The sequence below is a fragment of the Ursus americanus genome, chromosome 1 (genome assembly GCF_024610735.1).
Source record: "Ursus americanus isolate L20-20 chromosome 1, mUrsAme1.1.p, whole genome shotgun sequence".
Taxonomy (NCBI): Eukaryota; Metazoa; Chordata; class Mammalia; order Carnivora; family Ursidae; genus Ursus; species Ursus americanus.
The window spans coordinates 36,693,895-36,765,983 of record NC_142127.1 but is presented as its reverse complement, the minus strand read 5'-3'; positions in this window follow the sequence as shown (position 1 = coordinate 36,765,983).

The window sequence follows — 72,089 nt, the reverse complement described above, 5'->3', positions numbered from 1 at the left end:
TAAGGAAATGCAGCTGTCAACTAAAGTAGACACAATCCCTGACCTCCTAGATCATAGAGTATAGTATAAAAATTACGCATTATGCTGAATTTTTAAGGGTCATCAAAGTTTTTGACATGCAAATGGCATATATTATTTATGTGCTAAAAAAGAAGGCTCAACAAAGGGATAATCAAAACCTAGGAAAGATAAGTAAGTAATTGAGCTACCAAGGGATTTCTTCAACCTATAGAACCCTCTTTTATATCTAGATAGTGAGAACATTTAAATAATTGAGTCAATGTGTGAGTAGTCCAAGCAAAGTTAACATTTACAACAAAAATGTACAGCTAAGTGGTTAAGGACTCAGGTTTGAAATCATAGCATCTGTTGTCAAATCTTGCCTCTATTTGTGGTGGTTCTATGACCATAACCAGATAGTCAACATCGTAAACCTCTTTTCCTCTCTGTGGAATGGAGATACTAAAATATACCTTCCTCTAGGGTGTTTGGAGTACTGTATGAGTTAATACATGTGTAATACGTAATCTAGAGATTAAGTGCAAAATAAATATTATAAATTATTATTATTAACAGGACTAAGAAAAGACTTTAATATAAACTTAGTAATAGCTGAAGGAAATCCACACACTAAACAAATTCTTGTGCCAAAAAGATCAATTATAATACAATTCAGCTTTGTTTTAATAACAAAAGGAAAAAAACATTAAAAATATTAAATATATGTCCCTTATTTATTTTTGTGTATACAATAGATATTGTAAGAGCACTTCTTGAAAGGATTATGGCAATAGAGATTGCTAATGTAAGCAATATTCAATTTATGCACAGACGAATCAATCTCAATCAACACCTCCTTACTCAGCTCATCTGATGAACCACTGCTCTCCATTCCTTCCATGAAAAGTTGTGATGTTTGCTCACAACATTTTCAATACTGGTGCTGATAGGTTACCAGCTGAGAAGATGAACCCAACAGTTGAGATGAATGCCTCCTAAGAATTAGTTACGTTTGTTCCCAAACCTATTTATTTCGAGTGCATGCTGTTATAATTATGTAATTTCATATGGTTAACTAGTGAAATATAAATATAGAAAGATAGGTATTTCTTTTAAAACACCCCAAAGATATTTGGAAAGAATTAGTTAGAGCTATTTTAAAAGTATTATGTCCGTTTGTATGTGAATGAAAAAATAACTTGAAATTTTTTAAAATGTTGAACAACTCTGCATATAGGTTGGCTTACAAGTTCTCGTTTCAATTTTTAAAAGCCAACCTGGAAATTGTTTGCCTATGGGTGTGATTTTTGTAAAGAAGACAATGCAGACTTCCAATCAAGGACCTATATTAAAAGAAATGGCTTAAAAACTGCATTGAAGGGGCGCCTGGGTGGCACAGGCGTTAAGCGTCTGCCTTCGGCTCAGGGCGTGATCCCGGCGTTCTGGGATCGAGCCCCACGTCAGGCTCTTCCGCTGCTTTGTTCCCTCTCTCGCTGGCTGTCTCTCTTTGTCAAATAAATAAATAAAATCTTTAAAAAAAAAAACTGCATTGAAGATTGGCAAACACATTTAAATTTATAGTTTAAAATCAATGTTAAATATTTTTATGTACCTTTAAAAAAATCTCTTTTTAAATTATCTTTTCAATTAACCTCTGGAATACTGCTCCCAATTTCACTAGAATAGAAATTTCCACAGTACTACGTATTCGATCCTTATCATGTGCTACTTTATATAACCATGCCATTGTTCATCAAATCAACTCTCCTTTTTCTGGGCACACAGCTGCATCATATTTTCCAGGCTCCCTTGCACTTTGGTAAGGTCAAAGGCTAGATTTTGTTTAGGATCTTAAGAGCAGGGACACCTTCTCAGGCTCCTTCCTTGCCATTAGCCGGACACAGATGACACTGAGACCTTAGGGACCAGTGGAGTCACAAGATGGAAGACTGAATCACCACACAAAGGAAGGCCACCTGCCAAACAGAAATACATGTATCTGTTCTATTTAGTTATTATTTATTTAATAAACAAACATTTATTGGGAACCCAGTATATCTTAGACACTTTGCAAGGTATAATTAAAATAACCAAAAAGACAAATCCAGTAACCCAAATTACTATAGTCAGGGAACCAGCTATACAGGTCTCCACAAACCTAATTGCCATAAACTCCCATTACCCTCAAAGAGTCCCTGAGCTATTTCTAGGCCTTCTTAGCGCATGGCTTTTCAAACATCTGTGGCCATGACCACAAGTCATGACCCAAGATAACCATGTGAAAGTTTACAAAAACAATACTGTGCTTAGCCTTAATATACTGATATTAAGTATTTTATACACTGATATTTTTATTCTATTCTATTCTAATCTATCTAGTCCATTCTAACCTCATTTATCCTATTTCATTTTTTGAATGGTGGTATCACCCAGGGAACTGATTTCATTCCCCATCAATGAATAGTAGCCTATATTTAGAAAGTACTATTCAAGAGGGCTCTCTCTCATGGATTCAGATTCTGGCTTTCTCCTCATGTATTCTGCACTGCTCGGCTTGCTGAAGATGCCCTTCCCTTCCAAGATTCTCTGTTATGAACAACTTTCCATTCCATGTGATTACCTTAATAATGCCACTCCAATCTTGAAAAGGATACAGCTTTCCTGTAGCTGCTTTTTCTGAACATAGACATGTGTTTTGCAATTTTTCTTAACAAAATATACACAGAGTCTTATTTTTGACAAGATTTTGCTGAAGGCTTGAGTATAAAGAAAGTACGACTCTTAGGAATGGTAACCCTGATGAACTATTGAGGTTACAATATTATTATTCCTGGGAATGCTTCTATGCTAATCTTGTGGCAGAGGGCGTGGCTAGAGTATAGATGAAACCAATGTGGCCACGAGCTAAAAATGGTGAAGTTGAATGACAGGTACAATAGGATTTGATATGATATTCTCCTGTTTCTGTATGTGTGTGAAGTGGGTCATAATAAAAGGTAAAAAACAAAACAAAACAAAAAAAGCAGGGGTAGAAAGAAAAAACATAATATACAGGGAGGGAGGACAAGAGAAATAGCATAAGAAAGGAAAAAAGAAAGAGGGAAAGAAAGGAGAGAGGCAGGAAGGGAGGGAAGGAGGAAGGAAGGAAAAAAAGAAGGAAAAGATAAGGGGAAGTGACCACTCATAACCCATATGTCAAATTTGATCTCAGAATGCCTGAGTCAACTCCCTATAGCTTCTGTGTGGCAAGACCTAATGTTTTCCCATCTCTGCAAAGAATATGCCCTTGTCGTACATCTGGATATTTAAGAGGACCACCAACATGGCTTTCTCTGGTTAAAAAAAAGAAAAGAAAAGAAAAGAAAAGAAAAGAAAAGAAAAGAAAAGAAAAGAAAAGAAAAGAAAAAAAGACTTCTTCTTCAAAGGTGGGGACAGCTGGTAACTTTTGAATAGCCAGTTTTCAGCTTTGAAAATTTCGAGGTCTAGATTCCATAGACATATATGCACATGAATATATATGTAATGGCTGTTCCTTCTATATACAGAGTCCCTTAAAATCCTCTCTGAAAGAAACTACTCTTCCCTGCCTCCCCTAAGTTTAAGAAACCATAGAATACTGCACATTTGCTTTTCCACCCCCTACCATTTTAGACCATTGTCTAAACAAAACTTCCCAAACATTTCCTCTCTAGTTTATACACATGCTCCATACCCTCAGTACTACTTGTTCTGACCTAGAGGCTATTTCACCCTATATGAAAATCCTACAATTTGACTTGTTATTACTACCTGTGGTTAGATTATATTTTAGTTGTTTAACAAATATTCTTTCTTCTTCCTCCCACCCTGCCTCCAGAGAAAGAGTATATTTCTCTGTCCAGCTGACTTTGGTCTTGGTCATATGACCTGTTTTGGCAAAGGGGGTGTTAGGAGATGTGATGTGATCAGAGACTTCAATTATCTTGCATGATTGAGTGTGCCTTCTAGAGCCCATACATTTTGCCAAGAGAAGAATATGTCTCTGTTAGCCACTGACCAGCCCAAGGAGAAGGAAAGACCATGGAGCAAACCTGTATTTAACCCATAGGTTGAAGTTAAGCTTAACATAGATCCACCAATTCATCCGCTCTCTCTCTCTCTCTCTCTCTCACGCACACATGTGTGTGCATCTGAAATGCAATTTTTAAGACCAGAGAAAGAGACATGTTTCCAAAAGAATTGTGGGTGTGGCTTTTTAATACTGGAATTTGGAATCAAATATAGAGAAAACAAACGAGGATTTTGAGCTAAACCCTGGCACTAGTGCTACCAATACAGACTGGAACAAAAAGAGACTGAACCAGTTGGAAAGGTAAAATACCTCTCAACTCCCAATTTTCTACAAGGTGAATGTAAGTTGAGTAACTTGTTCAGCAGCCAAGAAAGGCATATTTTTCAAAGGCTTCAGCTTCATAAGCTGAACTGGCCAAGGATGGTGACTGAAAAGGAAGGGTAGATTCGAGAGCCATGGAGCGTGATGAACTGATAGGGACTCCTAGGGAGGGTATCTGGGACCTGGCCAAGTAATATCCTCTACCATAGGAAACCTGGTGACATTACACTAGCAGAATTTAAGAACGTGAAGTGAGTCTGACTGCGGCATGTGTCCCATTCTTCCCCCTCTTGCACGAGTTCACCATAATTATCTTTCCTTATTCCAGTATTGTTTTGAGTTTGCATGTGTTAGATAAGAGATTGGGGGCAGAAAACTTGTCCTTTAAGTGTATAGGACTCCACACTAGCAAGACCCACAGCTGTACCTATATAGGTAATAATATCCTAGACTTCAAGCCTGATGTCATGATTAGACGAAACTTTGGGGTTTCCAAAATGGATCACAGAGTATTTTGCACATGGGAGGGACAGTGAATATTATGAACAGGACAGATTATTTTTCAGCAAATATTCACTTTCTCTCTACCACCTCAACTCCATGCTGGAAGTACCAATCTCAATACCCTTGACTTCGGACTTAGCAAATATGATTTGTTTTGGCCACCAGGATGTTGGCTGGCATGAAGCTAAAAGTGTGCTTGTACAGTCAGGCTTTCCCTCTCGTGTTCCATCTTTTGCCATGAGAATAGGTGGTCCCCAAATAGATGAGAGTTTTGTGAAACCGACTTGAACCCAGTCCAAATCTTTCAGTCAAGCTCTACTGAAACCAGCCAAGATCAGCTGAGCTCAAGACAACAGGCAGACACATGAGTGAAAAACAGCTGTTTTTTTGTTGTTGTTGTTTTAAGCCACTGGGTTTTGGGCTCGTCCACTACATGGGATTATGGTAACTCATACCTGAAAAATATACTATCCTGACCCCTAACTTCACTTTCAGCACACCAACATCCATGTCTCTGATTTTTTCAATACCCTGGCAGCACGATTCCTTGATGGCCATTCTAATTAAATGGAGGAATGTTTAGTTTAGCCTGGACTTGGGAGTCGGACACATAAGAATTTGAACCTCAACTTGATCATTTTCTAGTTGTATGCCTTTCAAAAATGACCTATCCTTCTTGAATTTTAGTTTCCTTATCTAGAAAATAAGCAAGTTTATACTTCATTCATATAATAGTTGTGAGGATTAAGTGAAATACACAAAGTCGATGAATAAATATTATACCTCTACTATATGCTATACAAGCATACCTCATTTTATTGTGCTTTGCATTCCTGCACTTGGCAGACTTGCATTTTTTTTTATTATAATGATTTTTTAGTCACCATACAGTACATACAGTACATCCCCGGTTTCCGATGTAAGGCTCGATGATTCATTAGTTGTGTATAACACCCAGTGCACCATGCAATACGTGCCCTCCTTACTAGACTTGCATTTTTTATACAAATTCAAGGTTTGTGGGGACCCTGTATTGAGCAAATCTACTGGTGCCATTTTTCTGACAGTTTTGCTCACTTTGTGTCTCTGTGTCACATTTTGGTAATTCTGTCAATATTTCAGACTTTTTCATTATTATCATATTTGTTATTGTGATCTGTGATCAGTGATTATGACTTATTGAAATGATGGTTACCATTTTGAGCAATAAAGTATTTTTTAATTCAAATATGTACTTTTTTAAACATAATGCTATTGCACACTTAATAGACTACAGTATAGTGGAAATGTAACATTTATATGCAGTGGGAGACCAAAAAACTCAGTTGACTCACTTTATTACAATATTTGTTTTATTGCCGTGATCTGGAGCTGAACCCGCTATATTGCTGAAGTACGTCTCCATAACACATGAGGCTTCAGATATAAAGAATTCTGCTCTCATGTAGATTGAAAACTAGTAAAGAATTCAGACTTAAACCCATTTCCAAAAACAAATTAAGAGACATATATTGGTCCCCACCAACTTTAAAGTCGAGCAAAGAAGTCAGGTTTGAGCTCCTGAGCAAAAAGAGAATAAAAGTCCTAGCAACTCACATCACATCATGCCCGCTGGGACCAAACCTCACAGAGCACCATCCTTTAGAGAAAGGTTGGAAACAGGGTCAGTCACAGGGTTGTGGGCGCCATTTCCCATTCATTCTATAGCAGCACAGATACAGAGAAGCCAGACAATCATCAGACTCCCGGGAAAGGTAAATTCTTGTGGGGCTTTTAAGCTGCATGATTAAGATGGAACCACTTCCACTAATGGTTTGATCAGAAGGGCATGATCAAGGATATGACATGGTAGAACCCTGACGTAGGCCTTCTCTTGCAAAGTTTGTGTTTTGATTTAGAATAAAACAAGCTCCTCTTCTGCTGTGATAACGTTTGTGGTTCAAGGTTTACTGTTCCTGCTGAAGGAAGCAAGCCGGAGGAGGGGTCACCACATTAATATTCATGGTTGTGACTGAGATCCAAGCCATGGAGTTGACCAAGATTGATGGTCTTAAGCAGTGGGCCTTACCAGATTCCATGAAGCTTTGCAGGAAGCCTCCTTCCATGGCAGCCTACAGAGATCCATCCTGTACCATTTGTCTTACATCTCAGTCCATGCCCTGATTCTAAGGGGTGCCCACTCATCATCAAGACACCCTGTGAGCAACACTCCGCATTTCAACCTATAATATCTGAGCTGCTGGCCCCTGATGGTCTTGTAAGAAACACTCGAGGACAGTGAGGAATTCCAGTTGACCATATTCAGTGTGTATAAATCACTGACATCAAAGTAGGCAAGAGAGAGGCATTTATAACATTAGCCTAGGAAGCATGTATTGTTCAGGTCATGAAGTTTAACCACACTGGTGTCTGGGTTGCAGTCCTGAGGTCTAAGAAATGCTACTAGGACTTATAACATTGCTCCCAAGTCCATTTCAGTGATTGAGGAATTTATTTATTTATTTTTTCCTGAAGCAACGACAAGCTACACTCCTTAGTAGGCTTGCTCAACCTTAGGTGCTATGATCCATGATTGACAGTCTCCAATTCAGAACTAAATCTTACCTCAAAACTCTAGTCCAAGGGAAGGTCCTGACTGACAGAATCAGTCAGCTGCTGTCACTCTTCTTAGCACCAAGAAGTGACGCTGGCTCTGATCTCTTGCTTCATATGGGATAATCCCCATTAGATCATGAGAGTCTACTTCCCAGACTCTCTTTTCTGACTTTGGTCTACAAGCAAAGTCCTCACTTACAGATTATATTTATGTATGTTCCTGGTTCACAAAGCTGTTCATCTTGTTCTTGCAACTGACTGTTTCTTTTAGGAAATATCTATCACTGCTTGATGTTTGGAGGGGTGTGTGTTGGGGGTATGTTTGCTTAGTTTTTTTTATGCATGAACTCCCGAGACACCTACATTGAAATCTCCTTATATTCCTTTTTATACTCAAGCCAAACCATGGGCCTCTTTATTTCTCATGTGTCCTTATTTTCCTGTCTCAGTGCCCATGCTCTTCACTTTTGTAAATGGTCTTTCCCTATTCTGTCATTCTGTTCAAATTGTGTTAGTTTTAGCTTATTTAATTCTCAAGCTACTTTCAGAAAGCCTTCCTTATTCCTACCAGCCAGGATTAATAATACAGCTCTGACTTCGTAGGACACATTATCTTTCTATCTCTTCGAGAACCCTTTAAATATTCTTTCCACAAATGTTTAGGGGTCTGTGCTGTGTCAATACATGTCCTTGGTTCTGCCGCTAATGGAGGTGTGACTCCTCCTTTGATGTCTTGTATGTTGTGCCTATTTATGCACATGATTTCTTTCCCCTATTGAAATAAAAGTTCCTTGAAAGTCAAAAAGTCTATTTTATTCCATTTATTCTGGTTTGGCCTCTTTGCAAAAGTGATTCTCACTGAATTAATACAAATTGGATAAAGGAATAAATTCACGAATAAGTCAGGTATTATATTCTCAGCCCCATGCAATATAATTTACTGAGAGTGACCATGTTTTCTACATTTTGGGCTCTCAGGGTCTAGAAAAGCAGTCTATTATATAGTTACATTCAACAAATAATTGTGGAGAATGATAATGGTGATATTTCGATTCATATTTTAGTCAACTGAGGTGTGCAAAAACTCATCACAATATAAAGTATATTTTTAAGTCATCTTATTATCAATATTTTGTATTGAAAGTTATGGATTGAAAGATACTTTTTCCATTTGTGTCTCAATACTGAGCTAGAACAACTTTGCTCCTTTTCTTCATTCTATGTGTAAAATTTTGTCCTCCTTCAGGATTTTAATCAATCTCTCTTTCCCTCGTTGTGCTAATTATTTCTTATTTTATCTTTACCTTTATATAAAGTCCTGCAGAAAATTATTTGAAGACTCTGTTACTGTTTTTCATATTCCAATTGGATTTCCCAATTCTGATGGAGGAAATGCAGATGTCTTTCTTCTAAATTCTCATATTTCTTCTTTTAATGTTCTCTGTGTAGTTTCCTCTCATTCCTCTGCCATGGGATTGCTGGAAAGGTGATTGTTGGTTCTAAACAATACCTGTTTAAACCCCAGGTAAGTAAGGTTTTCGATGAGAATCATATTCTTCTTAAGATACCTGAGGACACTTTATTTATCTTGCTAGTCATAATTTTCTAGAAAAAAACTATTTTATATTTTAATGTTCTTGACTTCTTCATACTATCCGCAGATTTCAAAAGTTACACCCATAAGGGTTACATTAAGAGTTCTCAGAAATTATCAGACTCAAGACTACTGATTAAATACTTTTCAGAAGACAGGAGTTTTACAGGGTGAGGGGAATATGTGGGTAAGATAATTGAATGTAGTTACCTTAATCTTTATAACACACTGCTTCCAACTTCATTGCCTTTTATTCCTTCAGCTTCCCTGACACTAAAGCACTTTCCATTTGTTCAGTGAAAATTTAATAAAAGGAGAAAACTGCTATGTTATTTTCCCAAGTGTTTACTGTGTGCATTTCTCATTTGCCAATGTTTTGATTGGCAGCTTTATATGACCCTGGATTTTAATTTTATATGAAATTTGATGGGAAGTATATTTTAGAAGTCATAATCAAAACTGACTGCTGCTCCCCTGTATGTGTCTTTCTAAGGAAGCTTTTGTTTCCCTAAGTGGAGATTGATAGTCCTGAGACACAATGAGAAGGATATGCATTAACAGGCCGCGATCTCTTGCTATTTGTGGAAATAAATAAACAATTGCAAATCCTTTGAAACATGACTTAGGTGGAAATAATTTAGTACATATTTGTTACATTTTTATAAGTTTCCTAAAATTTCCTTGGATGGCTTTCATTTTTGGTGCTTTTTTTGGGGGGGGGGGAATTGGAGGAGGGTCTTTTGAATGCCTTCTGACTAGATAGAGCATAGAGCAATGCGGGCAATGGCCATACAATGAGGGAGCTCTTTGCATTACTGCCTTTGATATTTGTCCTCAGGACTATCTGTTCTATGATCTCTAGGCTCCAGCTAGGGCAAGTGCAAGTTTGGCCCATAGACCAGAGCATTGGCAGCCCTGGGCAACTTGTTACAGACTCAGGTCTCACTGCAGACCTACCCTACAGAATCTGTATATTAAAAGAAACTTCAGGTGGGGGCGCCTGGGTGGCTCAGTCGGTTGAGCGTCTGACCACCTTCTGCTCAGGTCATGATCTCAGGGTCCTGGGATCTAGTTCCTGAACAGTAGGGAGTCTGCTTTTCCCTCTGCCTCTCCACCACCCCCCAACAGCTTGTGCTCTGTCTCTCAAATAAATAAATAAAACCTTAAAAAAAAAAGTAAAAAATATGGAAATAAAAGGAACCTCAGGTAATTCCCAGGCCTTTCAAATTTTGGCAGCCCTGGGCAATTTCTAGATAAATCTGTTGTATAATTTCAGACCATTCCCACACCTTTTTTAATCAGCAGATTTTAAATGTTTCTCATGCCCCAACTTAGCTCCTCTACTGTAAAGTTCATATGGTCCAGTCATCCAGTGTCAGAGAAGGAAGTTATCATTACAGTGGCAGGGAAGAGCATCCCAAATTTCCAGCTAATATGAAGCTATCACTGTTTGCGTCATTGCTTCTTTATTTTAACTATATGGATGAACAAACTGTCCAAACTCTATCACATATATCCGAATCTCTGAAAATAGGGTGAACTAAACATAATTTAATCTTTTCTTAATAAATACTGGTTATTATTATGAACTTCAACAATAACACTGATGGAAACAAAAATAAACTTAAAAGTTGGTGAGTTATTCTGGCATTAATAAATCTTTTAGGACTTTCCACAGACTACTACGCTGTTTTAATTCATTTCTTTCTTAATTTAATTAATTTCTTTCTCCTCCGCCCACCCAACCTTCGTAGTAACGTCACTATTTCATTAAGTTTCACCGCTCTGAGCGGGATTGCTTCTTCCCACTCATGCTATGACTTCTGCTTACTCACACGGCTCTCCCCTTTATTGTAGCAGGTCGCTCTTTCTTGCTTTACTGTGTTTATTTTTGCTGTTGTCTAGAATATTTCTTTTCCTTGTTTTTGCTTTTTCTTTCTGCTACATATTATCCCGTCTGACAATTTTATGTTTTTGAATTGCAATATTTAGTTCATTTACATTCAAAGTACATAATGATATGTGTAAGTTTATATTTACTATCTATATAACTATTCTAGCTCTATATCCACATACTTCCATTGAACCACCTGTTCCATGCTCCTTTGTTCTTGCCTAATTTTGTATTAATAAAATTGCTTTATTATTTCCCCTCTACAACTTAATAATTTTAAAATGTTGATATTATTGTTGTGGTTACCCTAGATTATAGCATACATGTTTGATTTATTGAAGTCTTATAAAAATTATTAATTTTACCACTTTCCAAATAATGTTAAAATTTTAAAATATTTTAATTCTATTTACTTTTTTAAATTATATTTTATTATTGTCATGTATTTTAATCTTATTTATTTTTTAAAAATTCTACATACATATATATTTTAAATTCTCAGATATGTTACTATTGTTTTCACATTGTTATGTTGATACATTGTTATTATATTATGTCCAGTCAGTATCCATTTGGATTTACCCACCTATTTATCCTTTTTGTTGCTGTCCATTTCTTTGTGCAATTTTATGTATTTTTATACTTCTCAGATCGCAATTTTCTTTTAGCACTTTATGATGTCATTCTATTGTCTTTTGCTTCCATCATTTCTGTTGATGAGTCAGCTGTCTCTTTCATTGTTGCTCTGTTGAAGATAATATTCTTCTCTGGTTACTTTTAATTTTTTTTCCCTCTGGTTTTCAGTAATCTGACTCTATGTGTCTAGGTGTGTTCTCATTATATTTGAGCTGCTCAGGCTTATAGAATGTCTTGAGCCTGTGGGTTGGGGTACTTTGGGAAAATTCTCAGCATCATCTCTCCAAATATTACTTCTACCTCATGCTTTGTTTCCATTATTTCTGGGACTCCAGTAACACATACGTGAGACATTTTCCTTTTGTCACAGAGGTTCAGAGGTTGCAGAAGGAATATCTGCTTCCGAATGGATTCAAATAGTCCACAAAGGAAGGGTGCTGCTGAGGCAATAAAATCAGAGAGGAGCCAATACAAGGAAACAGAACCTCAGAAAAATGAGATAATATGTGAAACTACTTTTACTCGATATTTCAGGTTCTTGACATGGGGAAAAGACTGAGAATCCAGAGTTCAAAGTGTCCACTTTCCATACATTTCACAAGTTGCAAAATCAAAGAAGAGACTTAATTAATTACTTAATTAATTACAGGAGCATGGTCAGATTTCAAGTCCTGTTTTCTCATGTCCTGTGGTACAATAATGTGGTGAACATAGCATTGGCTCTAAATTTAAATAAGTCTGCATTTGAATCCTGGCTCCACTATTAAGTATATGACCTAGAATACATTAGATAATCCCTCAGAAAATGTTTAGACATATTTAAAATGAGAATAATACTAGTAGAAATATTTTGAACAACTGAATTAAATATGCTCGGCACAAAGTCGGCATTCAAAATGGCAACTACTTCTAGTGAAGAATGCCTAAGTCATCATCGTTGACTTTTACGTGATTGATGAATTAGTACCAGGTGCTTTAAAAATAGTACCGTTCTTTGTGCTGAATCAGAAGCCTCTGACGGAAACCTTGCTGTAATGACTCAGATGTGAACTAAAAGACAGGAGTGATATAATCTGTTTTCTACATGACCAAATTTGTCAGCTATCTAGGCTCTTATCTGTAGATCTGGGTGTGGTTCTGTAGGAATGTGAATTCTCAGACCTGTTGTAGTTCTCATTTTACCTTACCTTACTTCATCTCATTTTAACTTACCAGCATTTCTTGATCCTACGTTAACTCATGCTGGAGACTAAGTAAGATACTAAGACAAAGAACTTTATTGGAAACAGGGAAAAAATTGTTTCCGTAGGCTCGTGTATCACACCTTGGTCATATTTGTGAAGTTTGGGGTGTGTACGTGCTTTAATATTTATTAAGCATATACTGTGTGCCAGACACTAGTCCACTTATTTCACATCTATTAATATGCTTTACTCCTCATAACAATGTTGTGAGGTAGTTACTATTACAATCTTTATTTTGTAGATGAGAAAACTAAATTGGTATTTTAAATAGTTTTTCCAACATTTCACAGTGGGGATGTCATAGATCTAGGATAACAACTCCAGTGGTCTAGTTCTTAATCACTATTAATAGTGGCTTTCACAATTACTACTATTTTCATTATGAACATTACCTGAGGGTTTGGAATATTGGCTGGTTAAAATCTTACTCATTAAGGGCAGGAAAAGGAATGTTTGTAGGTTTTGTTATGACTAAACTGGGAAATTCATTTTCTTGTTATCCATACCGAATTTAACAAAAATTCCCTGGGGAAAACCATGCTATTCTTTTAAAACTATATTGCAACTAATCTCAATGTCAGATAAGTACATCTACCCCAAAAGTGCATAAAAATATACACTGGGGAATTTTTATCATAATGTGACATTTTTTAAATGCTCACAGAATAATAGCTCCACATTTGGTAGTCTTCTATGTCTAGTATGAAATGCTTTCCTGGATCTATTTTTTCAATAGTAAATTTTCAAAAAGGGTTATTATTATAAAAGAGAAGCCCCCTGAAATTATGTCATTTTAATTCACTCCCTCATTCACACCAACTCATAACATGGGTAGGGAATTTTCTTGTATTTCTGCCATGTTCATAATTTATTTAATTGGAAAATCTCATAGTCATATTATGAAAAGTTTTAACAGTGTACTTACACCTTAAAAAGTATAGAAAAATTAAAATTCTGTGAAATAAGACCCTAACCATACAAAATAGGAAATTTGATATTGTCAGCAAGTGTTCTGGACACGTGAGTATGACAGCCAGTCTATTTATTCATCATGCATATCCAACCCCATCATTTTTTTTTACCTTAGTCGCCAACGGAAGAGTCATCAGAGTCCTGGTAAAACCAACTTGAAATCAAGACTAACCCACAGTTTGGAAGTTCTCCTAGAATATAAAAATTCAGAACATGAATGCCACTGGTCTGATGGCTTCTCCAAAACCGTAGCTGTTAGATGTGTTATATACGAACAGTCAGATCTTCTGAGGAAAGGGGTAGAAATGGAATCCATGAACCATTTTTCTGTCTTTCTGCATTATACTCGCAGCATTCTATGTTAACTAAATGTGTTCTTTTCACAAACTCTCTCTTCTGTTACTTGCACATTTGGGTAGCAGCCATGACCATAAGCTGGCTTCAGGAAACTCAAATATGTGAAATTTAAAGAATAAAAAATCTGGCCACTTTTTCGGGGCTCAGGTTTTAAGCACATGAACTTAATCCTGGTGTTCTCTGGGTTCTCCTCCTTCTGCCAGTCACAATTTCTAATTAGCTCTCTCAATGGAGGAAGAAGATGGATTATATTTTAATATCTAGAGACTAAAATTAGTTTATATTTTAGCAAGTTAGCACTTCTTAGCAGTTGATTTACTCTTGAAGCTACAGACTCTGTGAGCTTTGCAATTAATCATACGTTGGTCATTTTCTTTCAAAAATGTTCAGTTTGGCTGTCTGTATCATAATAGGGGAAAACATGTAATTTATGCAGTTTAGAAATTATAGCCCTGTGTTTAACTATGTCATAATATATTTTCTCACCCGCTCATTGTTCTTAACACTATAAAAGAATGTCATTTCACTGGGATTTATTTAAGCCAAACCTTTAAAGTGAGATCCCCAGCAAAACAGTAACCTCTTGGAGTTGTGCTTTATTTTTCTTTAAATGGATGCTTTTAGGGTTTATTTTGACCACTCTTGATTTTGTGGCAACTTTTAAAAATGCATTTTTAAACAGAGGAGTACATTCTTGGCTTTCTTCTTGCAAAAACAATGCTTTATCTTCTGAAAATTGTCTCTAATATCCTCATGTGCATAACACATGTAAAAGTATTCTGTTAATATGCAGAATACACAAAACAACTCCCCGGTGGCAACATGATAATTTAAAGACACTATAAATTCAAAGCAATAGATATCTTTTAATTTACTGAATTTTTTTAAAAAACAGGCACTTGTTTGAAAATCAAAAACAGTACATATTTTAAGCAGTTTCCCCAACTAACCTCTGCCAGAAAATTAACCCAAAAACTGTTTGACATCCTTGAATAGTATATCACAATGCCACCAGCATACTGATCACTCACTGTGCTCTGAAACAAATCAATTAGCCTGCCAATTGTGTTCATTAGAATTCATTCATATCTTTATAGAAAGTTAATTAAAAGTATGAGTGAGGAGAAAATCACGCCTAACGTTCTTATTAAATCCAAATTACCAAAGTAATTTCAAATCTAAATCAACAATCATTACTAAAACTCTCCCTGCAAAAGGTATAGCACACCTAAAAAATCAGATAAAGCAGATGGGAACCTATCACTCTTTGATAAAGATTTCCAAATCATTTACTCTATTATTATGACAATGATGATTACATTTTCTTGCTTATTTCCCATTATTCTGATAAAGGTGTCTCTTTTTGGCTAAACCTCTGCATTTTCTCAGCATAGGTGAATGCTGAAACTAGCACTGTACGCCCTGTGTCAAGAAACTCAGCTTAATATAACATGTTAAAATGAATGACAGCACAGAAAAACCTGCGGAACATGGCATCCTAAGCCAAACGAAATTATCTTGATATAAGGACCATAGCATGTAGAAACCAGCTGCCAAAACAGAAACAAGTCGACAAGCCGTAGCTTTCTGATTCCTAAGAGAGACTCTATTCCTAACATAATATAGAAATGCCTCCGGTAGAGCTGCTAAAAGCAAAAAATGTTTGAATATGAAATGTTCTGATTATAACATGAAGCTCTCTCCCAGCCTATTTCTTCCATATTGGGGAAGGTATCCGTTCCTTTTGTTTCCAGAGGTCCAAAAGGAGAGCACCCTGTGAGGGTGGAAGCTTCCTGACAAGCCATGGAAAGCTTTAGACTAATTTCATATTCAGTTCTTGGCACTGAGGTCTGGGTGGAGGTGGGCAGGTCCACCCTGCCTTTCAGTCTCATTAATCATTTGGCTTTCCCGGGCTGCTCGCAGCATCTTCTGGAGGAACCCTTCTCTTTATTCATTCAGACAACCCTTTGGATTAAACAGAGCCAGCTAAATGTCAAAGCAAATCTGAGTCTTGATGCAGATAATCATTTCAATAATATTTCTCCATTTGTGCCCAAACACCAGGGGAATAAAGCTTTTCTGCTGTCAGGTACTGTAAGACTGCAGTTGGTGTAAATGCTTGACACTGAGCCAGATGGCTTAGCCGTGCCTCAAACATATGTTCAACAAGCAGGCTTGCACACATTGGAATTTTATTATTTTGAACTGGTGAGGCTTGCATATTTATTTACTTGACCCCCTTTGGTGTCACTTTGGTATTAAAACAATCAGTTATAAAGCTTCTCCAAGCAAGAGGGTAGGGCTAGTTTATAAACTACTTGTCAGTTTCATATCAGCACCTGCAGTGAAGTGTTCCTCATCTTGTGGCCTCTTCTTGATAATTTAAAGGAAGAAGGTGGCAAAGGTGCATGTGGCTAAGGGAGGGAGCAAATGAGAATTGAAGGAGAGAACGCCGGCCTGCCCCCAAAATAAAGATGAACGTTGTTTTTCCCAAGCCAACTCATTATATGATCTGGGGACAACTAAATTTCTCATATATGACCATGTATACATTTCACTCAGAAAATGTCTGGGCTTTACAGAAATCAACCATTAATACACATGGCTGCATGTACCCTTCACAATATCAGAGATAAATCTATATATGTGCATACATACACACATCTTTGCACCTACTTTCATATAGATGTGTAACTGTACGTTCATGTGTGTAATAAAAGTGGAAACCCGTGGTATTGGTTTTACCAAGGAAGAGCTTGCAATCATTATAAATATTTATCATGTTGCTCATATATTCCACAAAATAAAATGTAAGTGGTTTACTACTTAGTGAAAAATTTATGTATATAAAAGTTAATTTCATATTATTTATAGATTCAAATGCAGCATTAAAAAAAGACCAGAGAACAGATATGAAAAACTATGACTATTGCAAATGAAATATGCAGGTTTCTGTATATAGATTCTACACCATGAAAATAAATGTCTACCCATAATAAAATGTTGTCTTAGGGATTTTAGAGTTCATCAATTCCAACATTTTAATAGAAAGAAATTTCAGGCCCAGAGAAATTTATTGATTCACTCCAAATGACACAACAAGGAAATGTGCATCAACTCCAGGCATGTGTCGCCCCCCAACACCAGACCTTCGATCCATGTTAGGTACACCTGCCCTCCTACCAGACTAAACTTTTTTTTTTTAAATATTTTATTTATTTATTCAACAGAGATAGAGACAGCCAGCGAAAGAGGGAACACAAGCAGGGGGAGTGGGAGAGGAAGAAGCAGGCTCATAGTGGAAGAGCCTGATGTGGGGCTCGATCCCACAATGCCGGGATCACGCCCTGAGCCGAAGGCAGACTCTTAACCGCTGTGCCACCCAGGCGCCCCCAGACTAAACTTTTGCTGAACAATTTTCCTGATGGGAGACATAAATCTCCATGAGATAAAATGCTCCTTAGGACAGTTGTTCTCAACATTATCACACCAAATATACCCCATTTTCTAATAAACATATCTTAATGCCCCTATTACTACCCTGAACTAAAATTCACAGGAAATAGAACTTACCTACATAGATAACTTTTAAAGATTTTATTTATTTATTCGACAGAGAGAGAGACAGCCAGCGAGAGAGGGAACACAAGCAGGGAACACAAGTGGGAGAGGAAGAAGCAGGCTCATAGAGGAAGAGCCTGACGTGGGGCTCGATCCCAGAACTCCAGGATCACGCCCTGAGCCGAAGGCAGACGCTTAACCGCTGTGCCACCCAGGTGCCCCTACATAGATAACTTCTAAACATCAACTCAATGCCTTAACTATAATATAAAGAATAAATGAAAGGAAATCAGTAATTGATGGAGTATGTACATATGGGGTGGGGGGTTGCCATGTTAAACACTTGGAAACAAATATACTAGATAGTATAACCAAGTAATTAGACACTTGCCCCTTTAAAAATTGTCACGAACACAGAGCTGCAAAATGCAGGGTATTTAGTCAGTGATTCAAATACCATGAGGGATTGTTGCTGATGATTGACAAGATTTTCCAAGATGGTGAGCTAAATCTTGGTAAAATTCCAAACCAAATCGCAAGCATTGAAATTTTATTATTTTGATTACTCTTGTTGTGTATGTGTTTTGCATTCTTAGGAAAATTTGCACATTTTAAAACTATGCAGATGTTCTTCATTTTAAGATGTAAATTGAAATAGGTTCTAGGCTCCAAGTCATTATCAACAGCATTTTCAACTCCGTAAATGTCTACCTGGAAGAGTATTTAAGGACCGTGCCTCATTCAGGACAACTCTTCGTTGTAGGAACTGTGACGGATAGGGTGTTTAACGTCCTACCCCCTGCCCAATAAGTAACATTAGTTCCCCTCCATTAACAGCAACAACCAATAATGTCTCCATAGCTTTCCTAATACCCCAGAGTAGAACCATTACCAGGGAATGCTGTGTTTAGGGTTTCTGCATCTTAGGAGTCAAGGTAACCAATATCAAAACATGAAAAAGCTCATCATATATGTAGAATCATTTTAAATGAATTCTTAATTTCAAACATTATACATGCCTAAACTTACATTCTTTACACATCTGTAGAAAGAAATTTCATTTTAAAATAATAAGCTTTAGTGTCTTTGCAAATAGGTAACAGAACATAATTTCAGAATCAGAAATCCTAAACTAACATTGATATGAAATATAGTTTAATTTAAAATGTAATTCATGCTAAATTTAATATTGGTTTAATTACATTTTATGAAAACCCAATACTTGAAAACAACATTAATTTTTTTTTTGTAATAGCAACATGTTTTTCTTCTGTAGATGTGAATATTGAGTAAATGCTATTTACTCATAATATAGAGTTTACAAGAGATCTTTATGTCGGTCTGGGCAAACAGTACAACTACCTTTGAAAATGAAAGATAACACATCATCAAACTTAACTTGTGTTAGTTATCCCACATATCTGCATCTTTATATTGGCCTATGATTCACAGCAATCAGATTAAAAAATTATACACTTTCTGAATTCTTAATTGACCAGAATGCTGAGTATTCCTCTTTTTCAAAAAAGATTTTATTTATTTATTGAGAGAGTGCACAAGCAGGCGGAGGGGCAGAGGCAGAGGGAAAGAGAGAATCTCAAGCAGACTCCTCGCTGAGCGTGAAGAGCCCCACACAGGGCTCAATCCCAGGACCCTGAGATCTGACCTGCGTTAAAATCAAGAATACGATGCTTAACCGACTAAGCCACCCAGGAGCCCCAGGAATTCCTCCTATAAGTGACCCATTAGAAGCTTTTAACCCTTTGACCTACCTGTATGTCAGCAACCTGCCACACAATTGCTAAGAGACTACCTCATTATATATATAGTTCTGATATATTATGAGCCATAATAGATGTTATTTGTTCACTTTCTTTTCTGAATTAACTTTCATTTGCAGCATCCTTCCAGAAAAAGACAAAACAAAACATAAAGATGCCATCTGCCTCTTACTCTCTTCTTGTACATTTATTGTGTATCCAAGATCTCTGCCATGTCTAAGAAATAGGCACAATTGAGGAACGATCGCCCATTTCTATGTCATGATGATGCTACGCTAAAACGTACGGTGTATCTTTCTCTTTTTAAAATCACTTCATGTCATTGGGTCAGTCCCAGGACTCTAAAACCTAAGGAAAACTATCAAATACAAGAGCATTTACAGTACAGCATTATGGGTAAGCTTCAGCAAGCCACGTTCTCACCAAATTAACGATCAAGTCACTGTGACTTGGACTAGGAATAAGATTGAGGAGACATCTTTCATTCCCCCACGGTAGCACAGAATAGATGACTCCTTTTCTGAGGTTAGTGTGCCAATAATATGCCCCGTCCTACCAATGAGACTTGTTTTTCTCAATCAAAGTAGCTGGCTTAACACAAAAAATAACCCACTTGTGGTGGGATGGAAAAAAAGCGAAATTTGGGGGCTTTGTGGCTGGGTAGCAGTAGCATTATTATGTATAATTTGTTCTTCACCTTGTACATGGGTCATAGGGGATGATATTCAAAGGTGAGAACAGAAAATGACAGAGATAAGCACCTAGTCCATTGTTTCCCAGCCACAATCCTCTTTTTCCCACTCACAACCAAGTTGGCAGGATGAATACCCAAACCCAAAGTGCTGAGAGGCAAAATCAGAAAGATCATTGAATCTGAGCATCCATGTAGATACAAACAGCTGTTGCCAGGTTGATGCAGTCTTGGCTTTGATGTTACAGTGATCAGTGGGGAGACTATTTCATGCAACCGAGCAGCCAGAGAGAACATCGAGATGAGATCTCTGAGGGCATGGAGCTGGGGCCAATCCTTTAGAGCAGCATTTCTCATTTATCAATGTGTTATTCTTTCAGAGATCTGGTTAAAACAGATTCTGGTTCAGCAAATCTGTGGCGTAGCTTACATTGTGTTTTTCTAACAAGTTCCCAGGTGATGCTGATGCTGCTGATCTGTGAACCACACTATGTGTAGCAATGCTTCAGAGAGCCCTGGAAACATAACACCTTTCTTGAGAATGGGGAGGCTGGTGGGGGAATGGAACATGGCGACGTACATGCAAAGGGAAATGCAAGAAGGAAATGCTGATGAGCAAAAGGAAATGGAAACCTCGTAAGGTTAATGTCAGACATCAAGAACAAAGTACAACAGGTAAAGAAAAGCCCAGAGACAGAAATAAAAACCATCCAGCATTTCAATGCCATGCATAAATGTGCAAATGGAACAACATAAAGCAAGATGAAAAATGAAGGTAGCAGAAGAGCAGTCAAGGCAGAATGCCTTTGTCTTGTGTTTTATAAACTTGAGCTAAAAATATTCAGAGAGATAGAAATCACACTTTTAGAAAAGAAAGTAGGTGACTTATGGATACAAGCACAAAAGCCAACAAAAAATGTCAACAAAAAACTGCATTTATACTCCAAGTTCTAATGGCTAAGCTTCATCACTCTCTTGAGAGGAGTCTTTGCCGTTAAAAGATTCAATCCGGTGTCATCTATAATAGATTCGTTTCATAGATGCCTAAGATAAGGCCCTAATAGTCTTTTTGCGTTTAATTAAATATTTTATTTAATTTCAAATGATAGCTTTCAAAGTTCTGAGTTCCAACCAAGATGAGAAGGGAATATCCGAACAAGAGGGTAACCCACTGGCCAATTATAAAGATTGTGTTTGCCTACTCACCAATTATACCAAGGTTTTTGAGGAAGCACTTTTCAAACCAAACTCCTTGGTTTAACTCAGGCTACAGAAAAAGCAACAATTCCTATCAAGATTTCCCTTATAAAAGCATGCAATATCAGAGAATATATAATATATGGTGGAGATCTTGGCACAAACGGACACTGCAAAACTGTTATCAGTTTTCATTCTAAAGAAAGGTAATGCACTCTGAAAGCTCCTGAAATTTAAGTTCATCTGGTTAAGAATTAGGATATGGGAAAGAAGTATCCACTACTGAAGAGTTTTAATCCTAGATCCATATCACGTTAAACACAGTTGCACAGAAAATATTTCTGAATGAAGGAGTAACGAGGACGAAAACGTATAAATGCTTTTTATGATAAGCCAACTCTAATTTTGTATTAATTTGGTTCTTTTCTTTGGTTCTTTTTTAAAGTGCTTTATTTTTATTCCATATAGTTAACATACACTGTTATATTAGTTTCAGGTATACAATATAGTGATTCAACAATTCTATGCATTACTCAGTGCTCATAGTGATAAGTGTACTCTGTAATGTATTAGTTCTTATAATCATTTTGATGCAGAAGACCACCTCTTATGTTCTGGAGAATACAAGCCTTTAGTATAAATATATTTGACGGTGACCTGAAATCTATAAAAATTTTAGTAATTGAATTGGATTCTAATTTGTGATTCATAAAATTATATCCCTCAATATTTACATACAAAATCCTTATAATATGTACTTTTTCCATAGGTGACTTTAAATTGTATTCAGTAAATTGACTTCAACTTTAGCAACTCCAGCACATACACATTGACCACCTCTACAACGCTCAGGAAAAACTAAAATAAGTGAGAAAAAGATTTTTAATTAAGAACAGAGAATAGGGAGCTCTTTCTGAAATTGGGATGCACTGTGTCTCAAAATGTGATATGCCATTCTTTCTCATAAGCTCTCAGGGGCCCTAGGGAAAATTATAAAATGACTTAACCCCACTGTTAGATCATCTACTCGGTCTACTTTCTTACTTTACATATTAAATATTTGGAATCTATTTTTTTAATGCTAAGTGCTCTCTTCCCACTTGAACTACTTTCTTTTCTTTCCTTATTTTTCTTGTTTCTTATTCTCTCCATATTCCTCCCTGATTTTAACATCTTTAATCTTCCTACACATGCACACACACACACACACACACACACACATAGAGCAAGGACAATATATCCAGTCTGATTTTTACTAGTGACCCCCATGAACTTTGCTCAATGTCAGTTGCAATGAAAAGGATTAAAACTAGCTAGCTAAAGGGGCGCCTGGGTGGCACAGCGGTTAAGCGTTTGCCTTCGACTCAGGGCGTGATCCTGGTGTTATGGGATCGAGCCCCCACATCAGGCTCCTCCGCTATGAGCCTGCTTCTTCCTCTCCCACTCCCCTGCTTGTGTTCCCTCTCTCGCTGGCTGTCTATCTCTGTCAAATAAATAAATAAAATCTTAAAAAAAAAAAAAAGTAGCTAGCTATGGCCTTTTGAGGTTTCTGTTTGTTTATGTGTTTGTTTGCTTTTAGTGGACAAGCTGGCATTACTAACACTCACATCATAATCCTATAAAACCAAGCCCTCATGGCTTCAGGAACCAGAAATCAGCCCACGAAAATATTGCTACCCCTTGCAAAGGGCTCCAGGGGTAACAAAAGCATATAGATGCACTCCTATAACTCGAGATGGATCCTGATTTCAATGGCATTCTATGGGCAGTCTGTTCACCCAGTCCAAATCCTTCAGGGTATTATGGGTTTCTGGGATGTTAGAGATTATACCGTACCATCACCCAAAAGTAGAATGTGAGTCAACTGTAGCAAATGCATCCCCAATATTACACCACAACTGTTTCTACTGTTCAGTCCTTTATTTAGACATGACAAAGTTTTAAGTATTACATGTGGACCTGAAACACATTGAGTCATTCTCAGGGGATGGGAGGGGGCTGGGGATCGGGGAATGATGGGTGTGGCCTTTAGGGAGGGAGCCTAAGGACAAGGCTAATAGCCATCAAAGATGCTGTCCTTTGATTCTGGTACTTCTTTGGATATCTGCATTTCCCAGAGAATGTAAATGCAATTTTTTTCTACTACAGGAAGTAACTATGCTTTGCAGTTAAAATAAGAAGTAATGTTTTAAAGAAATTCATAGGCCTGATACACTTGATGAAGATAAACTTTTTATTATCTAACCTTAGGGATGGTCCATAGTTTGTGCAATACGTAACTTTCTAAAATAATTAGTTTCCAGTTTACTTAACAGATTATATTAATAAGGAAACTTTCCTCAGATAACTTAAAAAATTGATTCCATTGACAAATAACTGGCATGTAAAATTCCAAATGAGTGCTAAACTATTTTTTTTTTAAGATTTTATTTATTTATTTATTTGACAGAGATAGAGACAGCCAGCGAGAGAGGGAACACAAGCAGGGAGAGTGGGAGAGGAAGAAGCAGGCTCATAGTGGAGGAGCCTGATGTGGGGCTCGATCCCATAATGCCGGGATCACGCCCTGAGCCGAAGGCAGACGCTTAACGACTGCACCACCCAGGCACCCCATGAGTGCTAAACTCTTATAATCAAATTATTAACCTTAATAAAGCAGTTGTTCATTTTTAAATATATGTAAATGAAAGTAATAATGTAGATTATCTCTTTTAAGAGAAAGTCAGCTTCTAATTAGGATTGGAAAGGAGTACTCTGTGGGGCGTGTGCGTGGCTCAGTTGATTAAACATCCGACTCTTGATTTCAGCTCAAGTCATGGTCCTGGGGTTGTGAGATCAAGCTCCCCAACACTGGGCATGGAGCCTTCTTAAGATTCTCTCTCCCTCTTCCTCTGCCCCTCCCCCACTCTCTTCTTCTCTTTAAAAAAGTAAATAAATAAATAAATTAAAAAAAATAAAGGCAGGGAAAAAAAATGAGTGTACTGTGCTATCACCACATCTCCCAGTAGATCTTTGCATGTGCTTTGATTTTTTTTTCCCTCCTCCTTGTGCCCCTTGTGAATACATTCACCTTCTTCCGTCAGTGCCTCTTTCTCAGTGTCCCTGGAATCCACACACTCAATTCTCGCTTCATATCCTACTTAAGGTTCCTTTGACCTCCTGCTCCTAGGAGTTTCCAATGGCTTACTCCCCTCCAAAGCTCTTCAGAGTTAATTTCATCATATCATTCCTACAATTAATCCTATCCTTAGGATAAATTGGTTATCTTTTACCCTAGCATCAAAGGGCTGACACGGTTTAGTGACAAAATATCCTTCCAATTTATATTTCTGGTTACTTCCCTTTCTCCTTCCATGTTCTCTAACCCCTAACTCTAGAGTATGGCCATTCATACCATCATAATTTTGTTCATGGTGCGTACGTGTGTGTTCAGAATTCTCTCTTCCGGTCATCTCTGATCCCCTGCAATCATGAAAGATGAACTCATTCTCCAGTTCACTCATAAAGTCTTACTCATCCCCTCTATCTACTCAGCTCTGTCTGTTCTGTAAAGTCCCATTACATTTACTTCTGCATGGTTATTTGTTAATTATCTACTGTCTGGAATTATCATTTACTGTTTCTAATGGACGTTTTTCTTTAGCTAACAAGTGTAAAAACTTGAAGACAAGAGCAGTGTACTTTATTTATCTGCATAGTATCTGGCCATACTATGCACATAACAGCTACCATATATATGATATATATTATCAAATATATATATTTGAAAGATCAGGTAATAATGACAGAGCAAAACTTTGATACAACTATACCAAATCAACTTATCAAGAGATATTTCCACAAAATGGGCTATACTGAGTATATATTTTCATATCAAATTACATTTTAAAATGTGCTGTTGAAACATATGTGTTAAAGTGAAGGGTACTTTGGTAATATGCATAAATGTCTACTGAATTACGTATTTTTAAAATTCAGATATTCACAAATAATGAATCATGGAACATTGCATCAAAAACTGGGGAGGTACTGTATGGTGACTAATATAACAAAATAAAAATTATAAAAAAATAAAAATAAAATAAAATTCAGATATTCATATATTATCATTTTTAATATACCTATAATTTATTTCTAAGGTAATTAATTGGAGGAAAAGTTTTCTTTAAATCAAATTAAATTATATAACAAATCCACAATATAAATATTCCAAACATCAAACTGTAATAAATAAAAGTCAAAGAGAATATTTAAACCAGAATATATCCATAGAAACTAATTAATAATAATAGTGTTTAAGAATTCAGCATACTATTTCACTTACAGGGTTTCTCAAAAATATCTCAAGATAATGTTCTGTGTTTCAACAGAGACTTTCATATTCTTCCTAGAAAATAACTATTAACATAACATGGCTCATGTAAATATCACTTTATTTAAAACCACTTCCCTTGTCCTGGCTATTTCCCATCTTTATCATTGTATAGAGGGGCCTTTGTAGCTCATTAAAAAAAGTTCATCGTATGAACTCAGTTATTAATTAACTCATTTATTTAATTAATATATGTGTTAGCAGTTCAAAAAGTAGAGAATTTTGACTTTGTTCTCTTTCTGGCCTCTTATTTCTACAAGATACATGTGTTACCTCAAGATCAAATAACAGTTAATTTCTGGAGGGACGTTACTGCCATAGTAACTGGTTGGAGTTCAGGATGATTTTGCCACTAAGGCTTGTCAATTTTTAGCTTAACTTGAACTCTTCTTGAATGTCAGTATAAATGTGGAAATGCAGTTTGCTTCTAATTCGTGCTGTGATGTGCAAGATATTACTCATGTAATAATAGCCAATGATGACTAAAATGAAGAGGTGGCAGCATGGAATGGTGCAGATGCCCTGACTGGGAATCAACAGACCTCTGGACCTATGTGCAGGTGTTCCCTGACCTTCTAGATCACCTCGAGCAGTCTCTGAGGCAGAACTTTTTTTTTTTTTTAAATATTTTATTTATTTATTCAACAGAGATAGAGACAGCCAGTGAGAGAGGGAACACAAGCAGGGGGAGTGGGAGAGGAAGAGGCAGGCTCATAGCGGAGGAGCCTGATGTGGGGCTCGATCCCATAACGCCGGGATCACGCCCTGAGCCGAAGGCAGACGCTTAACCGCTGTGCCACCCAGGCGCCCCCAGAACTTTATCTCTGAAATTGCAACTGAGGTGCCAGGTCATGGTAAGTATGAGATGCCAAAGGAAGGGCCTGACCTCTTGAAAACCTATCAAGATCTATTTCAGGTCTCTTGAAATTCCTTACTCACTCTGAAAGCATGAAAAGGTGAAGAGTGGATTTCAGAGGGTGTTTCTTTGGTGAGACTTGTTGCCAAACCCTCATCCCATTGTGAATGGGCTGAAGCCTGTGCCTCTCACTTTATATGTAGAAAAAAGGGGCAGTTCAAAGACCTTCATGTGATCCTCAGCAGCCAGCAGCAGAGTGTACCAGTGTCCGGCACATGATAGGGAATTTCAAGGCAAGCAGCTATGCTAAAGGCCTGAGGTGAAAGAAAATGGAGGTCCATTGTGTAGAAATGTTCTCTTACCCGTGAGGGGCACAGAATGTGTGAACGTTTCTCACTTATTGGGCCAAAAAGGGTTAAGAATGACCTGAACCACTTCAAATTCTGCTCGGAAGTGTCACTTGGAACTTTGAGACCAGGGCCTGGGGAAATGGCTGGTGTAGCTACAATTGGAAGGCCTAGCAAAGGGAGTGTCAGGGAGCAAGAATTTCCTGTCCCCTCAAGGTCCTTCTAGCCATAATAAAATTCAAATCAACATGAGACAGATTAACAGGGGAAAATCAAATGTAATAGTGCATGTACGGGACACCACAGAGACATGATAAATTCCAAAGACAGACAAAATGAAGTATATATGTCATCCTGAACTAAGGAGAAGGGGGTAGGGATCTGGGACTTCAGAGAAGAGAAATTTAATTTATAAAAAGAGGAAAAAAAGTAAACGTTTGGCCAACAAAATGTTTGCTGGGTCACTCAAAATCAATGGGACATAGAGGACTTTGAACAAACAGGTTTTGTTAGGTTCCTTCCTACCTCCTTCATAAAGTAGTTACCTATGGTGCTAGCTCTCCTCCTGGACCACGTCCTCTATCTAAATTCTTTTAGGCAGTTGTGGGGAAGTAAAGAGCTTTGCTTGCATCTGCTGTTTTGATTGCTTTTTAACTCAAAATAATCTTCATGCCAAAGTGGCCCATCTTGGGGCAGCCTGCCCTTGGCCCCTACAGGAGGCCCTCTGAAGAATCCACAGAAGTTCCCAGGCAAGAAAGTCATCTCTAAATAGTACCAAGACTCAGAATGTGAAGCAATCTTACATAATACGAGTGTACTTTCTGTACCTTCTTTCATTTTCTCCCTCTCGGCACGCCGTCTTTGGAAGAGCCAGAAACCACTTTGCAAGCTGAAGGAGGAGAAGCAGATAATGACAGAAGGTACTGACCGTACCTACTTACCAGGTGTCGATAGCTTATCTGAAATCCTTCTCAACTGAGAGAATGGAGAAGATTTAATTCTCAATCAAGTTTGGAATGAGGTGTTCTAATCCTAAATTGAGACCGTTTAGTGAGTTAGAGGGAGTGTGGAAGTTATCACGACCTAAAAGTGACTGCCAAGTCATGGGATCCCCAGATTTTTCATCCTGCTAGCAGCCAGGGAAAAATTTGCCCTATGGTACAGATTTTGAAGGGGGAGTGAGAAAGAAAAATAAAGTTAATTTTGATGATATCCCCCTGGGTTGTGCTAGTTCAAATACAGGTCATGCTACTGAATTTGTCTGTCTCTCAGTTTCCCCTTGTGTATGACAAGTGTGGAGAAGCTGTTTTCAAAATTAACAATTGTGTAGTACAGAAGTCTGTCTTTTCTGGGAGAGGGGAAGTGAGGAAGTGTGTAAAATCATATTCTAGGAGAACAGCTCAAACCGAAGAGCAAAATCTGATCAGATAGCCCGTGTGCACCCACAGACACAGTATACACTATTAAGTAAACTCTTTTATGACATAGAGGTGAACCTTCCAAGTAAAACTGAATTCAGAAGTATATTAAAGAATAGCAAACCATGACAAGGTAAGTTTTTATTCTATAAATGCAAAGATGGATCAATAAAAATAGATCTTCTAATATAACTTATCATATATTTATCCTAGATACTATAAACACATTTTGCAAAACTCAACAAAGACGTCTGATTTTTCAAACAATATTCTGAAATCTACATGAAAAAAGTTTCTCTTTACAATAATATGACTGTCTAATTCTGCAGAGAGCATCATGCCTGCCATTAAGACTCACATAACTACTGTGTGTCAGGAAGAGAGACGATCTCCCACCACGAACTTAGTGTTTCACATTGCTCTCAGGTAGCACAATAAGAAAATATTATTTTCAGGTATCTTTTCTTTGATGTCATAATTAAACTGGCCTCCTTATCCCAGAATTATTAAAATAGCCAATAATACGTCTCCTAATTCTTTAATGTATTTGAAATTTAGAGTTAGGCAGTGATCTTAATTTTCTCCACATATCCAGGCAATCAGAGCAAAAATATTCACTGAACAATCATTCCCCACCCCTCATTGTTGCAAAATACTACCATATCCTATACAAAATGTTGCATACATATTCTTGAATCAGTTTTTGGACTCTCTATTCTCTTCCGAATAGTCTATGTATTTCGAGGCCAACATCACACTGTGTTAGTTATTGTAGCTTTGTAATGTATTTTGAAATTTGATAAGAACATCTGCGCACCCGTGCAGGCCCACATTCTACTTGACCGAGAAGTATTTGAAGTTTTGTGTTTTATAACTGCCATGAGGGATTTTTTGTTCTATTGTAGTTAAATATTCCTGAAATAATAAATACAGCCCTGTTTATGTTTGGGAGATTTATCAAAGATAGGTAAGTGTTCCATGAACATGGAAAAGAATTTTCTGTAGGATACTAATTTAATCACCTTCGCGATCATTCCAATTTTCCATATCATTCCTTATTTTGAAATTTCCCAGTTTTTCATCTGATTTTTAATGTATCTGTTTTATATATGTAGTGATTTTTCACATCTATAATTCAGGAATATGAGAAATTATTCTCCCTAATTGAAATTTATTTCTCTCTTGAGTCCCCGTCTCCCCTGACTGAAAACTTGGCAATTGAGGGAAAGGTGTACTCCTCCAGGTCAAACTTAGGGTGTCTTTAATATGCACTCAGGACAATTCTTTCTTTCTCCTCTACCCATATTTTTTCTTCTCTTCTCCTTCCTGGAAGATCTGAGCTCAGGGGGACTTCCATATTTTTCCAGTTCTAGTGGCAGACATCTGGGCTTTCCCATGAGGCTTACAGTGTCCACCTGAGTCTGGCTTATTCTCCCTGTCAATACGGGCTCTTCTTTTAAAGTCAGTCTCTGGCTTGTATTATATGTCTCTTGACATGTAACTTGCAAAACCTTTTCAAGCCTGCTGCTCTAAACAATTGCTCTCTAGCTTTCTTGGGAAGCAGAAAATTTTAGACATTCTGTGGAATCTCTACATGACTGAACATTCTACATGATCAGACTTCAAATGTGATTTAAATTGTTATGATTAAAAACAAAGCGGAATAAAAACTACAGTTCTACTGACTTCTCCGTTTTTTCTCCTCAGAAGCTTCCTCCAACATATACACGCTTCCCTAAATTCACTAACAAATATTTTTGTTTCTGTTAACTTGATACTTCTTCTAATACAATTTGCTCTACGTGATACCGTCTGACTTCGAACACAATTTTCTCTTATAAATACAACTAAATCAAAGGCCATAGAAGAGTAATCAGTCTTAGAAAGTACAAAAAGAAAAAAACCTTTTTTACCATCTCCCAATTTAATCCTTCTACTTCTGTTTCATTGCTGTGTTATCACCTGCCCACACACAATTTTGGTCATTCTACATATTTTTTCATAGACTGCCTTTTTTTTGGACATTTCTTTTTTTTTATTATGTTCAGTTAGCCAACATATAATGCATCATTAGTTTTTGGTGTAGCGTTCAACAATTCATTAGTTGCCATAGACTGCCTTTTGAGAAAGTAGGATTAATCTTGTCCCGTTTACAGTATTTAACTTGAAAATGTATATTTGCTATATACATGTACATAACGTATATTTGCTAAACACTATTTCTGTTATTTTTTAATTTTATTTACCTTACATATCTTTGTCCTCTTTACTTTTAATCTACATGTCATTTTGTTTTGGGTGTTTTCCTTAAGCATCGGTCCTTGTTTCTAAATAGGATGTTTGACTCATCTATAGTGTCCTATCTTATATTTTTAATCTTTTCATTTTCTTAACTGTGTTTTTAGAAAACATTTCCTCGCTGTTTTCCTTGCTTTCTGATGATTGGTAAGTGAATTATGCTTTATTTGCCTCTTTTCTTTGGAGATTTAGAAGATATCATACTTGACCAATTTGGAGATTATGTTTATAGCTTTTCATATGCTTGTGTTAAATGTACGTTTGTGTGTGTGTATATATATATATATATATATATATATATATATACACACACACATATATATATGTTTAGTTTACTACCAAAAATAAAATTGTCATTCATCGATTCTTCCCTTTGTACAATAAGGAACAAACATAATTTTAATTTTCTTTATAATTTCTCTAAAAATGTTTTTATTTTGTTGCTATTATTAAGATTTTGGACCCAGAATATGATTAGTAAATAATTATTTTATACTGTACTTTTTTTTGTTCAAGAACTGTTTTACAAGTGCATTGGTTTTTAAGTATATTTTCCAGGATTGTTCAAATGTAATTCTGTAATTTACAAATTATACTATAACTTCCCATTCTTGAAATCTTCCAGTTGATGTAACTATTGGCCAGTTGACTTATATCTAAATTTTTGGGGAAAGGAAGTTAAGAGGTATACTCTTATTTTTTCTAGGCAAAGGACATAAGTATAATTGTATCTATAATTTTGGAATGGCACATGAAAGATGGGAATTCTGGAAGCTAGAAGAACTGAGACTCTTTTGCTATGGTCTGCATGCATGAGTTTTGATGACACTATTTTCCCTTCTCAAGAACTGACTGAATCACTACGTTGTACATCTGGAACTCATAGAATATTGTGTGTCGATTATCCTTTGATTAAAAAAAAATCAATTGATATTCCTCCCTTTATTTCTGATAATTAGTATTCCAGAGAAATCTAAAATTAGGATGATTTTTGTAACTCTTAAAGTAACCTTTTTTATCTAAATGCTTATAGAATGTTCCCTTCCTGTTTTATTAGAAAACAAACTCACCAGGAATTATCTAAACATTACCCTCTCATAGAGGCACTTTACCTGAAGAGTTCTGTTAAATCTTCAGACTAAATTCCTTTACCCGAGGAAAATTTTGTTTGATATCGTTGTGCATTGATTGTTTCATTTCCTCCCATCTCTTCGTCAGGGACACCAATGATCTTTATTTGACCATTTTTTTATATTTCTGGTAGCTATCATCTTCTCTCATCATCTTCTCTCGTTATTAATTTTTAATAGCAAGATCCTGTGCTTTCTTGAAAAATTTTTTCTCATTTGTCCCCAACGTAGACTTTCTACTTCTATAATATAGATTTTGCTCTTTATTACTTTTTTTTTTAAGATTTATTTATTTGAAGAGAGAAAGAGCGAGTGCAAGAAGGGGGGATGGCAGAGGGAGAGAGAGAATCTCAAGCAGACTCCTGGCCGAGCATGAAGCCCCACATAGGGTTCAATCTCATGACTCTGAGATCGTGACCTGAGGTGAAATCAAGAGTGGATGTCCAACCGACTGAGCCACCCAGATGCCCTGCTCTTTATTGCTTCTAAAGCATATGTTAACTGGTTTAGTGCATTTTAGGCTTCTTTACAATCTTTCCATGTTTCTTGGTTGATTTTCATCTTTGCCTATGTAATTTAGCTCCATTTTTATCACATCTTGTCATTGTTATTATTTTTCATCTCCTCCTTAACAAAAATGTATTATAAATAAAAATGTTATAAAAATTTATTTTTGCTTTCATAGCATAAAATTTTAATTTTTTCCCCATATTTTAAGGACAAAGTTCCTTTCTTTTCATATATATATAAAGAATACTTTCAAAGTCATGTCGATTATATTTCATTGTAGATGTCCTTTGTGGTACACAATTTTACTACTTTTCTCACATTTACTTCTTTCTTGTACAGATATCATCAGGATACAATCTATGACACATCTATACCCGGGAAGATTGTGCTACTGGGACATCTTATACTTGTATAACTATAGAAGAGTGGCCATGATAGGGATGATAGGAAAGGAAATGTCCCTCGTCATTTTAGAAAACAGCCACAGCATAGTATCTTCAGTCCCCCAGTCAACAAAGATCTGATATCACTGACATATGAGTAAGTGTTAATGGTTGGTAAAAATCTGCACACTGCCTAATTTTGTTGAGCAGAAATTTCTTATAAAATTATGCAGATAATTGATGAAAATCCTCTACTGCAGAAGTATTCCACTTTTAATAGCAGAGGAGTCTGTGAGCATTTCATAGAAGATTGGGAGAAGAAAAACAATTGCTGCTAGTTCAGCTCTATTATGTTAGAACCAACCTCCTCATCTATATTTAAACAGAAGGGATGATTATTTTCCTTTCAGGACACTTCTATTTTTCACTATTTTCAAACAGATAATTTATTTTTATAATTAGATATAGAGTGCACTAATTTATTTAATTATTGATTTATTAATGTATGTATTTATTATTAATTTAATTCTATGCTGAAATGGACATTTTAAAAAACTAAGAAAATAATAGGTGTGCTTTTCTCCACCCTGAATCTCAACTGGATCCTTAAAAGGCAAAGGCAATCCATTTCTAATAACTGATCTGCTAACAGTGACTCTTGTAAAAACCTAAATTAAAGAAGGGAGTCACCAATTTTTGCATTTATATGCTTTTGCACCTTTTAGATTTTTCTTAACAAAATCTGGGATTATAAGTCAGTATAACATTTAAAATTTCATACTATGAGCACCCGCTATAGAGAAGACACTGCAGCCAGTAAGGTATCAGACGGGGTCTTTACTTAAACTATAGATTCAGGAGCCAGTACACATTCAAGAAAAGAAAACTCACTATATTGCTTCTATTAATTGCAGTGTCACTCTTACCTGAAATAAGTGTTTCTGAATTGGAGAGGCTCAAAAGTCCACGGCCCCATGGATCATAGTCATATTCTTACAACAATTCCTGTTTGACAAGCTAGAACCGAATTAGATTTTTGGAATCCTTATTTCCATGTATGAGATGCATTCTAGATTTCTCAAAATAAAAATGAAGTTTCTAAATTAGAATTTTTCAGTAACAAAGAAATCTATGCTCTATATGGACCTTTTATTATGACCATTTATCAAAGTGTCATGTCCTTTTGTCATTTTCTTAAAATTCCTTTCCATCTACCTATGCTGCTGGAACCGAAACTCCGCTTTGAGGAAGATAACCCAATCCAATGTCAGCAGAGTTTTTCTTTAAAAAGACCTGTCAGTTTGTGTCAATTGCAGGAATTTGTGTCAATTTCTGAAGTCATTTCATATTTGCTTTGCATTACATCATTTTGCTCATGTCTCAAGCAACTGAAGATATACCTGAAAATTTATTGGACAAGACAGCTACCTTCCCAAGTGCAGATAAGCCTGAAAGGCAAACGTGAAAAACAGTAAATGTTCTAACAGTACCTAAAATATCTTACTGAAATAAAACAAAACTTTAATGTTTAAATTTAATTTGGTGTCATTACCATTGACTTTAAAAATAATAAATTGAGCTGGAATTGAGTTACACTTCACTTTCTGTTTTCCTAGCTATTTTTGTGAATCTTTGATTTAAAATTTATATATATTTTAATACCTATCTTTTAAGTAGTTGAATTTTATATTCAACAATAAAATAAAACCGTTTGCTGTCTTGCATACAATAGTCTCTATGAATTGAATTGCTTTTCTAACAGTAGAGACATTTGGAATATATCACTAACCCTCAACACTTTTGTGTGAGAGAGTTGTGGTTGGCAAGTAGACTCTGTCCATATAAATGTTATCCCATATTGGAACAGGCATCATAATTTAGCCAGATGAAACAATGTTTGGCTTATTTCCCAAAGCTAATTATTTGAAAACAAATAAGTGCTGAAAGATGAGGAACTCCAAAGCATCTTGCCATCTTGAAATTCTTCTGTCCCCCCAGATCAAGATTTTCTTGGCATCTATATTTATTGCTCTAAAGCAGGACCATTGAAAATTTAGCATACCACACTGAGTTAGGAATATAAGGATTAATATTCAGTATATGGACAGTATATGAAAGAATAGGTCTTTTATGACATTTCTTTTCATGAGTGAGAAGGGACCTAATAAATTACTTTATTAAATCTCTTACAAGTGAAGATAAATGTCATCAAGGGTTTAAGTTCTCATGTATTACATATAATGTACAGTTCTTCTGTCTATCTTCTTATATTTCTATATTTTGTCAATCTCATCCAATGGGCTTTACTTCATCATTAAATACTTTTTCCTTTAAGACAAAAAAATAAATGATGCACTGATAAGAAAATGTCTGATTTCACTTAGGTTGCTACTCTACTCAGTGTATCTCTTTTTAGCTTACTTTGCTATTATACTTTCGTTCCTGTAATTTTTCATCTCTAAGGGCTGAACAGATGCAGGTAGTGACAGCATTGACTTGCTATGTTAAATAAAAATTTAGGGATGTTTTGGATCCTTTCTTATTCATCCTTTGTGTCTTTTTAGTTTTTCTTTTTTTGAAGTGATATTGTTTCTCCCAAAACTTGCACCTGCTCTTGGAGTAATTATCACGAAACACCCAGTTATAGAAATAAGACACAAAGATGCCACCCTAAACTCTTCTGTGACTATCAAGCCACACAACTAACTAAATTCTAATCTATCGGTTCTATATTTTTATTATCATTCCTATGTATTTCCATTTGCTACTGCCTTGTCTAACTCTTCATAATATTTTACCTAGATAATTTTTATAGCCCACTAAAGCAGTGGCTTTCAAACTGTTTTCCTATCATCATGAAGAAATACATTTACATTATGGCTCATTATACACGTATATAATTAAAACTGAATACATACTGGTAAAATAAAAGTTTAAAAAGTATTCTTCTTAATATATTATGCACACCGTTTTCTATTCTAGTCCATTTTTAAAGGCAGAATTAATTTTTACAAACTCACTGATGTGGGGTTGCTACCAGCAATTTGAAAAACACTGCAAAAAAGTTGCCTTGTCTCCAGCCAAGACACTGGCCAATGAATGTCTCATCCTGTTAGCAAAGCGTTCTGTGTTTTACCTATACTTCTCCCACACACATAAATTTTCCTCTTAACACCCTTCTTTCAACCACTGGGTGAAGTCTTAGCTTACCACAATATCACGCAACCAGGGTTGTTCTTGCTTACATCTTCAAGATCTATTTCATGTTCCCCAAATTCACATGCTCAAACCATTCCATTTGACATCTCTATGTCTTTCCTTCTGCTTGGAAAACTGCCTTCCTTAATTCTTTATATTTTTTATCCTTCAACTCTGCTCAAATATCTTTCTCCTCCTCTGTAAAGCTTTCTCTAATCCTCCCCAAACAGAAATAGTTACTTTTCCTTGGCACAACCACTGTATTTGTAAATAAAACATTCAATGGGAGAGACTCACAGAACTCACTCCCCAGAGATGCTTCCATCTTTCCAGTTGTAGCCAGCAAGCATGGATTTGTCCTAATGAAATGATTATTTCCTTCTGGTCCAATTTCTTCAAATATGTTATTTCTCAGCAAGAAATTTTTGTACTTCTGTCTATGAGACACATTTCTGTATAAATAAGAATCTTCAATAGCCAGGGACAGGAGTTACACTTCCATCTATGAAATAGCAAATGGTATGGGACTTGCTTTCCACCAAAACAACTAAATAATCAGAAAACAAGGCTAAATGTATGAAACAACTGTTTTCAACCACTGGATGGTGGGAAGCACAGGAATGTGGTCCGCGATAGAGAAACAAATGAGGCAAAGCCTATAATCAACTTGGCTTTCTGCCAGCATGGAACTGACTCAGGTTTATAGAGTTGAGGCAACAGACATAGGAGCTCAAGGAGAACAATGCAGCTGGAATTTGGAATTTGGAGAAGAGGAAACTATTCAGGAAAAGCTTTCCAGAAATCCATCTATGGACCTCCAAAATGCTTGGGCTAAATCCTAGGTTGACTACTAATCTGCATAGGCACCAGGTGAAACTTTATAAGGTCTGGTAAAGATCAACTGTCAGAGAGCCATAAGCTTAATAATTCCCAAGGTTCACACAGGACTGGCAGACATACAAGTTTTTACCAGCCATAGTAGAGAGATCTTGTTGAATACCTGTGCATTCGATAGAGATCTCAGAAGGGTCACACCTTAAAAGCAACGTTAAACTAACGCTAGAGTAAAAGCTATTTTGAAACAAAGCTTAAAACAAAAAGATCTTGAAAGTATCGTGGTGATCTGCAAGTAATTTAATTCCATGCCAAAAAAATCTGTAACACTCCTTAAAGAAAAATAAAAATTCAAAATAATCAACAATGTGTCGTTCATAAATATCAGGCATCTAATCAAATATTACATCACTATACATATAATACAAATATTACTACATGAATAAGTCGTGAAATTTGAGACATAACTAAGAGAAAAAAAAAACACTAATAAAAATAGAGCCAGAAATAACAGAGGTAATGAAATGAGGAGGAAAGAACTTTAAGGCAGCTTTCAAGAATATGCCCATGGAGGTACCTGGGTGGCTCAGCCAGTTAAGTGTCAGACTCATGATTTCTGTTCAAGTCATGATCTCAGGGTCCTGGGACTGAGTCCCCCATCGAGCCCCCACCCTGCTGACAAGTCCCCCCACTCCCACCCTTCACCCCACCAACCACCACCACTCCCCCCTCATCGAGCCCCCCATTGAGCCCTGCATCAAATATATATGTGTAGTTGGAGTGAATGATAGGGAGGAGAACAAGAAAGAGACAAAAAAATTTAAAGGAAGAAATAATAACAACAATATTTAAAATTTAATGAGTTATTAGTACAGAGAGTCAAAGAAAGCCACACCAGAGGACATCATAATCAAATTGTTTAAAACCAATGAGAAAAAGAAAACTTTAAAGCAACAAGAAAAAAATTGACATTCTAAATGTAAGGAAGACAAACAAGAATTATTACAAATGTCTCAGACTCAATAGTAGGAAGCAAGAAAATAATGAACAGAAATCAATAAAAGATAAAATGGGTGAACAATAAGAAAAGTCAATAAAACTAAAACCTGGTTCTTTAAAAAGGTCAATAAGATTGATAATCCTCTATATACAATGATCAAGGAAAGGAAATAACTTTATCAGGAGTGAAAGAGATGACATTATTACATCTATGAAATACTTGGTGATAAATTTAAATATGTACAAAATTGCTGGGAAAAATTAAAGATGGCCTAAATAAATGGAGAAATGTAAAATGTTCATGAATTGGAAGATTCAATATTGTTAAGATGTAAATTCTCCCCCAGATTAATCATATGATTAATGGAATTCAAATAAAAATCCCAAAGGTCTTATTTCTAGAAATTGCCAAGTTTTTTTCTAATAATTATATGGATGTGCAAAAATCTTAGACTAATCAAAATATTTCTGAAAAGCAAAATTCAGAGTCACACTATCAAATTTCAAGACATAAAGCTATAGTAATCAAGACAATGTGTTTTTGGTGGAATTATAGGTATATAGTTATAATGTAGATCAATGGAGAAGAATAGAAAGTTTAGAAATACACTCACACATATATGGTCAATTGATTTTTAACAATGTTGTCAAGATAATCAACAAAGAAAGTATTTTTTCAACAAGTTTTGCTAGAACAATTAGATATCTACTTGAAAAAAAAAAAGAAAGAAAGAAATATCCCCTTGCCTCACACCATACACAAAAATTAATTTGAAATTGACCTAAATGTAAATGCTAAATCTATAAAACATACAGGAGAAAACGGAAGACTAACATTTTTGACTTGGGGGCAGGCAAAGATTTCCTAGCATGGACTCTAAAATCATGGACCATAAAAGAAAAAAAATTATTAATTAACTCATAAAAATTACAAACTTCTGATTGCTGAAAGACATCATTAATAAAATGAAAGAGCAAACCACACACATGAAGAAATTATCTGTATTGCATGATATGACGAAGGACTTGAGACCAAGAGTGAATAAAAACTCCCACAACACAATATTAAGTAAGCAAACAACCCTATGAAAAATTGGCAAAATACCTGAGATTATTTTTCAGAGAAGTTATACAAGTGATTAATAAAGAAATGAAAAGATGTTCATCATCACTAGTCATTAGGGAAAAGTAAATTAAAATCATAATCAGGTACCACTATCTAGTGACTAAAATGCTTAAAATGAAAACAATTGACTATATCAAGTGTTGGCAAAAATATGCAGCTAAAGGAATTGTCCTGTATTTCTGGTGGAAATAGAGATTGGTACTTTTTGGAAGTCATTTTGGCAGTTTCTTTTCTTTTCTTTTTTTTTTTATTTGAGTATAGTTGACGTACAATGTTACATTAGTTTCAGGTGTGCAACATAGTAATTCAGTCTCTATACTTTATGCTGTGCTCACCACAAGTGTAGCTACCATCTGTCACCGTACAACTCTATTACCATATCATTGGCTCTATTATTCTCTATGCCGTGCTTTTTATTCCCATGACTAATTCATCCCCTAACTGGAAGCCTCTATCTTTCCTTCTTCTTTACTCCTTTTGTCCACCCCCACTCCCTTCCCTCTGGCAACCATCAGTTTGTTCTTTGTAATTACAAGTCTCATTCTCCTTTTTGTTTGTTTATTTGTTTTGTTTTTTTAGATCCCATGTATGAGTGAAATCCTATGGTATTTGTCTTTCTCAGTTTGACTTATTTCATTAGCATAATACCCTCTAGGTCCACCCACGTTGTTACAAATACCATGTGATCCAATAATTCCACTACTGAGTATTTACCCAAATAAAATGAAAACACTAATTTAAAAAGGTGTATGCACCCTAATGTTTACTGCAGCATTATTTAACAATAGCCAAGATCTGGAAGCAACCTAAAGGTCCATTCATAGGTGAATGGATAAAGAAATACACACACACACACACACACACACACACACACACACACTGGAATATTGGCAATTTCTCTTAAGTTAAATACACATTTACTACGATGCAGCAGTTTTATACCAAAGAGAAATTAAAGCATGTCTATATAAAGTCTGGTAAATGAATATTCACAGCAGCTTTATTCATTATAATCTAAGACTGGAAACAATTCAAATGTCCATCAAGTGGTAAGAGATCAAAAAACTGTGTCATATCTTACAGTGAAATATTAGAACAAACACTGAGACACACAACATAGATGAATCTCAAAAACATTATGTTGAGCGAAAGAAGTAGGACACCCAAGAGTACCTACTGTGTGATTCATTCAATTGAAATACCAGAACCGCAAAATTTATCTATAGAGACAGAAAGCAAATCAGTGGTTGCTGGGAACTCAGGCTCAGCATTGTGGGGGAGTAACTATAGTACTTCCTGAGGTAATGGAAATAGTCTATATCATGTCTGTGGTGGTGGCGGGTGTATAAATTTGTAAAAATTCATCAAACCATTATATGTTTAAAATGGGTGCATTTTATTGTACATAGATTATACCCCAATAAAGGTGACTTTTTAAAAAAGGCACTTAACAACAATATCTTTATATTTCAGTCCCTCATTTCTAACCAGAACTTACTGGAAAATAGTAACGACATATTATTTCATTTCCAGCTACCAGTACAGTGACCAGTGGAGAGAATTCAAAACACATATTTGATGAATTAAAGGATAAATATTTGAATAAATAAAGGAATGACTAATATATTCAGACAAAATAATAAGGCAAAATTTTAAAAATAAATAGTATTTTGGCAAGCATCATGGAAAGTCTTTCTAACTGTTCTTCTAGAATATACCATGAGATGATTCCTGATAATCCACCATTAGAGACAGTTAACTTTAGATAAGAGGCACTCCTTCGTAAGATTCCAGGTTTTTTTTTTTTAAGATTTTATTTATTTATTTATTTATTTATTTATTTATTTATTTAAGAGAGAGAGTGAGCCGGGTGAGGAGCAGAGGGAGAGGTTCAAGCAGACTCTGTGCCAAGCATGGAGCCCAAGGTGGGGCCCCACCCCACAACCCTGAAATCATGACCTAAACCAAAATCAAAAGATGGACACTTTACTGACTAAGCCACCCTGGCATCCCCATGAGGTTCCAGTTTTTAAATGTGCATACTTTTGAAAAGGGATAAAATATTGAGCCACTAATACCAACTAAAATTAACACGTCAATTTGCTAGTATTTCCAGGAACCAGCCTTTAGAATAGGTAAAAAGTTCTTATGCTTGCTTTAGGCAACGTGGAAAATGGGAAGTCTCATGGCCTTATTGCTGGAGATAATTGGCCTGGGTGGCATGTTGTGGGAACATTCTAGAAGACAATTCTTTGGGACAGTGGCCAATTCTAGGATCATCTGTGTGAGGAGCCCAGAATGTGATGCTTCTCAAACTATGAACTTTCCTTTCCCCCAAAATCCTATTTCTGGGTTAAAATATACTGTTGTGACACCGCCACATGATTCAACAAAACAGACAATAAATTTACTTTATCTTAATTGGTACTAAGCAAGTAAAACAAGCCTTGGGTTTTGGAAAATGTTTCTTTTCTTCCAGAATGCCCATGTTAAATACAAATCATGTGGGTGGCACACATAATTCACTTAAAATTTTGTAAACTGTGGCAGAAAAAACGTGCATCAAAATACATACTTTCATATTCTTCCTCCCAGGACCCAAGAACCAGTTCCCAGCAGCTTTGCCATTAGGCAGGGCCCTGAACTAATTCTGGAAATTAACTGAGTCACTTGTAGGTGGAGACAGTGAAAAGTCCTTTTACAATTCTTCTGTCTGCCACTCTTCTCCTGCCTTGGTAATTGGTAACACTCGACCAAGAAGCTGGAGGCTGCATGGCTGGAGTGCCAGGACGGACTGCAGAGCAGAGCCCCCAACTGCCGTTGCTGGCCGCCTTTGGACATGAAGCAAGAGTTAGAAGCAACTTTCGTTATGCATTGTCCCTGAGATCTGGCTTAATTTAGCCTATCTGGACAAATACAGTTAGCCAATGCTTTATATAAAATAATTACTATGATTTTCCTTATAAAAAATCTATATTAGAATCACAAACATACAAAGAAAAAAAGAAAAAAAAACCCTCTTGAATTGGGAAGAATAATGGGAATTTCTTCAATGGCCCCCCCATTGGCCCATTTAAAATAGTATTTGTTTCCTATTTTTTAAACTTGTCAATGTATTTCTACTTATTTTTAATATCATGGAAAGTCTTCAAATGCTTGACAAGTGTAGTTGCATTTGAAGCACAAAACCAGCATCATTGACAAATAAGAAGTATACTAATTGAATTCAGTAAGATTTGTGTGCATATGTAAGACTTACACACACAAAATGGAAGGTGGTAGGTATATTTAATTTTTTACCTTACTTTTTACCTTTCTGAATCCTTATTTATTTTACATCATAGTTCTCTATAAAAGGTTTGTAAAATGCATCAGATAAAAAGATGAGACTTCTCAAGAAGGAGCTAACAAAAAAAAAAGATAATATTTTTTTTCCAAAATATAGCGTAATATTTATATCCTATAAAGCAGAAGTCAGCAAACTTTGCCTGAAAAGGGCAAGATAGTAACTATTTTAGGTTTTGCGGGCCACATATAGTCTCTGTCACATATTCTTCTTTGTGTGTGTGTGTGTGTTTGTGTGTGTGTGTGTGTGTAGAAATGTAGAAACCATTCTTAGCACCCAGCACACAAAAAGACACTAAGGGTCCCATTTGGCCCAAGGTTATAGTTTGCCTTCTCTCCTCTAAAGAGTTTACTCCATTAATAGCTATAATAATGCTACCTCGGCGCTTCTCTTTTGAAGTCATCATTTAAAGGAAAAGGCAAATGCCTTAACTGATTTGAAAATTCCTGAATTTCTCTGAGTATTTGCATTTGCAAATCTCTCTATTCCCATGCAAAACTACCTCTTGCCTGAAGATTGAGCTCCTTATTTTTCCTTTAGTTATTGTTAGGATCTGGATGTTAGTGAACAGTTATTAATAAATAATCATTGAAGAATGTACACACATTAAGTAGCTGGTGGCCCAGTCTCTCCCCCTAAATTCCCAGAAGCATCCAAGTTTCCATTTCTTGTGTTCAAGGCACCTATTCATCTTTATGTTCCTTTGTAGAAAACACCTTCTGATTTCAGACTTTGAGCTTCTAAAAAGGGACCAGTAGTGCCTTAAACACTCTCTTTGGAGATAAGGTTCTTCTAGTCAATTAACTGAAATGTAGATGTCAGCAGATGTTTAGCTAATTCTTTGAATTACTTTTTACTCTGTTGCCTAGTATCGTGTTAAAACATCTATATCTGTGTGAAATCAAGTACATTTGGGAAATTCTAAATGCCCCACAGCAGTGGAGGAAAGTACAAGGCTATCTCTCAATCCGCAATTGCGAAAGGGATCCTGCCTAGCTCCTGATGTCAGCACACCTTAAGTACTCTGTGGGGACGTCAGATCTGACTAAACATCAGGATCTAGGTCTTCTTCCACTCAGCGTAAAACTCTTGCAGACTGAAAGGCTGTTACGTTACAGGAATCCATGTCCAGTACTTTGTAATGCCAGAATCCCCCAGAAATGAACTTTCCACATCTATTCTTAGGGAAGCAGGTCATGGCAGAAAGAACACTGACGTGGATTCAGACTGACAAAAAATTAAATCCAAAATCCTGCTTCACCCCCACCCCCTACTTATCAGCTGAATGACCTTGAGCAAAGGAATTTATCTTTCTGAGCCATGATTTTTTTTTTTTCCATCTGTATGGGTAATAATTCCCATCCTAAATGATGGTAAGAAGATTAAATAATGCACACAGGAAAACTCACCCATAGTGGCTATGATTTTACCCATGGGTCCTTGAAGACTTTGGGATAGTCTAGCAGCTTCTTGGAGTCTATGTGAGAGGAGCACTGATTAAGCATCGAGCCTTCTCACACTGGTGTGTCGTCTAAATCAAGATCACATTGCAAGGTAGAGAAATATTATTTTATAAGACTTTCCTGTTTTAATTGAAATCTGCTACTAAGGGTTTCCCTCTATCTTTAATTTTCCTTCTATCTGTAATCTTTCTAACTTGGAATTTCAAGATTAGGTTAACTGCTTAGTCTCTACTGTTAACTTAGAACCACTATTTGAAGTTCTTGGACCTTAACCATAACAGGTTTTATTGGGAGAAGATATTTCTCTCATCTAATAAATGTCATTTTTCAAAAATGTGTAGGAGATTATGGGGATGCTGGTCCTTTATCCAATGGGTTCACTCATGCTTGAGGAGAGAAGGATAGATTTCTCCAAGCATCGTAATTTCCTACCCAAACTGCCTGGTTATTCCGTCTAGGGCTGTTCCTCTCTACCCCTTGATATTTCCGATACCTTTCAGGACTTTTAAGAAACTCTAAAAATAAACCACTTGGTGTATTCAAATCAAGCCTAGCAGATTATTTGGTGGATGCCATGGTAAAAAGTGGTAATAATAATAATAATAATAGAAAAAAATTAAATTAGTGCTTAATATAGCATGCACTTTACAAAAATTATCTCATCTGACATTTACAGTTTTACTCAGTTTAGCACTATGCTTGATCCTTAATTTGCATGGGGCGTCCTGATAGAACACTCAAGTAAGGCAAAACCTGCGAAGGCCTTGGCAGCCCCGTCTCTGAAATTGCTGGACTCTGATGGCACCTTCAGCTGCCTCCAGAATCACTAGTCTTCCACCTACCTGAACACAAATGTCATCTCTGATCAAAGTCTTCCAGACCTGAGATGTAAAAATAGTAGCTCAACTCAAGACACGGATCACAGCGCCATTTTGAAAAGAGTAACATAGACATCTGACTATCTCTTCAAGGGTTTTCTCTTTACCACTAGGAAGATTTGTTTTATATCATCAAAGCTGTTGTTTAAGCCCTTCTCCCAGATGGGAAAACAAAGCAAAGCAGGATGTGACAGGGAAGGGGCGGGGGTTCTAACCTTGACTGAGGTCTGCAGGACCTGGGGCTGAGTAATGGAGAAGCTAGAGTGGGTCCTTGATTACAAGTTTTGCAAAGAGAAGTAGAAGTTTGGGTCATTTCAAGGAAAAAGAGTAAGAATGAAATTTTACTATACGGGGATCCTCAAAGGTATGCAATGATAATTAGTAAATCAGAAAGAGTGGATTTAGGACCTGGAGCTTGATGGTACTTCTTAATACTGCGAAAAAATAAAGTGGAAAATTGTATATGGTACTTGCAAAAACTTTAAGGGTGGTGGTAAGTTGCTTCTAGGTCAAAGCCACTTACATACTTAAAAGTATGTTACACTCTTATTATGCTCTTACTGTGTGTGATTAAAGACCTTACCACTGCCAAATTTACTAGAAGGATTCCTTCCTGTTCTTACAGGTCCACTCCTGCTAACAAATCAAAGATCAAATGCCCATTTTGCAAAGAGCAAAGGCACAAGACCAACAATACATCCTTGACTATAGTGTTCTCTCAGGTTCCCTAAGATTTCCTCTAAGCAGTGTCTCAACTCAGGTTTTTAGGGGATTTGCAATACCACCAAGGTTTTATATCCCAACATGGGACATAGGGACATATAAGATATCAGAAACCATGCAGAGTAACCCATCCGTGTCCAAGATGGATATGCAAACCACTCTAATAATCTTCCAAGAATAGTCTGTATAAAGCTGTGATGAAGATTCTTCTTTCTAGCCGCCAGAGAAAAACAATAGATGTTGTGTTTCTGACATGGAAAATGCCAAAATCCCAGATACTACCAGCCTGCAATAAGATGTTTCCCTGTTGGATTTTTTTTTTTTAAACACACTTAAATTAGGGAAAAGGGATGCTTTTACAAGATCTTTACTTTGTGCTTTTCCAAGGAAAATTCTATGTCGGTTCCAAACAAAAGCAGCATTTTATCATTTTTTAATTCAACATTATGCAAACAAATTTCTATTAAAGTCACAATTGTACTTAATTTCAGGTGCCATTTAAAATCTCATGAACACAGATGTTTTTTGATATGGAGAAAAGCACGTATAAGATTCAAACACTCTTCCTTTCACTTGTGCTAAATATGGGCTAAGAATGTGACATAGTTGGAGTGCCTGGGTGGCTCAGTTGTTAAGCGGCTGCCTCCGGCTCAGGTCATGATCCCAGCATTCTGGGATTGAGCCCCACAGCAGGTCTCTGCTCGGCAGGAAGCCTGCTTCTCCCTCTCTCACTCCCCCTGCTTGTGTTCCCTCTCTCACTGCCTCTCTCTCTGTCAAATAAATAAATAAAATCCTTTTAAAAAAGGAAAAAAAAAGAATGTGACATAGTCTCCAATTACCACCTGTAACTATTAGGAATCAAAACTTTTTTTAAAAAGATTTATTTTAAAGAGACAGAGCATGCATGCACACATGTGTGAGCAGGGGGAGGGACAGAGGGAGAGAGAGAATCCCAAGCAGGCTCCACAGAAGCCCGGTGCAGGGCTCGATCTCAGGATGCTGAGATGGTGACCAGAGCTGAAATCAAGAGTCCGACGGTTAACCGACTGAGCCACCCAGGTGCCCTTAGGAATCAAAACTTTTAATTAAGAAATAAAGAATATAAACAGAAGAGTGGTGAGGGCACCTCCAGAATTCATCATATCCCCAGAACTCTACCATCCTGTTCTGAAAGCCTTCCAGCGAAGGCAGTTTTAAGTTATTTTCATAACTGGAGATAAAATTTAACTTTCTGACCCGCTGTGAAGTTCTTCCTTCTAACCAGCATAAATCCCTCTTGCTGCAGTTTTCGCTCACCTCCTGCAGTTTGATCCTTTGTGATCAGGAAGAACAGCTGGTCTCCATCACCCTTATAATAACCATTCATATTCCCAAAGTTATAGCGCCCTTCGGCTTCCTCTTCTCTAGACTAAAAAGCCCAGTTCCTTTAACCTTTCCTCAGAGGTCCTATTTTTCAGCCATTTCATCATTTTTGTTGATTGCTTCTGGACTCTCTCCAAACTCTGTATCTCCTGTCAGTTGTGCTTCTCTCAGACTAGAACAGGATTTGATTGAAGACCTTGTCACTGCCAACTCTACTGGAAGGATCACTTCCTGCTCTTACAGATGGGCTTCTGCTAACAGAATGATTAAGATCACAAGCCAGATTCTCACCAAACCCTGAATTGCCATTCTAGTCCTACCGCTACCCCTGGCCCACCCTCCCACAATATCGGTAGAGGTGGAATGCATTTGCTGTAGGAAGATTATGAAATGGGGCGAGTCAGGCTTCAGAGACATACCATCTCTGCCTTCAGCAGCTTTCCTTTCTCACACCTCCCGTTGCTGTCTCTGACTCTGTTGGGTTATCTCTCTTGCCAGCCTTTGAACACTTACGAATCTACATCCAGAGCCTTTGTCGCAGCTCCCTGCCTCATGGCACACTAAGCAGAGTTCTGAAAGCCCTTCAGCTATCTCTTTTCGTCCCCCCTCTCTTCCCTCACACTTTCTCCATGCTATTAGGGCTCCTTTCAGTGCAAGTAAAAGAAAATCAGCTCAAGTTATTGATAATAAGAGAGAGATGCCTCCATTGTTGAGTTTGGAAATTTTGTGAAATGTTATAATATATGTATTTTTCTGCAATTTTCTTGCACTTCCAATCATAGTATACTCATGAATATTATCTATGTAGATGCATATACCTAAGGTTCATTTATTTTTATTTCTGTTTAGCATTACAGCATGTAATTGCTTTTGTTGAATTTTCTTGTCAATGAACGATTAGATTATTTTCAGATATTCTGTTGTTGTAAATCAAGCTGTTGGGGCGCCTGGGTGGCTCAGTCATTAAGTGTCTGCCTTTGGCTCAGGGCATGATCCCAGAGTCCTGGGATCGAGCCCCACATCATGCTCCTCCGCTATGAGCCTGCTTCTTCCTCTCCCACTCCCTCTTCCTGTGTTCCCTCTCTCTCTGGCTGTCTCTATCTCTGTCAAATAAATAAATAAAATCTTAAAAAAATAAAATAAAATAAAAATAAATCGAGCTGTTATGAAAATTTTTGTATGTATTTCTGTGTACATATGTGCAAGATTTTCTCTAGGGTAGATATCTAGGAATGGAATTGCTCTCAGTCATTAAGTATGTGGTGTTTTTTTTAAAGATTTATTTATTTATTTATTTATTTATTTATTTGAGAGAAAGAGAGAGCGTGTAAGCATGAGGGGGCAGGGGCAGAGGCAAAGGGAGACTCTCAAGCAGACTCCATGCTGAGTGCAGAGCCCATCACAGGGCTCGATCTCACAACTCTGAAATCATGACCTGAGCTGAAATCAAGAGTCAGACAGTCAACCAATTGAGCCACCCAGATGACCCAAGTATGTGGATTTTCAACCTTAACAGATGTTCAATAATTTTCCTAAGTGGTTGGAACCATTTGCATTGCCACTGACAGTGTATGAGCTCTTACTGCTCTACTTCCTCTCCAACAGTTTTTATTGTCTGATTTTTTTAATTTTGCAAATCTGACATGTACTAAATGATATTCCATTGTGTTCCCTTTTTTTTCAAACCCCAGTGTGGGGCTTGAACTGTCACCCTAAGATCAAGACCTGCGCTGAGATCAAGAATCAGAGGCTTAACCAACTGAGCCACCCAGGCGCCCCCCACTGTGGTTTTAATTTGCATATCTCTGGTGATTAGTACCAAGAATCTTTACATGTATTCAGTAGAAATTGTGTTTTTCTTTTGTTTGATTATTCACTTATTTTTCTCAGCTTGTTTATCTTTTTTGTGTTGATTTACAGAAAGATTATATATATATATACATATATATATATATATATATATTCCATATAAGTATGTGGGTATGCACATTCTAGACATTGTCCAATATAGGTGTTGCAAAATATCAAATGGGTTTTCTTTGATTAACAAAAGTTCCAAATGTGGCAGACTTTTTTTTTTTAACTTGTGCATTATGCTTTTGGAGTCTTATTTAAGAAATCTTTCCCTCACTCAATATTATAAGGATATTCAAATATAAGAATATATTTTTTAAGTTTTAAAGTTTTATTTCATATTTACATTTTTGATTTCAGGTGCCTGGGTAGCTCAGTCAGTTAAGCATCTGCCTTGGGCTCAGGTCATGATCCTAGGGTCCTGGGATCAAGTCCTGCATCAGGCTCCTTGCTCGGCAGGGAGCCTGGTTCTCCCTCTGCCTACCATTCCCCCTGCTTGTACTCACTCTCTTTCTCTCTCTGACAAATAAATAAATTAAATGTTTAAAAAAATTTTTAAAAATTTTTTAAATAAAATTTTAATTTATCTGGCATTGATTTGTTTATGGTATGAAATAGGAATTCAGTCTATTTGTATACATGGATAAAAATTTTTCACTATATCATTTATTAACCCATTTATCTTCAATACCAGCTCCAGTAGGATTCCATATATATGGGATCTTATTTTGGACCTCTATTCTGTTCCATTGATAATTTGTCTATTCAAATACAATTCCTCATTATTCTAACTACCTTAGCAAGTTTTCTGCACTGTATTATTCTTCTTTTAAATGCCCTGACTCTTCTTGGCCCTTTGCTCTTCCACTAAACTTTATTTTTTTTAAGACTTTATTTATTTATTTGAGAGAGAAAAAGCATGAGCAGGAGGCAAGGGCAGAGGGAGAAGCAGACTCCCCACTAAGCGGGAGCCCAATGTGGAGCTCAGTCCCAGGACCCTAGGATCATGACCTGAGCCAAAGGCAGATGCTTAACTGACTGAGCTACCCAGGTGCCCTCCACTAGACTTTAAATTCAACTTGTCAATCTAACACACACACACACACACACACACACACACACACAACCACGTGCACATGCACAGAACCCTACATTTTGTGTAGAAATGCATTGCATCCATAAATGAATTTGTGGGCAATTGTCACATCTTTAAGATGCTGAATCACTAAATCCATGAATATGGTATATCTTTCCATTTACTGGTTTACTTTTATGTCTCTCACTAAATTTTTATAATGGTCTTCATAATGGTTTGCATATCTTTTACTGTATTTTGTTCCTAGATACTTTATTATTTTCTGTATATAATAAACATAATAAATGTTTTTAAATAATGCTGTATTTATTAATGGTTGTTGCTAGTATATAAAAATACAATTGAGTTTTCATCTCGAATTCATTAAATTTGCTAAGTTCTTAATAATCCCAGTTAGCCCTACATTCCTTTTGATTTTCTATTTCAACAACCGTACCATCTACATATTAGTTTTAATTTACAATTCCTTGAAATCTTATTTCTTATTATTTTATTATTACACTGGCATACATTGCAATGGATTTATTATTCTATTATTACGCTAACATCAGGAAAAGACTGAAAATAAATGGTGCTAGGAGGCATTATTTTCCTTTTACTGGTATTAAAGTCGTATTATCAATTATATTTGCTGTAAAGTTTTCTAAAGGTACTGTAATATTCCCACATATTACTAATGTTCTAAAAAAATTTAATGCCATGAGTCAGTATTGAATTTTATTAAATACTATTTAGGCATCTAAGATGATAATGTTTCTTGATTTATTTATATAATTTGGTTAATTACATTTGTAGTTTTCTAACATTAAACAAATCAAGTATTTCTGAGGAAACCCATTTGGCCATGATGTATTACGTTTTTCATAGATTACTGAATTTGTTTTGCTAATATTTTGTTAACATAATATAATCTATGTTCATAAATTATATTGGCTAATAATTTTTCTTTTATTTTTCTTGTCTGGTTTTTGTGTCAAAGTTATATTAGACTCATAAAGTGAATTTTGGAGTGGTCCTACTTTTCTATTCTCTGGAGGATGTTTTGTTAGATTTTAATGACCTGTTTCTTGAGTATGTATAGAACCTCAGTTATAAATTGTCTGGGATTTTTTTTATACTTTGAGGAAAAAAACGACTGACTGTTGATTATTTAAAGTTGTAGAACTTATTGTATAAGCTTGTTTAGTTAGTTTTTTAGAGAATTTGCCCATTTTATCTAAATGTTAAAGTTTATTTCCACAAAGCTGACATAACATTCTCTTGTTATATTTTAATGTCTGCCACATCTGCAACCTTGTCAAAAATTTTCCTTAATGTTTCTGATGTCTTTTTTTAAATCAATCTTGATCAGTGTTTAATAATTTTGTATTTTTCCCAAAGAACTTAATTTGGACTGTATTGAACTTGTCTATTTTACTATTCTACTCTATCCTATTATCACTATGATTTCCTTTTTTTACTTCACTTGTTCTTTTTTAAGGTTTTCTTTTACTGCTTTCTAAAGTTAGTTACTTAAGTGTTTGATTTTCAACCTTTCTTTTGTCCTTATATAAGTATTTAAATCAATATATGTCCCATTTATCTTCCTTAATGGAACAAAAGGAGTGATAATATCAAGGTTATCTTCCATTCAATTCTAATTATTTTCTAATTTCCATTACAGTTTCTTTTTGATCCATAAATTATTTGGAGATAATAAACTTTAAAATCTTTCATTATTTAGTTTTTATATATTAATTTTTCGATATTATTTATAATTTATTTGCCCTGTGGCCATGAAGTTTGAATGATAATAGTGTTTTAAAACTTATTGAGATTTGTTTTATGACAGAGTAGATGGTCAGTTGTTACTCATATTCAGTAGGAGCTTTAAAAGCCTACATGTCCTTCAGTTGTTGAAATTTAGTGTTCTACACAGATTGAGCTTATTTACTATGTTATTCAAATATTCTTTATCCTTACTGATTTTTGTCTCCTGAATCTATAGATAACTAAGAGAGGAGAATTAAAACTTTGCATTACGTTGCTTTTTTCTTGTAGTTTATTATTTATTTGCTAGGTATAGTTTGTGACTGTTACTAAATTCATATAAGTTATCTCCTCTTAGTGAGTTAAAGTGTTTATCATTAGAAAGCAATGTGATTTATGTCTGGTAATGTTTCCTGTCTTAAATTTTAATTTGTCTAATAAAAATACAGCATTACTAGGTTACATCATGTGAATATCTTTGTGTTGTATCTTTTTCTAGGTATTCCTATGAAAACTATATTCTTATTTTCAGTTTGTAACTTATAAGAACATATATATGCTTATTTTAATATGTATAATATTTTAATATTAACTTTAATTATGTATATACAATTAAATCCATCGCGATGATAATCTTTTCTCTTAGCTTAAAAAAATAATTAAATAATATTTTGCAAGCTAATGTGTTGGGCTTTATTTCTGATATCTTTTTTTGCTTTCTACTTTTTCCTGTTTCTTTCTTTGTCATTTTTTTGTTCTTTGGTTCTTTCACAGGATTTTTGCTTAGATCACATTTTGTTTCGGGGTGGGGGCAGTTCCCTACATTTCTTTTGACATTCATGTACTGAGATTTTTTTAAGTGGATCAGAGACAGTGGCTAAAACCCCACCAGGTCTGTGGTAGTCATGACAGCTGTTCACCAAATATTTCAAGCTCCTTTTCTTTCAGTATGTGGTAAAATTGTACTTTTTAAAAACTGCTCCTTTGAACTTTAGGCTTCTCCAAGTGACCTCTTTGGACAAATGAATTGAACAAGGGAGCGATGGGTATTATTTTCAAGCAGAACTTTTAAGAGCCAGCACCATTCAGATGTTCTTTTCCTTCACAGGGCATTTGTGGAAGCATATATTAGGATGAAACATGTCTGTCTCCACCTTGAGCAGTCTCCCCCTTCTACTACCAGGTATAGACAAAAAATTAAGTTAGGTATATAGTATGATTGAAAAATAAATCACTGTTCTGTAAAGCCATTAAAAATTTGGTGCAGTTTGTTAAAGAAGCGTTATCTAACCTTTTCAGCAATATACCACTCTCATCTTTTTTGCAGAAAATCACTTTGGCTGATTCTTATAAGTAAGCAGATTTTGAAAGCTTGTATTTATAGTATCTTTTCTGGAAGTCAATGTATGTGTATGTATGTATAATACATATATATATTCAAGTGAATATATATATTCAGCCAATCCCAACAATAAACCTGGAGAGAGGAGAAATGTAGTACTTTATTAAAAAAAAACAACCCATATGAGTCATTAATTTTGAGAAGTGATGATTATCTACTTGGACATCCCAGATGACCAGATTTACATTTTCAAGTATTAAACCTTCTATCAGGATGACCTTAGGCATCCCAAAGGTTAATCATCAGAAGGCCATATTCAGAGGGCCTGATGGCTGTCATTAGGATAAGATACTGCAGGCCATCTAAAGAAAAAAAAATTAACTTCCAAACTGAAATAATATAAATTTGACCCAAATGGAGAACAAAAACTTCATCCCCGGAAAAAAGACCCTTGAGCAAAAGTAATTTAGAGATGAGTGCTAATTCCTACACACTTTTGATGTGACCAGTGCTTTTTTTTTCTTTTCTTTTTTTAAGAATAGTATATCAAATAGGTATTTTATCACAAAATTGAAAGTAGTTCTTAAATATTTGTAATTCATTAGCATGAGAGGACTTGAGAGAAAAATCAATAAGCATTGTTTGGCAACCAGAAGGAAAAGAAGCCCAACAGAATAAGAATAAGTCAGAATATTACGCTTGTTAATAACTTGGGCACTGGTGTCAGGCTGCCTACTTTCAAATTAGGTACTTCCACTTGCTAGCTGGTGACCCTGGATAAATTACTTAACTTCTCCGAGCTCAGTGTCTTCATCTCTAAAATGGGGATAAGACCAGTTTCCACGTGACAGTGATGCTGTGTAGGTTCAACAAGATAATGCATCTAAAGTGCTCAGACTGAGACTAGCACACAGTCATATTATTTGATCTTAATAAAAATTAGCTATCATTATTATTATCTTGAAGCTAAGCCTTCTAATCTTTTATGAATATATTTTTTTAATTCTATGAAGTTCTATACTGATTTTTCCAAATATGCAACTTTCCAATCCATTATATTGTACCCTCATGCCTATGTAACCCTATTCATAGGTTCCTAAGAGAAATTAAGTCATATATATCCTCTATTACAATCATCTCCTTATATCAACTAGGGAAGGGAGGTGCTCTCAAAATAAATTTAACCACTTACATTTATTTTACTAATTATTAATATATTTGAATATCTCTATCATATACACAATTGCCCAGTTAATAAATAAATAAATAATTTATTTATTTATTTGTTTGTTTGTTTGTTTGTTTTTATTTTTAATTTGACAAATACCTGGATCAAAAAACCCACACAAATATTTAGATCAAACAAATATGCCACTACTTCATGAACACAAAGATGACTTTAACCGAAGATATCCAGCAGACTTTACTTGGTTGATTTTTAATTCTGACAATTTTTTGTCCTTGAGTATGTATATTTGGCATATCCTTGGGTGGGTTTTACTGTGAGTTCACTTGCTTTTTCACGTATTGTTTCTAGATTTCCCTATGAGACGAAAAGTATGATAAGTAGTTTTTGAGCCAGCAGTTTCTAGCTCGGAAATTCTTTTCGAAAGCACATTACTTGAAAAGACACGACCTACACATTTTCAAAGGGAAGGTTAATGAGACAGAGTGAACTGGGATTCTGGCGCTCTACCTTCCCCAAGACTAGATTTCAGTCCAGAGACTACTGCAAAAAAGAAAAAAAAAAATTAGGTAATATTCACCTGTTGTGGTTCAATTAGTGGGAAAACCAATCCCTTTCCTCTTACCTAAGCCACATAAATTCTATTACGCCCATTATTGTTTTTAGCATTTCCAAATATTACATATGATACTCAGATTCCAGATGAGGTAGTAAGATCTAAGCAATAGTTTAATTCAACAATCATTTATAAAAGTCCACTGCCGGCCAGGCATGGCACTGAGGGCTAAGGATGTAAGTGAGAACCCTTGTAGCTGCCTTTGAGGAACTTTTCATGCAGGGTTTGAAGTTTGACAGTTGTATAAAAAATAATTTGATGCAATAATATGTTAAGTGCCAAGAACTTTGGGGGCACAAAGGATGGTGGGTGATTCACCTTCAGGATCAGAGATGCCTTCTGGAGAAAATGTGGCCCACACTCCATCCTGAGGACCACTGCATTTTAAGTAGGTGCAGAAAAGGGAAGAGCATGTCAGGCAAATTCACATCTGTATGGGGGCGCCTGGGCAGTTCAGTCGGTTAAGCACCTGCCTTCGACTCAGGTCATGATCCCGGGGTCCTGGGATCGAGTCCTGCATTGGGCTCCCTGCTCGCCGCCCTCTGCCAGCCTCTCCCCTACTTGTGAGCTCGCTCTCTCTCTCTCTAATAAATAAATAAATAATCTTAAGAAAAAAATTCACATCTGCATGAGCCACCATGTGACCAGGTGGAGAGAGGTGTGGAAGAGAGCATTAGGGAGAGGACTGTGGGTAATCGATTGCATCCTGTAGATAACAGGAGACACTGAGGTACTGTTAGCAAAGAGAAAAATATTAAGACATGTTTAGAAGGTAGGGTAAGTACCCTCACCTGTCCTTTGGGGCACATGCAAAACTGCAATTTTCAGGTCTCTCGTTGTGGGGGGTGCCATATGATTAGTTTTGGCCAGTAGGTTGTAGAGAGGAAGAACATACGTCCCTTCCGGGCCAAACCGTTGAAGGGCCTCTGTGTGAGCCATCAGTATTGAGTCTTCTGCCGGGATGTTTGTGGAGGTATATGTCTAGACGAAGGTCTTACAAGAGCAAAGATGAGTGCAATGCTGAATGCTCACAAGGACGCTGGTGCAGAAGACTTTTGGCGTCATTCATTACTACCGTGTAACCCAGGCTATGCTGACCAAAATCTGTCCATCAAGATTTAGTCCTGTTTGTATACATGGTAAAGAAGGGAGAGGAGATGAGGATGGCCCCCGTGGTTCTGGTTTGCTAACTGGTTGGTTGATTTAATGACGACTGAATGAAAGGAAAAATTCAAACGTAAGAACTAGCTCCATGAGTTTGGAAAAAAATCGAAGAGGCAATATGATGACGTGTAGGCTCTGTGTCGTCCTGGCGGATGTGTTCAGCCAGCCCGTAGGTACACGAGCCAGAAGCTAAGTGGATTCTTGGGGCTAAAAATATAGATTTCAGTGATGTCTGTATGGTAGCTACAATTATGAGAATAAATAAGATCATCCGAAGCAGCTGTGAAGCAATTATCTAATGAATTTAGGCGAAGCAAATACTCTAAACCTCCAAAATCAATTTCATCGTCTGAATTACCGAGTTTGGCAAAACACACTTTTAATTTAGAAAACAAAAAAACTTTCATTGAGAGTTGCCATCTTTATAATTAGCAGTAAATTATTTTTCCTTAGCTTCAGATGAAGACTAAAGCAAAAACTTATTGGACTTTTTGTATGACTGTCGTGCAAGCATGTGGGGTTTTTTTCTACGTCTTCTTAGATTTAGGCTACTTTCTTTGCATATCCAGTAGATCTTTCACATTCGTTTTTGACTCTTTGATATTTTTCCATCTCTCTGTGAGTCTGGAATCCTGATTTTACCAAGGTTCAATGCCACACATTCAATAAAAAAAAAATGTTAACTTAGGTGTGAGCCAAAATCTCGGAAGCAATATTCTTTTTACAGGTCATTACCCAAAAAAGTGAACATAAAGATTATTGATGACTGTGAGTGTTTCTCTTAAAGCATGTCAGCCTTGCTAGTAATAGCACAGGAAATACTACAATCCGCTTTATTTTTTAATTACTTTTTTATTTTCTCTTCCTACTCTTCCTCTTCTTCTCCCTCCTCCTTTTCCTCCTCCTCCTGCTCTACTCCCACTAAAATGTGAGTTCAGAGAAATAAGAGAGCTTGCCGGCCGTTTTCACCATTTTATCCCCAGCACTGAACCTGGCACAGGGGAGGTTTTTATCAGCATCTGTTGAGTCTGTTGAATAAAAGGATAACATATCACAACAAAACAATCATCCTGTCTCCTACATGAGTATGAGAATATGATCACTCTTTGTCATAAAATAGAAATGTTAAAGGGTATTTAATCCTTCCTTCTCTCATTCTCACCTTTCACTCACATGAAGATCCAATTCTTTGGCAAGTTCTATTTATTGTGCCTTCAAAATACATCCCCAATTTGACCACTTCCCCAAGCTGTGCCACGCTCATCCTAGCCTCACCCCTGCCCTTTCTCCCCTGGATTACTACAGTAGCTTCCTTCCTGGTCTTGCTGCTTCTACCCTGCCTGCCCATCCTCCCCTTCCCATCCACTCCAGGCTAATTTCGATACAGAGGTCAGAGTGCTAGTCCAAAAATGTAAATCAGATCCTGTCACTCCTCTGCTCAGAGGCTTCCCATCTCACTCAAAATAAAGGTCAACATTATTACAAAGGCTCACCAGGCCCTACACCAGCTGGCCAGTTGCCACCTTTTTGACCTTCTCTCCTGTTGCTGTCGTCCTGGCCCCCTTCTCTCCAGCTATATCAAAATTCTGGCTTTTCTTTAAAGACATCATGCATGGCTCCACCTCAGGACATTTGCACTTGCTGTTCCCTCTATTTCAAATGCTTTGCTTCTGAATACCCATAGGGCTGGCTCCCTCATGTTTTACAGGTCTTCTCTCTAATTCCTTTTCTCAGTGAGGCATTGCTTAACTGCCTCATGTAAAATCTCAGTGCCCTCCTCTGAGCCCCCTGCAACTTCTTATCCCTATTTGTCCTCATGGCATTATCACCATCCAATATATTATAAATTTGCCTGCATGTTTATTTATTGTCTTTCTCCTGGGATAGAACATAACCTCCATGAAGACAGAGTTTTTGTCTGTTTTGTACATGATGTCTCACCCAAAATAGTGTTTGACACAGAAGAGACATAAAATATGTATATATATTTTAGTGAATAAACTGTAACTCTAAACACCTAAACCTTAGGATCAACTCTGAGTCAATGAAAACTAAACTAATCAGTATCTCAGAAGCCCCATGAAGAGAGGGGGTATGGGAAACTGGGAGGTAATTTTCAATTCTAAGATACTTTTCATTTCAAAATTCTGGGCTGTAACAGGACCTTTCAGTTCACAAGATCTTTAGCCTGCTTTTTCCTGTATAAATCTTGTAAGAGAACGTTTCTGACCATATAGTTGGTCCTAAATCCTAAAAGGTCTGACCAGGGCTCAGGGAACATACCTGAAGTTTGAAAATTATTAATGTTAAGCAGTGTTTTCTCCCGCCACTTAAACTAAGAGTGTAGTGGAAAAGCAAGTCCAATGATAGGACTTTTTTGCTGCTTTTGTTATTACATTTTTTTTTTTTAGTGGTGGCTTCAGTGTAGAATTCAGTGTATAGACTGCTTTTATCAAAATTATTTTAGTATTGTTGATGTGAGAAGAAACAAAAAGGTGAGTGCTTCAGTAAAATTATGATAAATAGTCTTACAAGGAAAATTTAAGTTAGGTTCTAACATAACCTTATGTTGTATTTCTTAAATATTTTAAGCTTTTTTTTTTTTAAGATTTTTTTATTTATTTATTCGACAGAGACAGCCAGCGAGAGAGGGAACACAAGCAGGAGGAGTGGGAGAGGAAGAAGCAGGCTCATAGTGGAGGAGCCTGATGTGGGGCTCGATCCCAGAACGCCGGGATCACGCCCTGAGCCGAAGGCAGGCGCTTAACCGCTGTGCCACCCAGGCGCCCCTCTTAAATATTTTAAATGCAATTTATATGTTTTAACTTCACAAAAGAACTACAAAGTTTGAATCCTGCTAGGCTTGAAATATATTTCATCTTCATTATATTGATGTCCTTATGTTTACAGGTAATCATAGCATTTTCTGTAAAAATGTAAAACAGCATGAAGACACTTTCACAATTTTTAGTATTAGCTGATACAAGCTGCATTTTGGTAGCTAAGACCAGCAAATGAAATGAGTTCACCAAAGTTTCTACAAACCCAATTCCCAAAAACAAACCATAATAAATAAAATACAAACTCAGCCCCCCTGGAAGGCAAGAACACAAAGTTTATACAAAAATTTAAAATAAATAGATGTACACACAAAACTGCGTTATTTCTCTTCTAAGATACCAGTGGTTCAATCTTAAACTCATGCAAAGTATTTGCCGTTAAAACCTTTGTTCATCAGATGTCTGTCAGAGAGTGTCTGATCTACTGCATGGAGTAGAAGATATTCAAGAACAGAAATGTATTTATTCCCCTAGTGGCTAAATCAATAGGTAGGACAGGCGATTTGGTATCCCATGATAGATAGCTGTATGTTATTCACTTTTGACGCACAGATGTAGGTGGTCTCGGTTGCAGACCCGTACTCTGGATAGAAAATGTTTGAGGACATGTAGAGCTCCAAACCTCAGCTGTTAGGAAATGGCAGGGCTGACATGCCCAGGGATAGTTCAGTGGTGGGCTTGGCCCTGCACTCCTTATTCAGGAACCAAAATCCCTCGAACAAACACAAAAGACAGGTAACGCTTGCAAGTAATTAAACTAAGAATTGGACCAGGACTTTACTCCAGGACTTGCATTTTATAAGATCGTATGACAACCCACCCCCCATATTTGGCTTTTCCTCTGGTATAATATAAACAAAGATTCAGAAAGGAGGATACTGGGTTGCACATCCCCCTTTCATGGTATTTTTCCTATTTTTATTCCTTTGAAATGAAATAATAAATTTCATAATAATATCCATAGCTATTTTTAAAATTATCCACACTCATATTTCAACCCTTCCAACATCCCTATAGGTTTAGTTATTTTTATTGCCATATTAACTGAGGACTTTGCTTCTCAGGAAACTTACACAACTTGTCATATTCTTGGTAGATGACTGAAGCGAAGGTTCATCTGACACAAATGCCCTGGTTTCTCATCACCACCTTGCCATTTCAGGGTACCTAGAGATCTCATTCCCAACCCACCCCCACCCCCACCCCCCGCAGCACAAGGGAGGCGCCACACCTCATCTTTTCCCAAGGACCTGTGGCATCCTGGCTTATCAAAAGAGTTAACTCACTTCCCTGCATGGAAAGGGCCTGTTTGAAGCAATCTGCTCCATTCCTCATTGGAAGGGCCCTGGGAAAGCCTAATCTTCAATGACCTTTAGGAAAATCCCAACCTTCGAGCCAAAAGGCCCTGAATCAGAAGCCAACTTGCTCAGTGCGCCTCCCGGCTCTCCTGACCTGGTGCCATCGGTTTTACAAGCGGCCCACTCGGTTTTAATATCCTCCCTGGGCACCACCTGACACTCACGCTCCCCGGTGCAGAGAGACTGGTACCGGCCCAGCCAAAGGGAAGTGCGCAGGGGGATTAAAAAGTACCCTGCTCCTGGCTTGAAAGTTTGTAAAGAAAGTACTGAACACAGACTTCCCATAGTATCAAAAGGAAAATTTATGCATCGCCTTTGAGTTCAACTTCTCCATTAAAGCTTTTTCCCTATAATCTAGGGAGTTCTTATCTTGGTGACTTATGATGTTATGGAGGGGCTCATGCATGGAAAATGTCAATAGAAATAGTAACTCTGGAAGGGAAGGGCCTCCTAATTAGTCCCCATTTAGATTTTATGATGGCTTTGAGATCTGCTCATCCTGACAGTGCGCACTGTGGTTACATATTGTTCTAGCCTGAGGGAACCATAGGAAAATCCAGATTTATTGTACCTATCATACCAGCATATTTCATTTGCCATTATGAGCAGCCGTCTCGCAATGATGCAGGAGTATTTATTACAGATTAAATTGTAGGACCTGGATGGTTTAGTGAGGTTCTTGAGGTATCATTTATGTCATTAACTGGCTCATTATCAGATCTGCAAATCTCCATTCTTCTCGGAGCCTTCTGTTTGAGCACCGAGGTTTGAGGGCTCAGACAGCTTCCGGGCCGTATTTTGTGGTGGCGTGGGCAAGAGTTTAAATACGGACAAAGCAAATCGCTTGCATCACCCCCACCCCCAACACACACACACACACACACACACACACACACACACACACCGCCTTCGTGTTGTTGTTTTACCTGATTTCCTGGAAGGTGGTGGCAAATGCCCCTTTTAGTGCTTTTTGCTGGAGGTCAGGGCGAAGGGTTGCTATCCACAGGGCTGTGCGGGCCAGGTGCTGGTGTGTGTGCAGGAGTATGGGGCGGGGGGAGTGATTTGGAGCTGCAGGATTCAGGGGATTTATTTTCAGGGGTGGCTAACGCTAATTAGGTTAGGAGTGCCTGGCTGCCTTCTAAAGACATGGCCTCCAATTTTTCTTCTCTGATAAATAACCCTACGTTTGAAAATCAGGAAGGGAGAAGAGAGTGTGTGAAATTTAATTGTGGTTATTTAAGAAGTTAGCTGCTCTTCGGTGCTGATTATCTTCGGCGAGAGGGTTCAGTTTTCATGTCCTGGTGCCTCTGGGACTGCGTTTTAATTCTACCTGGGAAGCTGAGCGAAGAGGATTCACTGATGGACGATTATGATTTTTTTTTTTTAAGATAGTAGAATATTCTTGCCTAAAACTAGCTGGTGAGCATTTTCAGGAAGGAATACTCGGACCACAGTGTTCACCCCCTACCTCTCTTCTCTGGTGTAGTTCTTCTATTTGCATTTATTGTTTGACTCAAAGTAGGGGTTCTTTGTTGTTGATATTTGCCCTATTTACTTTCCTATATTGCTTTTTCATAAAACCCAGGGAATGGCATTTAAGTTGCCCTGTTCTTTGGTATTAAAATACTTGCCATAGAGACACAAAAGTACCTATAGAAATGCTGAGCTCAAATTGATAGATTATCTGGGAGACAAATGCCTTGTGATTTAATTGTTGAGTATAATTAATTCACCGCATAGACAATAGTTGCTGGTAAAGGTACATTTTCACAAAGGAAAATTACAGGTAGAAGCTATGATGTATTCTTTAAAGAGGACTGATATATCAGAACTGAATTTGAGACCACAGACTTGGTTGACCATTAATATTTACACTGATTAATCATTATAAAATATTGCTTCCTTTTCTTATTTATACAGCCACACAAAATAATTTCATTAATTGACCAGTCATTCAGGACAAGGTGTACAAACTGTTTTACATCCGCAGCTATCCCTCCAGATCAAAAAAGGAACAAAAGTGAAATGCCTTGGTTAAACCGAAATGAATATCAGTGAATGGATAGCAAGCATTTCTTGCCACCCACCGAATTGACCCTCATTTAGCACGTGAGCGCAGGTGCCGAGCAGCTACTTTTAATCAGTGATATCAGAGGGGGCTGCAGAAAGCTGCTCATTTTTACTTGTTGCTTGCAAGTTAGACTTAACGAAGCAACGTAGAAAGGTCAGAAGGAATCATTTTTACTTTTTGCCACTGAGCAGGATAATTTAGAGGCATGATAACGATGCTATTGCCTCTATGCTGTTGTAGCAAGAACGAACCGCTCAGCTCTGAAAAGAACCTGTCACTTGTACGACAGACGATTGGATAATAAGGATTATATAGTTTCTAGTTTGCCCCTCTTCTTTTTCTGCGTTTCTCCCACATACTGTTTTGAGACATAATGAGATTTTTAGGACAAATAACGTGCAGTAATTATTAGCCACCCATCCACAATGTGCAAAGGGAAGTTAGTTTGACTGCAAGCGTTTGGTGTTTTTCTTGTTTGTTTTGGTTTCGGTTTTTAGTTCGGTCTTATTTTTTTCTAAAGTTTAAGTAATTGTTGATTATTTCTAATTTGTCTCTTGTGGGAATCAGACTACAAGTGTATAACTTTGTGTAAAGAAGCAGATTTAGGCTGCAGTTCCTTACATCGACCTCCTCCCCCTACATCCTTAAATTAAGGACTGTCTACTTGGAAGCAGAATTGAGGAGAATATACAGAATGTTCCTTTTTCCCTGGTACCATTAACAGCACTCTTGTTATTTATTTTGAGGGCACCCCTTGAATAAGAGTTGTGTCGTGGAACTGGAATAAAAGCTGCTCGGAGAATTAGCCTTAAAATAACACCAACGTTTAGATTTAAGAATCATTTTTCACTAAACATTTCATGACCTCATCTTATATCAAGGCTAATTTTCAGGACTCCCTATTTTTAAACAAGTGCAGCATTTAAGGGACACATCCGTAAGCACAACTGTTTGTGGTATTGTTTATAGAGTCCGTTGATACGTGTGCTAAGCAGATTATAATTATATGCATGCATGTGAATATGTCTGTGTATGTGTTCCAGCGTACCTGAGTGGATGGCCAATCAGGCAGAACTTAGCACTAAATGAGTCCTCTCTCATACTCGCTGTATACCGTAGGCACTCCTGAATACATAAAATCGGCGTACGCTCCTCGAAATAAGAGATTTTTATTTGAGGCTTCTTTGTAATGCTCCTTTCCCCAATCTCACCGCTTGGTCTTTCGCATTATAGTCTTAATATTGAGCTTGCTCATTAATCTCCATCCTTTTTTTAGGTTACTCTAGGCTGTTCTTGTAGCTGTAGTACTCACTGGGTTGCCGTAGGAACAAGAGATCCGAGTAAATATGCTTATGGAGAAGAAATGACTACTAATTAAATGTGAATAGCATTTATAAATTGCCTGGTTCTCACAAAATGCAGAACATAATGTGCTTTGATGTACTTCATTAGTGAAAGGCACCTATATTTTTTAAATATATACTAGTAGAGAAAACCAAATTTTAATGCAAAAATGATCTTTCCGTGGGTTCGTTTTTCTGCCGACTATAAATCCTGTAATTTAATGCGGATATCCTTTTACTGCATTTACATGGCAGAGGAAGACATTTGGTTGGCCTGTGAAAGTGCTGGAAACCTTTACTATTCCCTCACCAGAGTGTAATTCCTTTTTTATTGTTGGAAGTACAGCTTTTCTATTACATTTTAGACAAAAAGAAACTGGCTTCTAACGTCCACTCCGAGTCTAGGAAGGCAATATTTTCACAGCACACAGGGTGCTGGGCTTTTCGCTGCGTACTGCCCAGAATATCGGGGACTCGTGGTGTGAACCACAAAACACGCTGCAATCACGGGGAGATTTAGTTTTGCTTTGTTTCAAGCTGCAAAGCACCTCTCACCCTTTCCAAGATGTTAAGTCCCCAACTTCATTATCATTCTGTATGTCACGGCCGATGATCTAATCAGGTTTCCCCCTTAGGATTCTGCTGTTCAGGAGCCCAGGCTTCTTCTGTAACATTTTGTCTTTTCATTTGGGGAGCTGAGAGTTGGGGATTGACTTATTTCCAAACAATTGATAAATAACCGGTCGGCAGTACTCTGGCACGAGATGCTGATTGCAAGCCCTATCTACAATTCCAGGACAGGCAAGCCATTAAGTTAAATGGGCCGTGGGCATAGTTATGTTAACTTCTCGGTTAACTGAGGGAACTATTGGAGTTTGATTATTGTTTTCCTAAAGATCTCTCTTCTCAGAGAGACTACTCGAATTACTGGCTGGCAGAATATCAAATAAAAATAAATTTCAGAGGTTTTTTTTTTTTTAATGTCTTGAATGACCTGTTTTATGTCTCCCTTTGTTTTAATACTACATATACATATATATTTAACAAAAGAAAATACACCAGCTCACGGTCCTCCCTCTTTAATCAGAATGAGAGGTGCTGTGTCACAGTGACAAGCCCGGGTGACAGTTAAAGAGTTTCCCTTTCATTCGACTGCACAGAAATCAATTCTGTGGCTCTCGGGTTCTGAGCATGAGCAGTGGACTCGGGCTAAGGCAGAAGTCCGGCTGCTGGCTCTGTGGGTGTGTATAGAGCCATTTTTTCTTTTTATCAATTTTCAGCAATGCGTGTGTGGCCAAGCTATGTGTCGGGCTGAGGGTAGTACAGAGATGTGCTGTTTATTTTCCAGGCTGGTCTTATTTCCTGAAGCAGCTAAACTCTAACTTTGCTTATCTGTCCTAGAGAAACAAAAGTGAATAAAATTATGCTTACTGTGCGACAGACACCCTATCTATGCTGTTTCTAATGAATGCGATTTGGGGATGTGTTTTGCATGGACTTAATTTAAAGCATCATGAATTTAATGACGTCTGATGAATACATTATTGGCATTTTGTTGATCTTCAATAAATAAATACTAAATTTTATCGAATAAGAAATTTTTTAAGTGATCAATTTTTTGAGTAAAATTTTAATGTCCACTTTCTGAATTAAATTTTCCCTTACAGGGGCTATAGGAAAAGCCCTTCTTAATTTAAAATTGCATTATTAGGTTTAAATGGATTGGCAGGATTGTCGAAAGGTGATTCTGCTCACTTGGTGAGCCATGGTTTTGGTTGTCATTGTTGGTCTTCTTTTGCTTGGTGTGTTTTTAACTGAAAAGGAAGGGCATTTCTAAGTATACCTGGTAGGTTCTTAAAATTAATTGCAAGCCATCTGTTTGGGGAATATAAGTTTATTCTGGTTCCGATGTTCAAAATCTTGGCAATTCTATGTGAGACTGTTTAAATAATAATAGATAATTTTCATTGAGCATTTGCTATGTACCAGGAACTATGCAAAAACACTTTAGATGTATTGTCTTCTTTTAATCCTCATAAAATCCCATGAGAGAATACAGTTACTGCCTCATTTTTAGATGAAGAAGATGAAGTTCAGAAAGATTAATTTGCTCAAGCTGTAAGTGGTAGAGCCAGGATTCTAACCTCAGACAGCCAAATTACAGAGACTCAATGCTTAACCCTTATACCAGACTTCTTAATTCATCTTCTTTTTCTTCTGTAAGGTTTTTACTGCAGTAACCCGTTCTTTGCAATATCATATGTTCTTTTTATCCACTTTATACTTCTGTATTTAGCTATTTTCTATATACAATGTGCCTCATTCTCTTTTTTTCTCTACTGTGAATATAGATCGTAGAAAATGGTAGCCCCTTTTCAAACGCTTGCCAAGTATCACGTAATTATCTAGCCCGCTTCTACTTTATAACCAGTTTTCCATTTGCATGTCTGAAGCGAACTGGAAGCCTTGTGTTTTCAGTGTCTCTTTGCCATTCACCTAGAATTCACATCCTCTTTTAAAGATTATAAAGATATCTTCTTGACAGTATTTCAGGAGATAAAAATATTCATGTAAAGGTTGTGGTCGGTCCCAAAGATTGATTTTTATATTAAAAATAAAATAAAACATTGATTCTTAAACCTATATGGGGATTAAATTATTGATTTGGATTAAGAACAAACATCAACACTTCCATAATTTTATTGCATCTGAGGTTCCATTTCTCACTTAGAAAATCAAGTTAATCTCTTAGAAATGCCTTATGCAGGGTCCCTTCGCATTTACAGAAGTCAAAGCTTATGATACTTTGGGAGTTGTAGTGACTCTTATCTCTAAGCCCCACAAAGTGCCATAAGTAGATTGTGCGGTTGCTCACCTTCAGTGCCTGATTACCCCAGCCTCTCTTCAGAAGAAAAACATTTCAAGATTGGATTGTAGCAAACTCAAGGCACTGCACTGGGAATTAATTTTAGAGAAGATTTATGCTCCAAAATAGTTTAGAATTTTGTTTACTGAGTTTGATAACCTGTAATTTTTAAATTTCTCATGTACAAAAATAAATAAATAAACGAACAAACAAACAAATAAGATAATCTGAGTCAGAAAGCCAAATGCATTTATTGAGTTCCTCTTCTCAGGAAAGGAGATGCTGGTGGACAGAGGACCCACTGAAGGGATGAAGGCTAGGTCATCACCCCAACTCCCCCTCACTCTAACCATGCGACATTGGATTAACTCACATCCTTTCCAAGTGTCAGTCTTCTCCACATTGAAAGATACATTTTAATCCTATTCTGATTACTATGCAATGTCTTTATGAGGATCACGTGCTATAACTTGTGGAAGTTTTTGGAGACTTGCGAAGCAGTATGTTATTAAATGTAAGATCCAGTTTGTTGGCTGGGGGTTTTTTTGGGGTTTTTTTTTGTTGTTTTTTTAAGATGTTCTTTATTTGCTTGAGGGAGAGTCAGAGAGAATGAAAGAGAGCACAGAGAGAGAGGAAGAAGCAGACTCCTCGCTGAGCAGAGAGTCTGACTAGGGACTCAATCCCAGGACCCAGAGATCATGACCTGAGTGGCTGGAGGACACTTACCCAACTGAGCCACCCAGGCGCCCCCCACCTTCTTTTAAAGATTTTATTTATTTGTTTGAGAGAGAGTTAGAGAGCGAGAGAGAGTATTGGCTGATTTTTGTATCTTCCTCACATAAGCTAGAATCTACTAGTCCTTTTTTCAATTCTCAAAGGGTGTCCTTGTTATTGAAGGATAAGTTTTATCAGAGCACAATATTCTTATTGTATGGAAGCATGACCATGCAATTGAATTTCACACAACTTCAATTTTTCACCTCTTGGTCTATATGTGTTTGATAAACCACTAACAAATATTTAAGGACAGATTAATAAATTACTACCCATAACAAACAATAGCAATTTAGCATTATATTATCTGTGTCTGTGATAACTATAAAGCAGTAATAATTCGTAGAAAGCATTCATTGAAAGCTGACTGTGTTTTAGGCATTGTGTTATATAACGAATATACATTGTTTAATCCTCACAACAATCTTATGAATGTTATCATTTCCTTTTTTACAGATCTCAGATTTGAACTCACATCTGTCTTCAAAGCTTTTATTCACCCTCTTTCTTCTTCTTTTTTTTTTTTTTAGATTTTATTTATTTATTTGACGGGGAGCAGGAGCAGGGGGAGGGGGAGGAGAGGGAGAGGGGCAAAGGGAGATGGAGAAGTAGACTCCCTGATGAGCAGGGAACCTGATGCCCGACTTGATCCCAGGACCCTGAGATCATGACCTGAGCAGAAGGCAGATGCTTAACCAACTGAGTCACCCAGGTGCCCCCAAAGCCTTTGTTTTTAATGTTAATTCATATTACCTCAGTCTCAGGGAATGAAGCCTTTTAAAAAACAAACAAACAAACAAACAAACAAAACCCCAAAGCAGGAATAATACATGTATTACTCGCCCTTAGCAGCAAAAATTTTTGCAGACTATATGCTTTCCTAAATTATACTCATATACTTGAAATTCCATGTTAGATATACCTGCTGAGACATTTTTTAAAATATATCATTGCTAAAAAGTCTAATGTATTCTCAGCTTACTTTTATCTTCAAACCATAGTAAACACTTTATGCATTAAATTTGAATTAGAATAATTTTTCACTGGTTCCAAAAACCAAAAATACATGAAAAATTAAAGATTGTTTATTTTAAAGCATATTCAAATTTTATGTATTCTCTAAAGAAAATTACAAAAATGTTTTATATACATTGAGTGCTATGAGTATCATTACAATATATCTTTCATCATACAAGATGACAGTTTTGGAGGGGAAAAAACTATGCAAAGTTTAAGTTTTAGTAAGTTTGTTCAAAATGTCAACAAACAAAATGTGTTGGCTTCTATTTCAATGTTTTTGTTTCATAAATTGGGACGCGAAGGCCCAGAGGATAGATTCACTATTCCCGCTGTTACCCAAATTCTGTTTCCCTGGTGTTTGATCTCATTATGCTTTTTGCTACTTGGATCTTGTATTACTCACCAAGACCACAGATAGATAACTGACAATTCGTAAGATTATATATTATACTCAATCAAAACACATAGTATTTCTCAAACTATCTTACTAAAACAGTACATATATCACTCAATTAATTGAGAATATAACTCTTTTTGCTCGACCTATTAGCAGTTAGATGTTCAACAACTTCAAAAAATGCAGTAATCATAGAAATAATTCCTCCTGTAACAGTTCCCTCAACAGAAGAGCTTCCCGACGTATGAGATTTTTTTAATAAACATCTACTGTAACAGAAAAATTTGAAAACAATGCTTTTCCTTCTAAAAAAAATCTAATCAAATGAATGTGTGTCTACACTGATTTATGCCAAACTAGTAATTTGAATTTACAACCTTGATGTTTAAAAACATCTTTTCTCCAATGTAGTGTTTCTGGTTATATTTAAGAACCTTGAAATTCAATTTCTTGTACATATTTATATCTTAAGTCCTTATTACGCAAAGCTAAATGAATCTTCAGTGAGTTCGCAGTACGATAAGGTGTAGCCAGTGACAATACTATGAATGCAGTACATATAATAACAGTCATACCCAGCAGAAAGGAGTCTCTGGCCTGATAGGACCAGAAACATGGGGTGAGTATAAGCAAAATAGAGGAGGGTTATTGCAGGTAAAACCCACAGGTGAGCTAAGGGAGGGAAAGTACATGGGAAGTCTGGGAAGAAGAAAAGTGCGGAATTCCCAGAGGCAAGAATCCGAGGTAAAAAGGGCAAGTTTGAAATACCAGTGGTAGAGTTGGCAGAACTCCTTTACTAAAAAGTTTAGACTTTACACTATAAGCAATGAGTCATTGCAAAATGTTTCTGATCAGGGAAAACTCTGATCTTATTTTCGTTTCAGGAGAATAATAGTACCCGCAATATAGAGCATGGACATAAAACAATGGGTTAAAAAATACATACAGAGTCTTTACAGAATTAAGTTTATTTTTCAGTCCCCAGATCTTTTTCGAACAGGTCAGGGTACTTGCCATTGTCTGAACCACTGAGCCTGGTTTTAGATTTCAGTCTCTGCAGCTTGCTCTCTCTCTCTCAGTTTAAATCTCAGCTCTAGAATGGTCTAACTCTTTTCCCTTAGGATATTTTTATGCAAATATGGAAATGCACCTACCACCGGACAGAGTTTCACCTGCTTATTTTCCTCGTCTCCCTTCAGGTCCCTGTAATGGAAGGATGACAGTTGCTTTCCCAGTGTGCATTTCTGCTTTTCCCATGGCCAAGAAACTTTATTTCCAATAAGGTACTTTTGTGCTTCTAGGTAAGTTCACTCCGTCCTCAGATGCGGTATAGAGATCTGACCATGACAAAGTAAAGCAGGGTACTCCACTCCTCTGGCTAAGTCCCTTTGGCTTAATGGCGAGCATGGCTTCTAGGTTGGTTCAATTAGACTGAATTTCAGCATTTTGCTGGAAACACTGGGGCAAAAGCATTTTATTTTTGTTTGCTGACATAAACCAAGAAACACCTAGATCTTAAAGCTAGTGGCAACCAATTTGGATGACAAGGAGGGAGCTTGCTGAGGCTGCAGCCCAACGTAGACAAGAATGGATAGAATGTTCTCAATCCTGAGCAAATGACTCGAGCCATTGCACAGAGATTCACCTAAAGCCCAGTTATCTTAAGTCATTTAAGACAATAATATTTATTGTTAAATGACACTGATTTGAGTTTTCTGTATTTATAGCTAAAAATATCATTAACTGTTAAGTATCAGTGCTCCTCGGATTGCATTAACATGTCTCCTTTCCTTCTAGGTATATTCTTGAACTTCAGATTCTGTGTAAATATTTTATATATTGAAGACACTCATACTAGGATTTTTTAATCATTTTCATATTCCCTTATGATTAATAGTGGTCTTAAAATTGTACAAAAATAAATACTTAATTTAAATTTAATATCAATTTATTTAATTCTAGCCAAATAAAATAAAATTATATTTTTGAGTGAGGAAAAAGACAATTTGACTATAAATACATTGAGAGGCATGTACAACTATGTTTTTTTAAACATTTTCAATAGGTTTTAGTCTAAGCCAAGATGCACAGTTACTTGATTTCCAAGCAATTGGTTTTTAATGATCTTTAAACAACTGTGTATATTTCTGGTAATTCCGAAAATCTTTTTCAAAATGATGCTGAAGGAAACTTGAAGTAGGCAGGCAAGATTCTGGTGATCTCAGAGTAACACAATTGAGGGAATCAAGGATATAAAACTAAATGGTATTATAAGTTTGAGTAAAATTTCAACATATATGTAGCAGTGCCCAGAAGGCATTTTCCTGCCCCTGTCTTTTTTAACCAAATAGAAAATAACAATCCTAGGTTTCATTAGACGGATTCGTCATTAACTAGTTACATCATAATTATATGTAGTAAACAGAATCCTCAAAAGTTGTTAAGGAGAGCTGCTGCCCACTTACAGTTGTCTTCGGCTTAACCCGTTATTGGTGAAATTCAAAGCATCTTGTGGTTTTTATCTCCAAAAGCTTGCTACTCAATGATTGGTCTCTGCATGGCCTTTAATATGCATATGATATGTGGCTCTGATTAAAATGCAAACTGTGATTCACCTGGGGCAAAGGCCTGAAGAGTCTGTATTTCTAGTAGGTTCCCATATGAAGCAGATTCTATGCAGCCTGCTGAACACATATGGAGAAGCAAATATATACCAATCCTTACAAATTCGGGAAAACCTCTTTAATTGTTATATTATTTTCAAAATCCTGTTTTTATTAACACAGCCATGGAGTCATGGAATTTTAGGCTGGGAGGAATCTGAAAATTTCCCCCAAAAGAAAGCTAAGTTCTTTGAGAAGGGGGCTCTGGCCAGTTTCCTCATCTCCTTACTAGCCGGCTCTTAGAGAGGAAGAATTGTCAATCTGGTTGTTCAGAGCTCAGGACATTAACTGGGCTGCTGGGAACTTGGGCACTAATGTGCCTGAAAGGCCAGCATCCTTGCCACGACCTCTCTTCTTTGGGTCAGTCACGCTCACGCTCCCACCTCCTCCATTCATGCGTCCCTGGTGGGCAAGGTAAGTGAGCCCTGTTCTGCAGCCCTCAACTCTCCCCCTGCGAGCAGAGCAGTCCTAGGCTTGGCATGTGGGACACAAGAGAGGAGGTAAAAACCCTTTCCCAGTTCCAGGCTCTAGGAAGCAGCCCTCTATTCCAATCTGTCCCAGAGACAAGACAGCATTATGAACGTGGTGCTGCAGTCTGGTGTAGACAGATAATATTCCTGGACTTACGAAATGAGACTAAATTTAATAGGAACTCTGGTTATAAACACTCTGACAGCATGTATTCTTTGTCCTAGCAAAGTGCCTGGAACATAGTAGATCCCCAATAAAAGTATTTATCAAGTAAATGACTGTTCCGCTTGTACGAAATTTGAGTAGTGACATATGCAATGCACTTGATACATAAAAACACTAATTTTGCACAGTTCCTGAAACTACTGCAAAATGATATTGCTTTCTCTGAGAAGAGCCCCAAATTCTTACCAAATACTTTTTTTTGCTTTCAGTCACTAACCTTCGTTTATATTCCTCATGAAAACTATTTTGTGCTTAAGTAAAGCAAAATGAAAATAACGATATAAAGCTTGCAAACATCACTACCCTGGAATTTGTTTTCCTGTGAAGATACCCTTGAGACCCAGCAGAGTGGTCTCTGTCCCCAGAGATCCCTGGGATGCGTTTCCCATCACACGCCTTCCTTACAACATGGC